The 60,948-nt window shown below is 45.6% G+C and overlaps 1 protein-coding gene across 1 annotated transcript; it reads right to left on the bottom strand.

Annotated features, from left to right (window-relative positions):
- Nucleotides 1-4,532: 4,532 nt before the first annotated feature.
- LOC308628308 (protein-glutamine gamma-glutamyltransferase E-like) lies at nucleotides 4,533-39,644 on the bottom strand (the record flags this gene model as incomplete). The annotated part of the gene is made up of 12 exons (XM_081255138.1): nucleotides 4,533-4,680; nucleotides 5,060-5,193; nucleotides 8,528-8,685; nucleotides 11,019-11,327; nucleotides 14,759-15,004; nucleotides 16,820-16,923; nucleotides 32,997-33,132; nucleotides 33,236-33,413; nucleotides 36,631-36,759; nucleotides 38,153-38,271; nucleotides 38,880-39,122; nucleotides 39,467-39,644. 12 exons carry the CDS (start codon nucleotides 39,642-39,644, stop codon nucleotides 4,533-4,535), a joined length of 2,082 nt encoding a protein of 693 aa, XP_081111264.1.
- Between the last annotated feature and the right edge of the window lie 21,304 nt (nucleotides 39,645-60,948).

Here is a 60,948-nt window from a genome sequence, read left to right as displayed (position 1 = left end):
GTCTCTTATAAAACTAAGTATACTGTTATTACATGATCCAGCAATTGGGCTCCTTGATATTTGCTCAAAGGAGTTGAAAACTTATGTCCACACAAAATTCTGCCCATGTATGTTTATAGAAACTCTACTGATATTTGCCATAATTTGGAAGCATCCAAGATGTCCTTCAGCGGGTGAATGGATAAACAAACTGTGGCACATCTAGACAAAAGAATATTATTCAGAAATAAACTATCAAATCATGAAAAGACTTAGAGGAAACTTAAATGCATATTACTAAGTGAAAGAAGCCTGGCTGGCAAAACTACTTACTGTATGATTTCAACTATGTGGCATTCTGGAAAAAGCAAAACTATGGAGACAGGAAGAGGATCAGTGGTTGCCAGGTGTTAGAGGAGAAGGAGGGTACTATAATGGTGGATACATACATGTTATTATAAAGTTATCCAAACCCACAGAATGCACAACACCAAGAGTGAACCCTAATGTAAAACTATGAACTTTGGGTGATAATGATGTGTCAATATAGGCTCATCAATTGTAACAAATGTACTATAGGCTCATCAATTGTGACAAGTATACTATTCTAGTAGGGATATTGATAATGGGGGAGGCTATGCATATGTGGGGGCAGGGGGTATATGAGAAATATCTGTGCCTTCTGTTCAATTTTGCCGTGAATCTAAAACTACTCTAAAAAATAAAGTCCATTTAAAAAGAAAGTTGAAAAGACAAAAATAAGAATAACAATGATTGCCACTCAAGAATGCTATATAGGATTCAGTAAGATAATGGACATGAAACACTGAGCACAATATCTGGCACATAGTAGGCAATCAATAAATTTTTTAAAATCCTAGAACAGTGACTTACAGATTTTACACTCTCAATGAATGTTAGATATTATAATTTTTTAGTACTTCCAATTAGTCACTTTATTCATTCATTTGTTTGTTCAACTACAGTCTCATTCACCTCTTTGGTCTTTAATGAATATCTATGGGTACTTAATCTACACCAGACACTGCTAAGTGTGGAGGGCTAAAGGAAACCTGGTTCTTGCCCATGACAGGTACATAGTCTAAGATGGGGAGAGGGATGTACAAAGGCCCAGATGACTTTAAGCCAAAGTGGTCTAAAAAGACATGTGCACAGTGAAGGGAATTGTAGATGAAGGAGGGGCCAGCTGTGTATGGGTGCAGCAAGGTGGGGAGGGACACGGAGAAGGTTTCTCAGAAGAGGGGATATTTCACTGGAAAGGGCAAGGATGTATGCATGGAAATGGAGAAAAATGGTTCCTTTGCTGTATAACAAACCACAGGAAAACATAGTGACAAAACAACCACCTGCTCTGTGGCTTGTTAGGCTCCTGGACAGTTTCTGTTGGTCTTCACTCCAAAGTCAATTTCTTTGACAGATATGGGGAATATCTACTTTTCTTGAATGAATTTTGATAGTCTGTGTCTTTCAAGGAATTCATTTTATCTAAGTTGTCTGATTTATTGGCATAACATTGTTCATAATATTCCTCTACTTCCTTTAAATAGCTGCAGGTGCTTTCATTCCTGATATTTGTAATTTGTGTATTTTTTATTTTTTCCCAATCAGTTTGGCTAGAGATACATCGATGTTATTCATTTCAAACAACCCACTTTTAGATTCATTGGCCAGTGGGATGTTTGCAGAAGTGAAATGCATAATTTCAACTTTTGACTTTCAGATTGGGAAGGAGGGAGCCCATCTATTCCCCTTTTCTTCCTTCCTGCTGGATGGCCTGTGGGCTTTTGCCTTGAGCTGGAAGAACCACCTAGAATCGATAGGTGGAAGCTATGTGTGGAGGATGACAGCATGTAAGACAAGGAAGCCTGTGTCCCTGAGCTGCTTCCCTTGGCTCTTTATATATGACAGAAATTAATGCCCATTCTGTTTAGGACCCTGGCAGTTTGGGTTTCCCTGCTATGGCTGCTGAGCATATATCCTAACAAATAAAGCAAGGTCACCTAATTCTGGGGTTCAGCTAGCAGGCCGACTGCATCTCACACGTTGCTACAACCTCTAACTTCTGTTCTACCAGAAATAAACATGGCACTGTGGCCTCTGCCTGCTATTCCTTTGTTTTATTGCTAAAATCCTTCAGAACCCAAATTGCGGGGGCGGGGTGTTTAGACATAGCTCTAAGACACATGTGTTTGGTGTTGGTTACAAACTCCTCATGGATTTTTAATGACACACCTTAGGAGGCTCCCTTGAGGATGGAAACCCAAAGGCAGGGATTCTGCTCTTGTTTTTTTTTTTTTTTTTTTTTGCGGTACGCGGGCCTCTCACTGCTGTGGCCTCTCCCGCTGCGGAGCACAGGCTCCGGACGCGCAGGCTCAGCGGCCATGGCTCACGGGCCCAGCCGCTCCACGGCATGTGGGATCTTCCCGGACCGGGGCACGAACCCTCATCCGCGGCATCGGCAGGCGGACTGTCAACCACTGCGCCACCAGGGAAGCCCTCTTGTTGGTTTTTAATCTCTCTGGACAGAGCCTGGCAGAAAGTAGGCACTCAGGAGACGCTTGCTGACAGGGCTGTTGCTTGAGGGATTTAAAGTTGGGGGCAGGCCTCATGTGGATGGGAGGAAATGGAAACCTCTGGATTTCCTTTTTTCTAATAGAAACCGGAGCAGAAGTCTGCCTATTTCACCCTGCCCCTCCTCACTGGGGACTGGTGCCTATCTCCAGGCCAAATCAAGGGGTATTTGAGAGAGTGGCAAGGCTCCAAGTGGAGAGACGAGCTTCCCCCTCCACAGCTGGGGGCCTGGTGTCCTGCAGAGACTGGGAGGCCCAGCCGCATTCAGACACCAGAACTGGGCCCTGGTGAGAGCTCCTTGACACCAGGAGCAAGTATGGACACAGGTTCTGGTGCTGACTGCCCACCTGGGGCACTTGGAGGTGGGAAGCTGAGGCTGGACCAGCTTGAGATGCAGAAGGGGGAGAGGAGGCGTCTGCGGCAGGGCAGTGGAGCCCATGAAACGGAACTGGGCTCAAACCATCACAATAGGACCACTACTTCCAGAGCAGTTAGCGGTAGGGGAGAACCTCCAGAGGCCGAGTCTGAGGGGCATGTTGACCACATTGGAGACATGCAACACAGAAAGCCTGCACTTACATGCCAGCCACGCGGTGGGCTTCCGTGGCCAGGCTGCATCAACACCAGTGAAATCGAACTTTGTCATTTTTCTCGTAATTTCCTCTCTCCCTTCTCCAACTCTGATGGATCAGGCAACAAGAGGGGAAGGAGGAAGGAAGAGGGGGCATGCACAGTGCCTCCTTCTGCAAGCCCAGGTCAGGCCTGAGCTGAGCATAGGGCAGAAGCTTTGAGCTGGATGTGAGACTGAAGCTTCTGTGTAGATTGGACTGGTCCCTTATATCCAAACAGGGAGGCATGATTGCCAAAATGGGGTTAGTCAGCACCAGTGACGGAAAGCTCTGGGATCTGCTTGGGGTTATTTCAAGGGGCAAAGACTGAGGAATCCTAAGAGCATGTGTGAAGGCAGAGAAGGTTCTGGTGGAGTTAGCAGGGTTCTGGCTGCAAGAGGAGGAGTGTGCCACAAGTTGGGGTGAGTCCAGTGTGAGCAGAGGTTGGGCCACCACCCACACCTGCTCTGTGAAAGGGTTCCAGTGAAGATTTTGAAGTCCGTTCTCACTCTGACGCCTGTAGAGACCCTGGAAGAGTTTGCCTGGCTACACAGAGAGTGCCCGAAGTCTGCCTGGACAAGACGCTCCCTCCAAGGCTCTCCCTGCCTGCTCCAAGGCAGCCAATCTGTTTTTGGACATCATCTTAGAGAGGTTTCCTAAACTGATTTGAAACGTCTCCCTAGTTTTGCACTTGGAGCCACACAGAACAAGCTCACTCCTCTTGGACACTGGAACGTAGAGAGCACGGCCTCCCCAAGGCCATCTATCCTCCAAAAGGACATGGCCCCAGCCCCCCCATCTCCGTCTCCACCACCTTAGTTGAAGCAGCAGTCCTGTAAAGTCAGTGCTGTGTGATCACGCTCTTTTTAACATTTATTTTGAGGGTGCGGTTGTGAGTGTTACAACAGATGGCTAACCATCATCCCCCCACCTCCATAGTGGCCTAAGAGAGGAGTAGGAATGTGCCAACTGCAGGCTGGGGATCAGCAAACAGTCCAGACCATCTTCTCCCCCCGTATCCATTTGGAGAGCCGCTGGGTCAGGTGCCACTCCATGCCCACAGCATTGAGGGTATAAGGGCTGAGCAGGGTCATGGAGCTCACAGAGTGGGCAGTGTTGAGGAGAAGCTTGGGGAATGTGCAAAAGTGATCAAGCTGCAGGCCAGGGTGAAACCGGCCCAGCCTGGGAGCAAGGGAGGGGTGTGTGCTGGAGCCTGGAGGTCGGCGTCCAGGCCGCCTTGGGGGACGGAGTGAGTTTCCCAGGCTGGACAGTGTGTGTGGGCAGGGGGCTCACTCCACAGTTGAGCCCTGCCTGCTCCGTGTTCCCAAGTTTGTATGGGGCCACCTGGGCCCTTCACTCGTTCACTTTGATGGACACCATGCTCTTGATTGCGCAGAACTTGTTGCAGGAGAGGTTGGCGAAGAGATACTTGGTGCCACTCCGGGTGGGCAGGATCTCAAAAGTCACTTGGGACTGCTTCCTGGGGTGCAGGGTTGGCATGCTGATGGGGAAAGGCAGGAGTCAGCGTGAGGCCTCAAGTCCTGCTCTGGTCAAGGTCACTGCTCCTTCAACTCCCTCTAGCTGCCACCCTGGGTCATCAAACCCCTTCAGCTCTGGGACCCCTCAGCAGGGGAAGGGGCAGTGGGTGGATCCCATCATCTCCCCAAAATATGAGGACCAGCTCCAAGCTCTGGTGACCTGGACTTCCCTTGAGTTCAAGTTTGGTGAACCTCCAAACCAAATGCAAACGTGTATCCCTATGTGCAGATTCCCAAGTTCAGAGGCTAGAGGAGTTCTGTCTGCCCTGCCCCGGGCTCTGGGGAGGGCCCCTCTGCCCCCCCTCCCACCATCCCACACTGGACCCTCAGCCTGGGACTCACTCGATCTTGAGGGTGCCCAGCAGCAGGCCGCTCCCCTCCACTATCAGCTTGCAGTCCTTCACCACCTCATCCAGCGGGTTGGAGAAGAGCACCTGCACGGTCACAGGCTTTTGCACCTGCGCCTGGTCCAGCACCTGTGGGGAGAGGGGTTGACAGAGTCAGGGCTGGGCTGTTCATTTCATCTGCCCTTGATGAGAGCCAATGGGGCTGCGCCGGAGGCTTGGGGATGGGGAGGATGTTGCTGAGGACAAAGGAAGGGAGGCTAACCATCCTTAGGAGGTTTATTCCTCCTAAGTTCCAGCGACATCATGCAGGGAGTTCCTAGGAAATTGCTGTCATCCCCAGGATACAGACAGGACACCCAGGCGTGGAGGAGAAGCAGCACATCGCAGCGGCTGAGAGGGCTTAAATTCCCAGCCGGGTTCATGGGCCCTTTCTCAGTTCACCTCGGGCAGGGTAGCCCCCACTGCCGAGGACGTGGCACATGTGGTCTGCACAGGGTCCTTGATCAGGGGCTGGAGAAACCTAGGTTTCTGGTCAGAGAAGCACCCTGGACTATTTGTTTGCTCCCAAAGATGAAAGCTTGTGCTCCTGCTGAAAAGCTGCCAAGCTTGGGCAGGTACGTCATCTCCCTGGGCCTTGACTCTCTCCCTGATGAAGAGGGCCGATCCCTCCCCTCTTCCCTCCCTGGGCTACAAGGGACCAAAAGAGATCATGGATGCAGAAGAAAGCGCTTTGGAAACAGAAACCGAAACTGGGTGACTGGTGGATTTCTTTTCTCTGTTGAGGATCCTTAGAGGCCGCTGCTTTTTGTTCATTTGGTTTTTGTTTTTTGTTTTTTCTTGCCACCAATTCTCACTACAACCATTTTACAGTAATAAATCTGCAGTTCAGGTTGATTCAATAGCCAAGGCCTTTCTGGTTCCAGAGCCATTTGCTCTTCTTGCTAGACCCTGCAATGCCTGCCAATAATTTGTGCATAACTGAAACATTTTAGAGACCACGATCTATACCATAATTTCTCCCATGGAATGCATTTAAGTGTATGACAAGATTTGAAGAATGAAGCATAATTTTATGTCATTGGGACACAAGGGTACATAAACGGTGCCATATTTTTCACACTGATATTCAATTTGAGATTTTTGTGTATTTGTTTTCCTTTCTTTATTGTTGCTTACCACCCTGTCCTATTGACCTAAATCTGTGCATGCACCCAAAGAAGAGGATAAGAGTCACCAGAAGACTGTGTCTGATTGTCAGTAGGTCATGGGCCAACGTGAAGGACATCACCCTTTGGAACAAAGTTCAGATTGTATGGTCTGGTTCTAAAGTCCTCAATGTCTACTCCCAATCAGCGTCAAGTAAGATAATAGGATTTTACCCAAATTATTATCTTTTCATACAGATCACCCACGTGCCCTGCTCTGAGTGAGCTATGCATTGATTCATTCAATCAAGATGAGATTGTCTTGATTCTCTGAAGGCTGAAGTAAGGAGAGGTTGCGTTAAGAGCAAATTCACACAAAGATACCCAAAAGAAGAAAGAGCAGATGCCCTTTAAAAAGATTAAATGAGAAAGTTTTTGATGGAATATTTCCAGGCTGTGTGTATTCTGATTTTCTTTTAAAAGATGTTACACTCTCTTGAAAGACAAAGCTGATTTGATATGGAAGTCTAAAAGATGTAGAGTAAAAGTATTGAATAAAAGAGAAAGCTATAAGCAGGTTTGAGGATATTGGATAAGGGAATATAATGGGGGAAAACTAACTTCATTTAAACACTGATAATTTTTATGCAGAATGTTTCATTTCACAGCCTGATGAGTGGGAAATGACACTTGCTGCCTGTCATTCTACAGGGATGGGGTGCATTTCTTGGAAACGTCCTGGGAAGCAGGAGAAGCTTCTACACTCAGGGGACAATCATGGATTGAGGATGAAAACTCGGTGGGCAGGAAAGAAGGCGAGCCTGGAGCTCAGGAACTCTGTTCTAGTCCTGCCCAATGGTGGGGGGTGGGTTGTTTCTGTTTCACAACCACTGTGATGGGCCCACAACAGGGGTGGCACTCCCTCCCTAGCCCTGGAGGTGACGGACCACCCCCCTCCCCTTATTCTGAAGCACAGTCTAGACTAACCAGGACAATGATAGAGCTCTATTGCAGGCTAGCTGCATGGAGTGGGTGCCCTGCATCCCCCTGCCCTTTGTCTGACATTAGGAACCTCTGAAGCTGGGATGTAGCTTAGGGAGGGTGGGACTAGGGCAGCCACAAGTACTCTAGAAATCTGGGGCTAGGGAAGCTAGTGGCACTGCGATGGGAAAAAAAACAGGCAATCTCTGTCTAGACCGCTGGCGCAGATGGTACAGCAGACTTGGGAGGAGCCTCGGGAGGACCCATGGAGCTCTCTATGGGATCCCATGGGAAGACCCCATCTTCCTGACCCATTTGTCTTCCTGTCCTTCCTTGCCAGGCTCTCACTCCTCAGATTTGTGTTGTCTGGCTCTGGCAGCCTCCACACTGGGCTGGGATTGGCGTGGGTAGGGACAGCCTTGGAGTCAGCCAAATACTTCCAGCCCCAGTGCTGAGGAAGGAACAGAATGGCACCAAGTGCCTCACGCCGACCTGCAAGCCCCCACATGCCTGGGCTCCTGAGAGGCAGCCTGGGAGCAGAGCCTGCAGCCAAAAAATGAGGCATCCTCATTCTCAACCACTAGGAAGATGCTGTTGCTGGCTGTGGACGTGCTGGATGCCCTGGAAAGGGCCTGAGGTCTAGCCCTGGCTCTGGCAGTAACTGGAAATTCCCTTCTCCTCTCTGGGCCTCAGTTTACTGATATGTGAAATGGCAGGACGTGGGAGCTCGAGACTAGGTCTCCAAGAGTCCACAATTCTGTAACTCTGGGGTCTAGAGTTGGGAGATGCATGTTAGTTATGCCCATTTCTGATTTGCTCTACAAATGTGTCCGGGGTCTGGCCTGTGGGTTTCCCGCAGTGAGGACCCACCCCTTGTGGCCCCCTGTGATTCCCAAGCCTGGCACAGCCCAGGACACAGCAGATGTCCAGAGCAAGTGAGGTGAAGAGCCCCTCTGGCCATCCTCAGCTGGCATCCCCAGCGGGTCTAGAGCTGCAGCCAAAGAAGCCACAGGGCAACGTGCCTGTGGATATTGCCAGACAGGGAGCAAGGATGCTACTTTTTTTTTTTTTTTGCCTTGTCACACAGCTTGCAGGATCTTAGTTCCCTGACCAGGGATTGAACCCACGCCCCCTGCAGTGAAAGCTCTGAGTCCTAGCCACTGGACCACTAAGGAAGTCCCAAGGACGCTACTCTGAGTGGAACTCTTGGCTGATCCATTTGGCAGAGGCTGGAGCCGAGCGGGGCCCGGTCCTCGGCCCGTCAGCAGGGGAGGGCCCTCTCTGTAGTCTGGAAGGGCTGGGCTGGCTGGAGAGGCACCCCTTCAGCACCCCTTTACCTCCAGGGTCAGGGTGGGGTTGTCCAGGATGATGTCCCTCTCCACCACCGCCTCTGTCTCGTCGCTGACCTCACACACGGCTGTGACCCGGATCATGTTGTCTGCCTTCAGGTACCTCTCATACAGAGCATATGCGATCTTTACAGGATGCTGTATTTCTGGAAGGAGAAGTCAGGGAGCAGAGTGAGAGGGAGTGGGGTCGAAACCTTAAAAGCTGATGCCAAGCCAAGTCGATGTGAGCTGGCTGGGAACATCTGCAGCCCAGGCTTGCCTGAGCCCTCCCTGCCAGGCCCTGTGGGAAACATCTGTCTGCTCTGGGCAGGCTGCAGAGCAGGGGCCAGGGGTAGCCCAGGACTCTGGCTGGATGGGTTCATAGGGGCTGAAGCCTCCTCCCTGTCCTGGAAAATATCAGAGGGCAAGTTTCCTTCTAAGGAGCAGGGGAAGAATACGAGTACTACCTCATTGCCCAGTGATGAAAACAGTAATGATGACAACACAATAATAACTAGCAAGGGAAGCCAGGGCTAAATAAGCGCCTGGGTCCTCCCCGGTCATCCAGTAGCCTGGGATTCTATGGCAACAGCATCTGGACCACCTCCCCACTTCCGGTCTCCCCTGCTTCCAAGACACTCACACACAACAGAAGATAGGCTTTAGAAGCACTTTCCCCCCCAAATCATGTCACTCTTCTTCCATGTCACTTCAAAAATCTTCCATGGCCCCTCGCTGCCTCAGGAATAAAGTGCAGAGCCCTCAGTATGGCCCTTCGTGACTCTGTCCCTCAAAAGAACGTTCCCTCCCATGCTTCTCATTGTCTTTTTGACAAAATAGGTACCTTATCACCTCCAAGCTTTGACTCACAAGGTCCCCTCAGATGGAAAGGCCTTCCCCAGCTTTCCTCCCTTTATCTGGCTCCTCCCCAAGCTTCAAGGCCCCTCTCTGACTCGCAGGGCAGGCAGCGAGGGTCCTCCCCTTCCAATGGGTGCAGGGCACTCCCCCCTCCCTTGTGCAGTCATGTTGGGTGGTCTGGGGGGGGCCCCGCATCCACAGGGTCATACACCCCTTGAGGAAAGTCTGTGAGGAAGGAGCTGTCTCTGCTTTTAGCACTGGAGGGGTTTACTTAGCCTGCCCCAAATGTGGAGACGCAGGCCCTTGCATCAGCTGGTCCAGCCCTCTTGGACAGTGAACGCTGAGGCTCAGAAAAAGAGGGGGACTTAACAGTGTCGCCCAGGAAGTAGGTGATGATGTCAGGCCTCCAGGACCGCTTCACTTGCCTCCTTCCTCTCCTCCCCAGTTCACTCTGCTGCCTCTGGCAGAAGTCTGGCTTTTTAAAAACCATTTATCTCACGTAAATTATTTTTGCTCTACAGAAATATCTCTTCCCTTGAGCTTTGAAGGTAAATAACAGCCAGGCAGTTGCTCTTGGTACGGGGAAGATTTCTGCTAAATTCTGCCAGAAGAGAGGTTGCTAGGGATGCTGCCTTCTGACAGGTGTAATACAGAGGTATTGCAGTTTCTCTGCAGACAGAATTCTTTCAAGATGGACTGTGTAATTAATCAGTTTTTATTAGTTCCTTATGTGAAGCAAATAGCCCCCCCCCCGTTAATCTGCTTTGTATAAGTCCAGACTTTTCATAACAGCTTGAAGGATTTTGCCAATGTAGGCACACCTGCATTCTAATCCTTCCACAGCCCCAGACTCTCTCTCCTCTACTTTGGTCCCCTCCCGTCTATGCTACCCAGGAGTACAGAGTCACGGTTCCTCCCAGAGGCTCAGATCTCCAAGAAAACCTATCACTGTCGCTGGGAATCAAGAAATTCCACCCACCCATTGGCAGCTATGGGGGAACATTGGAGAGGGTTCAAGACCTTGTGGTATATTGCAACCCTTCTAGGGTCGAACCCAGAAAGTGATTCATTGTGGGGTGGGGAGGGGTGGGGTAGGGTGGCAGCTGGTATGGGGGAGGGGTGGCAGCAATAAAACCTAGAAAATGGGTGGTGGCACTGGATTTAGCATTAGGAAATCTAGGACCAAGACTTGGCATTACCACCTGCTAGCTATGACACAATCTCTTAAGCGAGTCACAATCTCTCCAAGCCTCAGTTTCTACCTCTGTAAAACGGAATACTGAAATCTGTCCTTTTAGAAGGTCAAATGTGATAGTACATATGAGTATATAAGGAAGTACTCTGCCCTCTGGGCAATGTGGTATGTACCTGTAAGGGGCATTTGCAGTGTGTCTATTAACTGCCAAAGCCTCCCTCCTTCTTCCCCCAGGGCATAAAAGGATTTTGGTTGGGAACACACTGGCTTGCACTGTTCACCATAATAGCAGCCTCCAAAACTTCAAAACCCCAGGCTTGACCACAGAGGCCATGTGCTGTTCCTTCTTTAATCAGTTGACTCAGTTCCAACAGGAACTCTCCAATCCCAAGAGAATACCAGCTACCTTGGGTGCATGGTACCCCAGCAACCTACAGGATGAGTTACCTTCACTGGGACCCAGGGATAGGGTGACGGACTCCTTCCACACCTCGTGTACAAGTGTGCCATTGTAGACGATGGTCCAGGCTGTCATGTTCACCGTCACTGTCTTTGAATCACTCGTTAGGTTTTTGAGCATCAGGGCCAGGTTGACTTCTTTGCCCACTGTCAGTATGCCAGTGATCTTGAACTTCCCGGAGATGCTGGGCTTCTGTTCCTCTTCTCTCAAGCTTCTTTCAGATGTTGGGACAAATGTCATGTAGGGTTTAAGTTTCCCCAAAGCCTTTTTAAACACTTGCCTTTCCTGGTTGGAACCTGTGTGGTGGGAAAAGAGAGAAGCACCTCAGGGACACGGTGGCAACCTGGACAAAGGACAGCATCCTGCCTGGAAGGGTGACCTGGAACTGACGCTGGTTCTGCAGCTTGCACAACGATTCTGATTCAAGCAAGTGTCTGACCTCTGCAGGTCTCCATTTCATTCTCCTTAATACAAGGCTCACATCCCAGCTGTTCCAATCAGCTCTAAATTTCCATGGAGATGTATGGAAAGGTGCAAAAAATTACTATATGGCTTGATATTTTGCTTAGGCTAATTAGGCTAGATCTCTCCCTTCCTTCCTTCCTCTCTTCCTCTCTTCCTTCCTTCTTTCTTTCTTTGGTAAGTGGTCCTTCGTGAGACAAAGAAAAAACAGATAATTTAAAAATAACAAAAACTGAGCTAAAAAAGATTACAATAAGTTCTTAAGTGAAGAAACGGTTATGATTTAGAATTCACTTCATTGAAAAAAATTTCAAACCAGTTTACCATGTTATTCTGCTTTGTTTCTAAAGATGCTTTGAGAACTGAAGAGTGGAACTTTTGTCCATGTCAGTTGATGAGAACTTCCCGCAGTTGTTATGGTTCCAGGTTATGACTAGTTTAAATTGTCAAGAGAGTTCAGGTTTCATAAACACAAAGGTTGAACCACAGGTTGGGTTTCTGATTCTGACTTGGGTCATGGGTGCTGCTGAATGTGATGCTATAAACAGTCCCTGGAGAATGGCCAAGATCATGGCCTAAAAATCACGGCTCTTGGGGTGCTAAGAGCTGATAACCAACTCCAAGCCTCTGAGTCAGGGTAGACCACACAGTGCACATAAGGCTCCCTGCCTGACCTGAAGATAGACCCACTATCAAGGAGAAGGTATTGACCTTCCAGGAACACTGACAGAGGTACACAAAGAATGACCATACTTTTGCCCCCGCCCCCTAACTTCCCCAACCAACCTGTGAAATTTTAAGGCATCAGATGACTTATTAGAAGCGCTTTACAACCAACCTGTGAAATCTTAAGGCATCAGATGACTTATTAGAAGCGCTTTACAACCAACCTGTGAAATTTTAAGGCATCAGATGGCTTAGTAGAAGCACTTTACAATTTAGTGAGGTCTTTCCCATAAGTTACATGTAACAACTGGCAGAGACCCCAGAGGCCAACCTTTAGAGTTAAGGCCCTAAGAGGAGGAGCGACTGGCCCAAGGGACTGGTGATCTGGGAATTAGGGGCAGAAGGAGGGCCAGTCCCCAGAAGTCTAGACCTGAGTCTAGTAGTTCCTCCCGCACACCTTACTGAAAAGAAGACAGGCAGCCAAATTACCCAGGCTGATGGCTCCTGGTGGGCTGGGTTCCCTTTGGTGCATTCCCACTCTCTAGCCGAGCTGTAAGTCCACACCCAGGTCTGATGGCTGTGCAGGGAGCTGAGCCTCTGTGCCCAGAACCTCGAAGCAGTTGTGTTATGCACAATGAGGCTCAGAGCCTACATAGCTACATAGGTCACCTGCCAGGCTTACTCAAGACCAAGCTTCCTGCTACTGTTTTCTCCCTTGGTGTTGCTGTTGCGCCAATGCTTAGCAGCCCATTTTATGAGTTTTTCCTCCCTGGGGCCATCAGACACAAGCTGGAATCATTAGGTAAGGAGGACTTGTCAACAACAGGCGGTGTGATCAACTCAGCTGTCACACAGGGGCTAGGTCATCGCCAGGGGTTCTGCAGGGATCCCCCAACCTGGCTGTGGCCCCTTCCCATTGCTCAGGAGGTTTGGCTGGGACAGCCAGAGCCCCCAAGAAGCAGAATCAGGGTGTGACAGTCAGGTAAGGAACCCCACAGAATCACACAACTGTGTAAGCAGTGAACTTCAGAAGTCCCTCTGGGAGGTCATTCCAATGAGGTTACAGATGTTCAAGTTGATAAAAAACCATCACTATTTATTAAGTCCTCACTATGTGCCAGGCACTGCCCTTGGCACTTTCTGTACACTAGCTCATTTAAATCCCACTGAAGACAGGCCTTGCTCTTCTCATTTTACAGGTGAGAAAACGAGGGATCAGAGAGGCTAAGAATCCTGCTTGAGGTTGCACGGTTATAAGGGGTAGGATGGAGTTCACCTCCTGCCCAGGGTTATCTTTTCCTTGGCCCCTACTCTTGTTCCTATATCATGACACTGTTGAGAATTCTTGTCACACACCGGCCTGTCCCCCTGGCCTGTGAACTCTGCGGGGGCAGGGGCTCATCTGCAGGATGCTTCCTGGCCTCCCAGAGCCAAGCGTGGGTGGGCACTTGGGGAGGTCTCAGTACATGTTTACTGACTGAGAGAAAGGCCATCTGACCTCAGCTGGGGGGAATGGCCTGCATAGGTGGACTGGGGTCCAACTGAGGGCACCAATCTCATCACCCTAGAGTCGTGCCTCAAAATGGCCACAAATACCACACCCAGAGGTTCATCCACCTGGACTTAGAGCCCACCTCCCCTGCTCAGCTTTCCTCTTTTGTAAATGGCAGCCAACAGCAGCCGTCAGCAGGGTACGGAGCTGTGGGGTTCACTTTGGGGGCACGTGGGCACCTTCATGAGAGCACTTTTCTTGACACCTCAGAACCAACAGTGAGCATCAGCTGAAGGAACTATTTCAAAGTATTTTAGAAAGAGTGACATGTTGACCCCATTAAGGAGTGATTGGCCTGCTAGAGCAAGCGTTAATTCACTTTTGCCTGTTTCTAAAAATGAACATCACCTTCAAATGTAGAACTTTGGTCACTATTGAGACTCCTCAAAGAGAGAAGTCTCTGACTCTGAAAGCAACTTCCTAAATAGAGCAACAAATGTAATTCGTGTTAAAGGTGGCCTCGTAGCAACTAGGCTTCTAGGTGACTTTAGGGAGACCAGCACTCATGTGGATGCTTAAGATTTCAGGGACTCGGGCATTGTCCTCATGGTGTAAGCCCACCTCATCTGGCTTTTGGGGAGGCCTCTGAAGCAGACAAAGCAGTCCCCACGTCTTGGGGGACTGTCCATTTCTTTTTTCAGAGAATGTTTCCTGCCTGTGTTTCTTAGAGGCTAGGGGAGTGGGCTGACTTAGAGGCCCTTGGGTGGTCTCTCGTGGGGGCCATGTTTCTCCCTGTGATGTTCAGTCATGGCGCTGTCATCCCAGTTGTGTAACTGGCAAAGGGACACAGCTGGAGATGAGCTGGACTGGCAGCTGCCTGAGTCCTATGGCAAATTCCCACTGGTACAGAGTCTTTTCATGACGGTTCTGTTCCCTTGGGAAACAGTCTGGGGAGCTGGGCATTAGATGCCAGGGAGCAGTCCTACCATTCATGCAGAATTGGCTGACAATGTGGAAGGAGTATGAGCAATTTTTCCTTCTCCACCTCAGAGCTGTCTTCCCACCGTTAAGCCCTGGGTGGCACAGCCCATTCACACCCCCTCCTACCTTCTGGGTACTTGTAATTGTTGGTGACATCCATGCGAGAGTTGCTGCCCACCGCCTTGGTACTGATAAATTTGCCAACGGTGTAAGGGTCTGAGGAATTCTTCTTCAGCCTGCCGGTCCAGGAATTGTAGATCCACGTAATGCGGTCGGCATTAACCTCGGCAAAGACGAAGGGCATGTCGAAGTCCCAGTCCACATTACCCTCTCGGAGAGCGACGACCGAAGCAGGGCCACACTGGAACACCCCTGGGGGCCAGGGTGCAGAGGTGGGATACATGTCAAACCCCGGCCCATCTGCAACAGTACATCCCATGGCCTGCTCCTCTGGGGGCCACCCATGACCACCCAACTCCCCTGCCTCTACCCCGCCAAACTCCTTCAACCCCAACAGTCTGCCCCCTTCTTTGGGCACTCAGCAAGGCATTCCGGGGCTATTGTTATCTTCTGCAATAGTGCTCTGGTGAGACTCCACCTCCACAGAAGACAGCCCAATCCTGTGTTCTGTGGGTGCATAATTTGTGCTGACCCACTGCCCTCAGTCTGTTTACTAAAGGGGAAAATCTTGCTGTCTTGTGCTCAGGGCTGCCTCTTTTCTACTCTGCAAATCGTTCTTCCCAAATCACCCCCTTATTCCTGGAAGACTTTTCTGCATACCCAGCCCACAGGGAAGTCATGCTTCTTTGGGCTCCCAAGCCCTGACCATCATCCCTTCTCGAGCACTCAGCATAGGTAGCTCAGACAGATAGGTAGGTAGGTAGATGGATACATAGAGAGATGGACAGATAGATAGATTCATAGATGAATGGATGGATGGATGGATGGATGGATATAGATGTAGATGTAGGTATAGATATACAGATATAGTTTCATTCATGAAGTGCCTAGCTGAAAAGAAGCAAGGTGCAGCAGAATAGAAACAAGAGTATTATTCCATTTGTGTTTACAATGTGTGTTTACACACACACACACATGCTTTTATGAGCCTGAAACAGTGACTTTCAGCCTTTTTTTTTTTTTTAACCATGACCTTTAGAAATAAGTAGATTTTATATCATGGCACATATATGACCCTGAAACAAAAATTCCACAGGACAATTCTTATTCTTAATGACCAATGCACCCTGATATTTTCTTTTCCTTTCCTTTTCCCCACCCCTTTCCATGATATTCTATTTCATTTCTTAAAATGATGGTCACAACCCATTAACTTGATTTTATAGCTGCTAATGGGTTGCAGTGAAAAGGTTGAATAGTGGCCTAGAATATATCTGGAAGGTTACCCTCCTCACACCCAAGTTCCCCAAATCTAACGTTCATTGCTTCTGGTAGAGACGCTGCAGTTGGGGAAGAGAGTAAGACTTCATTTTCATTGTAAGTCCTTTTAGAATGATTTGAATTTTTTTGGAACCATGTGCCTATATGACCTTTATGATTTTTTTTTAAGTTTGAAAGAAACAACTGAAAATGAGGGTAACGAACACGAATGCTCTGGAGGTCAGGGCAGGGAAGGGGAAAGGTTCCTGGAGAGCCTGAGACCCAAGCTCTGATGGGAGTGTGGCCAGAGGTGGGAGCACAGGAATGGGGCCGGGCCAGCCTGCGTGAAGGAGAGCTCGGCCTGGCAGGGGACACATGTGAAGGTGAGAGAGGTGATGGGGGCCGTGATCACGGAGGTCTGGAACTGAGCCAGGGAATTTGGGTTAAGTCCCAAAGCGATGGGGAACTGGAAGCTTTCTGTGCTGGGAGGGATGGGCTACCAGAGGTGGTGCAGGAGAATCATGGTTGGCAGGGGACGGCTCCTTTCCCTTGCCGCAGGGCATGTGCCAGGGCCTCTGCAGCAGCCATGTGAGTGCAGGTATGGCAGCCATTTTAATAGCAGCCTGAACCAAGAAAATTAGGAGGGAAATCTACTTTCAAAATATTTTTGTTTTAATCCCTCCTTTCCCTCTGGAGGTAGAGAGGATTAGGGTGACCTTGCTGTGCCGCTGTCCACCACTATAAAGAATCGAGAGGTCATGACTTAGAGCCAAACCCAGAGAAGGGGGCCGTCAGAGGGTTGCTTACCTTGGCTCCTTTCCTGGGGGGTGGCGTCCAGAACCTGCCATCCACTGTATGATGGGCTTAGGTCAGTCCGTGTAAACCAGGCTTCGTTCCAGACGTGGAAATTCCTGCAGACAGAATCACAGACTACAGAGTTTGGCCAAGGCCACACAGCAGAGGAGTGGCAACACACCACATCTCTGATCTGACAGTGCAGCACCCTGATACTCATCAAGTGAGTTTACTCTGTTCCAGATATTTTGCTAGACCTTGGCAAGCATTGTCGCACTTAAATTCTCACAGCACTGTTAAATGGGTACTATTTTTATGCACATCTCTTAAAAGGGGAAACGGAGGCTCAGAGAAGTCAAGCAGCTAACAATGGCAGAGTCAAAGTTTGGACCCAGGTATGCCTAACTCCAAAATCTAGGTCCTTGACCACCATGTTCTACTGCCTTTCTGAGGAGCAGAACAGATCTAGGTTAGAGCCAGAATCCAGCAAGCAAACCCACACAGCTTTCTCCTATGCATCCTGTTGGGGTACACTACTGTACTTCACGTGGGATGAAAATGAATGGGGCTGCAGCAAGAGTGCCAGGTCTGGCTAAGAGCCACAAAGCCCTTGGGCTGAGGTCCGGATTGACGAATGACATATACCGGTCTTAAAATGTTCTTCATCAGTGGCAGCCCCTTGTCTCCCAATCTATATGTCTCAGTCATTTGGCCCCTCCCTCAGCAGGTATAACCAGTTAGCCGAAGCTATATACATTCTTGATTCTGCCCTCTAGTCTCCCCCTCTCCAATCCCACAGCAACTACATAAACATTGGCTTGGCAGTTTTGGGTCCAACGTAGAAGAAAATGTAAGTAAGTCGGACATAAATTCAAGTTCTATCCAACTTGAAAAAAATTTTGTTATACTCATGAGTTGGAGAAGATAGTTTTAAGCAGAGAACCAACTTCTGAATGATAAATGTGACTAGGTAAAAATATTAAACTCGCATATACCAAATAAACAAAGAAACAAACTATAGTTCTGTTTCCAGCATGGTAACAAGCTCATAATAGACAGTCGTTTCTGCAGAAAACAATAAACTGGGGGAAAAAATACAAAAGACAGCTGAGAGTAAACAAAGCAGGAGGATTTGGGGAGGGTGCCAAAACTTTTAGGAAGGGGCCAGCATGGGGCAAGTTGTACTTTGGTGCCCTTGCCCCTAAGGACAACTTGCCCCTAAGGACAACTGCTACCTGCAGTTGAGGTAAAGTGCACGGCAGTAAAAACTCCAACAGACAGCCTACATCTTTCTGACCTGGGGAGATAAGAAACTGAGCCTGGGTTAACCAGGGTTGCTAGAGATTGAAGGGGAAGTCTTAGAAAGGAAAGAATCAGAAAGGGGGAACCCAGATTTGTATATAAACTGTGCCTAAGCTTCTGGGTGACCTCTGAGCTAGGCATATATGAAGCAAACTACAAGTAGTCCAGCTAAAAATTTTAAAAATGAACTGAAACTTGGGCTGCTGCCCACCATAGGTGAGATAGAATTTGCAGTTTGAGTCTACCTCAGGTAGACTGCTAAAACAAAATGTAAAATCAAGAAGAAGTCAATGTCCAGGATACAATCCAAAATTACTCAACATACAAAGAACCAGAAAAATGTAGCTTGTCCTCAAGGTAAAAGACAATCAACAGGGACTAACCCTTAGATAATCCAGGTGTTGGAATTATTGGATAAAGACTTTAAAGCTGTTATGATAACTATTCTCAGTGTAATAAAGGAAAATATGATCATAACAAATGAAAAGAGGGGGCCTCTTAGCAGCAAAACAGAAAATATATAAAAAAGAACCAAATGGAAAATTTTAACTGGGAAAAAGACCAATATCTGAAATTAAATAATTCAATGGATGGCTTACTAGCAGAATAGAGAAAACAGAGGGAAGAGTCAGCAAACTTGAAGACAGATCAGTAGAAATTATCCAATTTGAAGAAGAGAGAAAAAAGCGTTGAAAAAAAAATCAATTAAGCAGGGAAAATATATGCAACATGTATACTAGATGGAGATTTACTATAATGAATATTATAAAGTACTTACAAATCAATAAGACACAAAAGACCACCTAGAGGGGTGGGATAGGGAGGGTGGGAGGGAGACGCAAGAGGGAGGAGATATGAGGATATATGTACATGTATAGTTGATTCACTTTGTTATAAAGCAGAAACTAAGACACCATTGTAAAGCAGTTATACTCCAATAAAGATGTTAAAAAAAAGACAAAAAAAGGAAGTCAAACATGCCAATAACCGACAATGAGCAGGCAATTTTCATAAGCAACACAAATGATCACTGAACATATGAAAATCGTTTTAACTTCACCACCATTAAAAGAAAATTAAAATGACAAAGAAATACCATTACAATTATTAGACTGACAAAGATGAAAGCATAGGATGATACACATTGTTGTGTGATACTCATCATTGTGTGGGAAAACAAGCAGTGTTATACACTGCTGGTGGGAGTTTAAATTGGTATGACATTTGTGAAGGGCAATTTGGCAATGAGTTTGAAATACCTTTAAAAATCTATATACTCACTGAGCCAGTAGTTCCACTTCTAGGAATTTCTCCTATAAAAACCCTCACATTAGTGCACATAGATGTACATGGAAAGATGTTCACTGAAGCATTGTTTGTAATAGCAAAAATAATGGAGGAAAAATTTATCAGTAAGGAATTGGTCAGACAAATTGTGGCACAGCCATGCAGGAGAATATTGTGCAGTTGTCCAAAAGAATGAGGAAAATCAATCTAACACTGACATAGAAGATGTCTAACTTATATGACCAAGTAAGAAAAACAAATTACAAAATAGTGTGTATAAGCTTATAAAAATGTATACTAATATGATAAAATTATTTCGATTTAGAAAATTATACATTAAAAAAAGCAGTGAAAGTTAGTCCCCCATAATTCTATTATCTTAGATAACCACAGTTTAAATAATGGTTTAGTGTATATATTGTGCACATGGACAGATTTTGGTGCATATGAACTAAGTTGCACGTTATTTATTTCTGTAATATTTTCATATTCTATAATGAAAATTACTTATTACTTCTGTAATTCTATAATTACAAAATAAATAGATATTTTAAAATATGTATATTATATAAATACTAATAGCTAATACAGCTGTGTCAACACAGAATATTCTTAAGTTTTCTAACTGTCTTATATATTAACTCATTTAATCTTCACAATGTTCATATAAGATAGGAATAATTATTATCTCCTTTGACAGTTCTAGAAACTGAGGCACAGAGAAGAAGTTAAGTGACTTGTTCAAAGTCTCAAAGTGAGTAAATAGGCAGAGTGGGATTTTAACCCAGGCAGAGGGCTGCAGGGTCCATGCTTTTAACTACTAAACTATACTGTCCCTCTAAATTTTAATTTATTGACAAGAAAGATATTAAAAATTATAAAATAGACTATTTAACTTGATTCCATTTGGGTAATTAACACTCAATGCACATAAACAGAATGAAATGTCTGGAAGGATCTATCTCAAAATGTTGTTAGTGTTTTTCTTTGGGTAGCTATATTACTATTACTCTCACTAATTTATTTTTTTTTATTGTCTTATAATCAGGAAAAGATTGTTCATGTTTTGCATGTTGTAAAATGAAACCTGCAAGGCTTCCTATGGGGACCAGATTGGGAGTTCTACACTATACAGTTGTCAGAAGGAGTTAGAAGTGCACGCTAAGTACTGATGAGGTGCACTGTGACCCTGCTACATCCTTCAGAGAACAAGGGGAGAGCTACAAAGTCAGCTCCAAAACAAGACAGAAGGAATAAGGCCATAAGAGGTAAACAAACAGACAATGATAAATAATACCAACCAATGATATGAGTAGGAAGAACACATACTCTCACTACTGTAAAGAAACATAGGTCAGACTCCCTCTTGCCAGAACACCAGAATCACAACTAGCTGCTGGACAATCATTGACAGGAAGACACTGGAACTCACCAAAAAACACACCCCACATCCAAAGACAAAGGAGAAGCCACAATGAGATGGTAGGAGGGGCGCAATCACAGTAATATCAAATCTCATAACTGGTGGGTGGGTGACTCACAGACTGGTGAACACTTATACCACAGAAGTCCACCCACTGGAGTGAAGGTTCTGAGCCCCATGTCAGGCTTCCCAACCTGGGGGTCCAGCAACATGAGGAGGAATTCCTAGAGAATCAGACTTTGAAGCCAAGTAGGAATTGATTGCAGGACTTCAACAGGACTGGGGGAAACAGAGACTCCACTCTTGGAGGGCACACACAAAGTAGTGTGCATATTGGGACCCAGGGGAAGGAGCAGTGACCCCAGGGAAGACTGAACCAGACCTACCTGCTAGTGTTGGAGGGTCCCCGGCAGAGGCGGGGGGTGGCTCTGTTTCACCATGGGGACAAGGACACTGGCAGCAGAAGTTCTGGGAAGAACTCCTTGGCGTGAGCCCTCCCAGAGTCTGTCATTAGCCCCAACAAAGAGCCCAGGTAGGCTCCAGTGTTGGGTGGCCTCAGGCCAAACAACCAACAGGGAGGGAACCCAGCCCCACCCATCAACACTCAGGTGGATTAAAGTTTTACTGAGCTCTGCCCACCAGAGCAACAGTCAGCTCTACCCACCACCAGTCCCTCCCATCAAGACTCTTAGATAGCCTCATCCACCAGAGGGCAGACAGCAGAAGCAAGAACTACAGTCCTGCAGCCTGTGGAACAAAAACCACATTCACAGAAAGATAAACAAGATGAAAAGGCAGAGGGCTATATACCAGATGAAGGAACAAGATAAAACCCCAGAAAAACAACTAAATGAAGTGGAGATAGGCAACCTTCCAGAAAAAGAATTCAGAATAATGATAGTGAAATTGATCCAGGACCTTGGAAAAAGAATGGAGGCAAAGATCGAGAAGATGCAAGAAATGCTTAACAGAGACCTAGAAGAATTAAAGAACAAACAAACAGAAAGGAACAATACAATAACTGAAATGAAAACTACACTAGAAGGAATCAATAGCAGAATAACTGAGGCAGAAGAACGGATAAGTGACCTGCAACACAGAATGGTGGAATTCACTGCTGTGGAAGAGACTAAAGAAAAAAGAATGAAAAGAAATGAAGACAGTCTAAGAGACCTCTGGGACAACATTAAACACAACAACATTCGCATTATAGGGGTCCCAGAAGGAGAAGAGAGAGAGAAAGGACCAGAGAAAATATTTGAAGAGACTATATTAGAAAACGTCCCTAACATGGGAAAGGAAATAGCCACCCAAGTCCAGGAAGCTCAGCGAGTACCATACAGGATAAACCCAAGGAGAAACACACCAAGAAACATAGTAATCAAATTGGCAAAAATTAAAGACAAAGAAAAATTATTGAAAGCAAAAAGGGAAAAATGACAGAAAACATACAAGGGAACTCCCATAAGGTTAGCAACTGATTTCTCAGCAGAAACTCTACAAGCCAGAAGGGAGTGGCATGATATACTTAAAGTGATGAAAGGGAAGAACGTACAACCAAGATTACTCTACCCGGCAAGGATCTCATTCAGATCCGATGGAGAAATCAAAAGCTTTACAGACAAGCAAAAGCTAAGAGAATTCAGCACCACCAAACCAGCTCTACAACAAATGCTAAAGGACCTTCTCTAAGTGGGAAATACAAGAGAAGAAAACGACCTACAAAAACAAACCCAAAACAATGAAGAACATGGTCATAGGAACATACATATCGATAATTGCCTTAACTGTGAATGGATTAAATGCTCCAACCAAAAGACACAGGCTTGCTGAATGGATACAAACACAAGACCCATATATATGCTGTCTACAAGAGCCCCACTTCAGACCTAAGGACACATACAGACTGAAAGTGAGGGGATGGAAAAAGATATTCCATGCAAAAAGAAATCAAAAGAAAGCTGGAGTAGCTATACTCATATCAGATAAAATAGACTTTAAAATAAAGAATGTTACAAGAGACAAGGAAGGACACTACATAATGATCAAGGGACGAATCCAAGAAGAAGCTATAACAATTATAAATATATATGCACCCAAAATAGGAGCACCTCAATACATAAGGCAACTGCTAACAGCTATAAAAGAGGAAATCGACAGTAACACAATAATAGTGGGGGACTTTAACACCTCACTTACACCAATGGACGGATCAATGAACATGAAAATAGATAAGGAAACAGAAGCTTTAAATGACACAAGAGACCAGATAGATTTAATTGATATTTATGGGACATTCCATGCCCAAACAGCAGATTACACTTTCTTCTCAAGTGCGCACAAAACATTCTCCAGGATAGATCACATCCTGGGTCACAAATCAAGTCTCAGTAAATTTAAGAAAATTGAAATCATATCAAGCACCTTTTTGACCACAACACTATGAGATCAGAAATGAATTACAGGGAAGAAAACGTAAAAAACACAAACACACATGGAGACTAAACAATACATTACTAAATAACCAAGAGATCACTGAAGAAATCAAAGAGGAAATAAAAAAATACCTAGAGACAAATGACAAGGAAAACACAATGATCCAAAACCTATGGAATGCAGCAAAAGCAGTTCTAAGAGGGAAGTTTATAGCTATACAAGCCTACCTCAAGAAACAAGAAAAATCTCAAATAAAGAATCTAACCTTACACCTAAAGGAACTAGAGAAAGAAGAACAAAAACAAAACCCAGAGTTAGCAGAAGGAAAGAAATCATAAAGATCAGAGCAGAAATAAATGAAATAGACACAAAGAAAACAGTAGCAAAGATCAATAAAACTAAAAGCTGGTTCTTTGAGAAGATAAGCAAAATTGATAATCCATTAGCCAGACTCATCAAGAAAAAGAGGGAGAGGACTCAAATCAATAAAATTAGAAATGAAAAAGGAGAAGTTACAACACACCTCAGAAATACAACACATCCTAAGAGATTACTACAAGAAACTCTATGCCAATAAAATGGACAACCTGGAAGAAATGGACAAATTCTTAGAAAGGTATAACCTTCCAAGACTGAACCAGGAAGAAACAGAAAATATGAACAGACCAATCACAAGTAACGAAATTGAAACTGTGATTAAAAATCTTCCAACAAACAAAAGTCCAGGACCAGATGGCTTCACAGGTGAATTCTATCAAACATTTCGAGAAGAGCTAACACGCATCCTTCTCAAACTCTTCCAAAAAATTGTGGAGGTAGGAACACTCCCAAACCCATTCTATGAGGCCAGCATCACCCTGATACCAAAACCAGACAAAGATACTACAAAAAAAGAAAATTATAGACCAATATCACCGATGAATATAGATGCAAAAATCCTCAACAAAATACTAGCAAACAGAATCCAACAACACATTAAAAGGATCATACACCATGATCAAATGGGATTTATCTCAGGGATGCAAGGATTCTTCAATATATACATATGAATCAATGTGATACACCATATTAATAAATTGAAGTATAAAACCCATATGATCATCTCATTAGATGCAGAAAAAGCTTTTGACAAAATTCAACACCCATTTATGATAAAAACTCTCCAGAAAGTGGGCATAGAGGGAAACTACCTCAACATAATAAAGGCCATATATGACAAACCCACAGCAAACATCATTCTCAATGGTGAAAAACTGAAAGCATTTCCTCTAAGATCAGGAACAAGACAAGGATGTCCACTCTCATCACTATTATTCAACATAGTTTTGGAAGTCCTAGCCACGGCATTCAGGGAAGAAAAAGAAATAAAAAGAATACAAATTGGAAAAGAAGAAGTAAAACTGTCACTGTTTGCAGATGACATGATATTATACATAGAGAATCTTAAAAATGCCACCAGAAAACTACTAGAGCTAATCAATGAATTTGGTAAAGTTGCAGGATACAAAATTAATGCACAGATATCTCTTACATTCCTATACACGAAAAATGAAATACCTGAAAGAGAAATTAAAGAAACACTCCCATTTACCATTGCAAAAAAAAGAATAAACTACCTAGAAATAAACCTACCTAGGGAGACAAAAGACCTGTATGCAGAAAACTATAAGACCCTGATGAAAGAAATTAAAGATGATACCAACAGATGGAGAGATATACCATGTTCTTGGATTGGAAGAATCAATATGGTGAGAATGACTATACTACCCAAAGCAATCTACAGATTCAATGCAATCCCTATCAAATTACCAATGGCATTTTTTACGGAACTAGAACAAATCATCTTAAAATTTATATGGAGACACAAAAGACCCCGAGTAGCCAAAGCAGTCTTGAGGGAAAAAAATGGAGCTGGAGGAATCAGACTCCCTCACTTCAGACTATACTACAAAGCTACAGCAATCAAGACAATATAGTACTGGCACAAAAACAGAAACATAGATCAATGGAAGAAGATAGAAAGCCCAGAGATAAACCCACACACCTATGGTCAACTAATCGATGACAAAGGAGACAAGGATATACAATGGAGAAAAGAGAGTCTCTTCAATAAGTGGTGCTGGGAAACCTGGACAGCTACATGTAAAAGAATGAAATTAGAACACTCCCTAACACCATACACAAAAATAAACTCAAAATGGATTAAAGACCTAAATGTAAGGCCAGACACTATAAAACTCTTAGAGGAAAACATAGGAAGGACACTCTTGGACATAAATCACAGCAAGATCTTTTTTGATCCACCTCCTAGGGTAATGGAAATAAAAACAATAATAAACAAATGGGACCTAATGAACATTCAAAACTTTTGCACAGCAAAGGAAACCATAAACATGACGAAAAGACAACCCTCATAATGGGAGAAAATATTTGCAAATGAATCAACAGACAAAGGATTAATCTCCAAAATATATAAACAGCTCATGCAGCTCAATATTAAAAAAACAAACAACCCAATCCAAAAATGGGCAGAAGACCTAGATAGACATTTCTCCAAAGAAGACATACAGATGGCCAAGAAGCACATGAAAAGCTGTTCAACATCACTAATTATTAGCGAAATGCAAATCAAAACTACAATGAGGTATCACCTCACACCAGTTAGAATGGGTATCATCAGAAAATGTACAAACAACAAATGCTGGAGAGGGTGTGGAGAAAAGGGAACCCTCTTGCACTGAATGTAAATTGATACAGCCACTATGGAGAACAGTATGGAGGTTCCTTAAAAAACTAAAAATAGAATTACCGTATGATCCAGCAATCCCACTACTGAGAATATACCCAGAGAAAACCATAATTCCAAGAGACACATGCACCCTAATATTCATTGCGGCACTATTTACAATAGCCAGGTCATGGAAGCAACCTAAATGCCCCTCGACAGAAGAATGGATAAAGAAGATGTGGTACATATATACAATGGAATATTTCTCAGCCATAAAAAGGAACGAAAACGAGTCATTTGTTGAGACGTGGATGGACCTAGAGACTGTCATACAGAGTGAAGTAAGTCAGAAAGAGAAAAACAAATATCGTATATTAATGCATGTATGTTGAACCTAGAAAAATGGTACAGATGAACCGGTTTGCAGGGCAGAAGTTGAGACATAGATGTAGAGAACAAACGTATGGACACTAAGGGGGGAAAACCGTGGTGGGGTGGGGATGGTGGTGTGCTGAATTGGGCGATTGGGATTGACATGTATACACTGATGTGTATAAAATTGATGACTAATAAGAACCTGCAGTATAAAAAAACAAACAAAGAAAGAAAAAAAACACAACTAATACTAAACTTTCTTTGGGTCATTTGTATGGAAATATGTTAACATAAATGTTTCAGACATTGCATGAAATTTCTATAAATCTTATATGTTCTGGTATAATGTTATAAGTCATAATTCTAGTTATTACTTTAAAATGTATATCTCAGAAATAACTAAATTTCCTTGTCAATTGCATTATTATTAACTTTCATCAAATCTTTAACCGTGGTCATTTTTAAGTCTTTTGTCATTTACAGACAGTTCTGGGTGTATTCTGATGCTTTTGCAAAAACGTTCCTATAAAAGTGTTTCATTTTCAAGGAATTCATGGAAAAGACTCAGACAAGTACAGGTTTCTGGTAACTGACTATACTGCTGAACTGAATGAATAAGCATTTTCAGAACTCTAATGGAAAACTGATGAATTCATAAAAGTGCTAACAAAAGATCAAGATGAAAAAAAAATTACATGGGACTGAGTGAACTGATGAGGATGATTATAATTTTGGTGACTTTCAGTTTGAATAAAAAAAAATCCCACAAGGACTCAGAGGCAAAAAATATACAAATCAATTTTCACTGCAAAGTAAAGGAGCTGTTACAGTGGAGGATTACTGGACTGAATGTCAATATTATGACATAGTATGAGTGTGTTTCATGTTTGGCAATTGCAATCATTGTTGCTTTTGTTATGGTCATCCATTTACAATGCTTGGTATCAGTTTATTTATCTCTTATAAAAATAAAATACAGTGTGTGTGTGTGAAAAAAAAGAATGTTTAGTGCATCTTTAGCAGGGGGTGGGGTGGGGGGGGATGAATTGGGAGATTGAGATTGACATATATACACTAACATGTATAAAATAGATAACTAATAAGAACCTGCTGTATAAAAAAAATAAATAAAATAAAATTCAAAAAAAAAGAAACATAGGTCATTACAAAATTTCTGGAAGGCTACAGCACTAGATGATTTTAAAATGTACATTCCCTTTAACCCAGAATATACCATTACTAGGAATCTTTCTTATGGGACTAATCACAGACATGCTCAAGATTTACATATAACAATGCTCGTTACTGTGTTATTTACAGTAGGAAAAAAAGGGGATAGGTAACACAGGGAATAGGAGATAGTTTATAGCAGGAAAAGAGATAATGGTTTAACCATTCAATGGAATATGATACTTTAAAATCTTTTTTTTGAAGATTATTTAATGACATTGTGAAAATGTTCATAATAGCATGTTTAGTCAAAAACACATGATTTAAAACTATGAAGTGGTTGGTTTCCAGGTGTGGTGAAAAGTAGAATGTGTCTATCATATGCTCCATCTTTTACCCATGTCTTTGTAAAATGTATGATCCCAATTCTATAAAAACAACAACTAATAAAGAAAAGATTTGATAGAAAACTATCTTCTTTACATATTTCTGAGATTTCCTATAATTGTGAAAAAAAAAGTCATCATAAAAATTTTCTCCAGGCAGCCCCACAAAATGCCTTTTTGAATGGGTCCTTAAGATCAGTTAAAATTCACCCAGGAGAAAGCAGGAGGAGTGTGGGAAGATGACACTGGAAGGGTGAAAGGAGAAAGAGAGGATGAGGAAACAGGGAGAACACCACGTTTCACATTCATCTCATTCCTGGCAGAGAGCCCTAGATAAGGGCGGGTTGGTTAAGATAGATTGGTAAGTAGCTATGTTTGAATACTTATTTGCAAGGCAGGAATTTAAGACAAAGCAGATAACAAGTTCATCCTGGTCCCTCCATCATTTGAAAGCCAGCATTTTGCTCACAGCTACTTGGGATGTGTGTGTCTTTCAAATGCACCATCAGGTTTGCTTCTGGTTGTGTGCCACAGTCTTTCCCACCTCCCAACCTTGGGCTCTGCTCCTGTCTTGAGTGTTTCAGGAGTAGGAGTTTAGGAAAAGGAGAGACTGAGGCATTTATTTAAAAAGATGCAGATTCCCGCCCCTCCCAGCTCCCTCCACTCAAATCAGTTCTAATGCTACCTTTGAAGTTTATAAACCACCGCCCCTAGAGACAGCAACTGAGTTATGCTTACCTTTGAATTCACGGGGTCAGGAGACCCTCTCTAGAAAGTGACCCAAATCCCTACCCATTCTGCCTATTTGTCCTTCCAAATGCAGTTCAGATACCACCTCCTTCAGAAAATCTTTTCCTAACATACTCAGAGGGTGCCAACCTTACCTCTGTGCTATCTCTGCATCTTGCATGATTCAGTTATTTGACTTCTGCTCAGTAATCACCCAGCTTCTCATGCAGCTAGGAACTACTCTAGCGAGATTCCTGTATCTCACTTCTCTTGGTGCTCTGTGCCCAGTGCAGGGTCTGGCATGCAGTACTTACATCATGCTCACTGAATTGAATTGTTCTGGATCCTGGACACTCTTGCAGCCTTGGTTTCCTTGCTGTGGGTCTGAGCAAGCTGCTCCAGGTACATTGGGGACTAGCTAAGTATTAGTGGAGGCTGGTGGCCATGGAGAGATGCATTAGGAGCCAGGGCTCGAGTGGGGGGTATGGGTTCTGACAGCTCTTCTCCAGAACTGACCGACTCCACCTCCCTGACCACAGGGCCGGGAAATCTCCATCTGCCTTCCACCTCGGAGCTCTATAAAAGGCTACAAATAGAGTCAAGTCTGTGACTCGAGAAACCGGGGAATAAAGTTGAATGAAATAAGAAAAGGAGCCAGAAATGTCAAGATAAAGGTAACCTTGGCTTGGGCTTCCCAGGTGGCGCAGTGGTTGAGAGTCCGCCTGCCGTTGCAGGGGACACGGGTTCGTGTCCCGGTCCAGGAAGATCCCACATGCCGCGGAGCGGCTGGGCCCGTGAGCCATGGCCGCTGAGCCTGCGCGTCCGGAGCCTGTGCTCCGCAACGGGAGAGGCCACAACAGTGAGAGGCCCACATACCGCAAAAAAAAAAAAAGATAACCTTGGCCGAACTGTTCCAAATCATTTGGTTGCAGGTCTCAGAAACTTCCTTTATAGTGACGTAGAAGGGAACCATATTAAAGAAGCTTCCCCCAGAGTGTCCTGACGCCGACAAAGTGAAAACTCCAGAGCCTTGTGCCTTTTAAGTCCCACCACTGTCATGAGCAGAATGACTTAGAAGAAAATGGACCCCACTGGATGCTGTAATGTGATTCAAAGAAAGATCTAGAAGAAAATTTTGAGGTCCCCGACCTAGCCCTTCATTTTACAGATGGGAAACTACGGTACAGAAAAGTTAAGGAATTTACGTAAAGTTAGACATTTACTTAGAGCGTCCGAATGTCTCCAGCCGTTTACCGGTGCTTCTCCCTGGGCCTCTGTTTTCTCATTTATGAAATGAGTAGGTCTCTCTCTAAGATCCCTTCCAGCTCTAATGTTCTTCGACTGGGGAGAGTCATGTTGACAGACACCTAGGTCCACCTCCAACTTGGATGCTATTTCAGTTTGACTTTGGGCAAATTGTTTCTCCCCACTGAGCTCCTGAGACAGCATCTAGTATCATAGAAAAGGTGCATTTGCTGCCTAAGTGTGAAACTTAGAACCCAGCTTTTCCACCTGGTTGGTGTCCAGCCACTCCTTTTCTGGAAAATCTCCAAGTAAGCGGTCTGAATTCTCAAACATCAGTCAGGAATAGTGATAACATTCTTTGGCATCTCTCTGGTGCTTCATAGTTTACAAAGCCCCCTGGGTTCAAATCCCAGCTCCACCATTTTCTAGTTACCTGCCCTTGGGTGAATGACTCTGTGTCTCAGGTTCCTTAACTGTAAAATGGGTTGTTCATAATAATGCCTACTTCACTGTTTCTGAAGAGTACATGCAAGCACTCAGAACATTACCTGGAACACAACAATTGCTCAGCAAATTATTAGTTGCTGCTGTTATTATTATTAAGCACTTTCAGATGCCTAACCTCACTTGATCCTTACATTCTATTACTTTAAGCAAATCTGGACAAGGTTCTAAAAGCTTTTAACATTTGCAACATACAAAGATTCAGCTGGAAGGATTTCTGTTCAAACCCAAACTGTCCTTTTAATAATACGTTAGTAATTCCACTCCATGCAGAAAATGACTCGTGGGATAGCTCCCCCACCACCCACGGTGGGAACCATGTTGAAGGCATGTGATAGCTCCCTTGGGTGGGGTAGCTCTTACATAAAAAGTGGGGCAAGCTGAAGCTGCAGAGAATAAAAAAATTAAAGAGACTTAAGTGAACATCTAGTTTCAGGCCAACTTTTATATTTCACTGCTGGGGAAACTGGGGACCAGAAACACGAAGTGGCTTTCACAAGTTCTAGAGCCAGATGGTAGTGGGGCTGGAACTAGGGCTCAGGACTCCCTGTCCGCACACCACCCAGTGCTGGTTCCCCACCCACAGCTGGTAGGGAGGAGGATGGGGAGGGACTCACAGGTCTCACTGCTTTCTGAGGACAGTTCTGATGAGGGGGGATGAGACTCCCAGGAAAAATCACAGCTTTAGGGCCCAATACCCTGCAATGAGGCCAACAGAAATGACAGTGGAGACACCCTGGAATGTCTCCACAGGCCCAGACTTGCCCCAAGGTGATTATATTTGGAATGAATTATGAAGCTAATGTGGAGTGGTAACATGAACCAGGAACCAAGAGATGGCAGGACTAATTACAAATTCAGCTTAAAGGCCCCACCTTCCTGTTCCCAGGAAGTCTTCCTTGATGGCTCCCTCCCTGAGTTCCCACAGTGCTTACTGTCTGAATCACGCACCTGGCATACCCCACACCATCCCACATTGCTAAATAGCTTCTACTAATGGCCTCCCCACTTCTTATCTCCTAGCAGCACCAGATATGCTCTCAGTGGAGGGACTGAGCCTTAAGCATTCTGGTCTCTCTGCAGTTGCTAGTGTGCAGGATGATCACAGAAGGGTTACGCCAAAGGGGACCTCCCCTTCCCCAAATCAGTCATTTGTTGAACCAAGCGTCTCCTTTTGTGAAGGAAACCGAAGTCAGAAATGGCATTGCCCCAAGGGTCAGAACAGGTTACAATGGGATTTTGGACACAGTAACAAAAGAAAAAAACAGGGAGAAGAAAAGACCTTCATTTATGAGAAGCTGGAAAAAAAACCTCTCTATAAGTAGCCGTGCCACTAGAGAGAAACGTTGTGTATGGGCAGATTAAGAAAGAACATCTGAAATAAGCTTTCTCTTTCCCATTAAACCCTAGAATCCATGTGACCTTAAGTGAATTCATACTCCTCCCTCCCTTCAGAGGGGAGGGGATGCTCAGTGCCATTATTGGTGTGGGGTGTTGTCTATTTGTTTTAAAAGATTTTTCTGTTAATTTTAATATTCCTTTGACTTTATTCGTTACCCTGAGTACATTTCAGTAAAGTTGGATCTACTTATTCTGGGAATAATAAGTAATAAAGAATTTTTTTATAGACCATTTCCAAGTTGAACATCTGGAAATAAGATGGCATCTGTTATCAGGTTATCTAGACAAGTATATGCATGTGAGGGATTATGTGTGTGTATAGCCTGAAATGGATTCAAACAATGGATTATTGACATATGCATGTAGTACTTTATATACATAGACACATAGATATCTATGTGTATATACAGATATAGACAAAATTATTTTCAGTTGCCATCTGGTAATAACTTGGCATATGGTATAATCTTAAATAGCTGTAACAATATCTATTTTATGTATATATGCAGCTATACAAAGTTATGAATATATGTCTATATGTTTTAGGTAACTTACTTCCAGTTGGCATTTATTATATATTGCATACATATGTGCGTGGATAGATACATGTGCACATAGCATATTTATGGTTAGAAATATATATGCTCAGTAACATATAAAGTCTCTTTTTTTTCAGTTGGAATCCAGAATAAGCTAACATTTTATTCTATCAACCAAGATACACAGAAAGTATATATGCATAAGAGAAAATGTGTCACTTTTCTCTAAGAAAACCCAAAAGTCATATGGGTTGCCTGAAGTGACATAAATCTATATTTATTACTAGAAAATCAATAGTTTCAGTGTTTATCTTCTAAAGTAGCATAGAGTCTAGTGGGTGCTACAAATTCAGGGAAGAGCCCAGGAATCACATCTTTCACTGGTATAACAGCCTTAATCTGGCGGCAAGATAAAGTAGACCATCAGAATTTGCAGAACTCTGAGAAGAGCTGTTTCGGGTCTTGCTAGAGTCTTGCTAGATCCAGCATTTTCATTTTACACTTGATCTTAGCCAAAAGGTCAAGATGATAGCATTTCCACTCTAAACTATATGTTGACATGGTACTTGCCTCCCAGCTCCTGTTTGGAGCTGGGTCCCAGGAGTTGGGGAGAGCTGGGGAGAAGCTGCTCAGATGTGGTGCTCAGAAAGGGTCAGACACTCACCATATGCTGTCACTACCTTTGTCCATGGGCTGTCCTCTGGGGTCATAGTACACATCCACGCTGAGGTTTTTGTCTGTGTCATGAGCTGAGTTGAAGTTGGTGATAACTCGGGAGGGAATCCCAAAACACCGCAGCACTGCAAATCAAGGGTAGTCTGAGGACTCAGGGTGCAGTGGAGATGGTACCTTGGAGTACCTCACTGCTGCCCACCCAGGAAAGGCACATCACACCCAGAGTACCTGTGTTGAGGGTCCCAGCGAAGACCCAGCACTGGCCGTATTGGACTGCCCTGAAGCCAGAAGTTTGCCACTTCTTGAGGATCTCCACGCTGCCATTCCAGTCCCTTGGGTCCTGGCCACTTCCATAGTCACCACTCCAGTTCCCAGCAACCACACCACAGTCATCATTGGCATTGATCTGGGCAGGAAAAAATACCCCAAAGACATCAGCACAGAGAGTGACATGCAGAGTTCAGGGGACAAGATAAGGAGACAAGGAAGGAAGCCAGGGAGCCTCCTTCAAGTGGATTTTCTGTCTTTCTGGGTGATTTGGATGATAATTGTGATAATGATCCCCCTAGGAGTATCAAGCAGTATATGAATTTAAAAGTGCTTTCCTTAACAGGCCATGTTTGCCCCTAATTCACATATCATTCCCAGCTCACAGGGAAAACTGAGGCTCCGTGGCTTGTCAGTGGTGAGGGACGGGCAGAAAATCAGCCTGCAGGCAATTTCTGGCCAAAACTCATGGGTTGCTGCTGCTGCCTGACTTGGGAGTCCATGGTTTGAAGCCCTCTTTTGGTGTCCTGGTCTTCTAAAAAGATCACTTTAGAACTTTAGCAACTAACTTCTTCTTGGAAAGAATAAAGATGGACTGTTGCTTTTCATTCATTCATTCATTTATTCATTCCCTCAACTTAAGGCATGATTCTTGTGTAAGTAACACAACCATGATGCAGTATGAAAAGAGCACTGGACTAGCAATCAACAGATCTGAGTTTCTTAGTCTGAGTCTTTTATAGACTCATATTGAAATATTTAGGGATGAAATGATATAACGTCTGGGATTTATTAAACAGTCTTTGGAGGAAGGGACAGAGATGAAACAAGACTGGCCTTGAGTGGGTAATGGCTGAAGCCAGTGATGGGTACGTCAGAGTTCATTTTACTTTTTCCTCTACTTTAGTGAAAGTCTGAACTTTTCCATGATAAAAAGTTAAAAGAGAATGAAAAAAGGAGAAACCTCAGAGAAAAACAAATATCGTATATTATCGCTTATATGTGCAATCTAGAAAAATGGTACAGATGAACTTATTTGCAAAACAGAAATAGAGACACAGATGTACAGAACAAATGTGTGGTTACCAAGGGGGGAAAGGGGGTGGTGGGATGAATTGGGAGATTGGGATTGACATATATACACTATTATGTATAAAACAGATAACTAATAAGAACCTGCTGTATAGCACAGGGAACTCCACTTTGTTATACAGTAGAAAATAACACAACACTGTAAAACAACAATACCCCAATTTAAAAAAATTTTAAATAAAGTAAAATCAAATAGATAACTAATGAGAACCTACTGTATAGCACAGGGAGCTCTACTCAATGCTCTGTGGTGACCTAAATGGGAAGGAAATCTAAAAAAGAGAAGATATAGGTATACGTATAACTGATTCACTTTGCTGTACAGCAGAAACTAACATAACATTGTAAAGCAACCCTACTCCAATAAAAAATTTAAAAAAAGAAGAAGAAGAAGAAACCCGAGTTGCAAGCCCAGCCTGGCTGCTTGTCAGCTGGGTGACTGCTTGCAGGGGAGTCGATTCACCTCTCTAGGCCTTCATTCTTTACCTTCCAACACAGGGAACTTTAGAAACAAGTACTCCCTCAGCTGTGTTCCAGCAGCCAAGTTTTCAGAGTTTATGAAACTTTGACTAGCATTTATCCCAACCTTACAGTGAGAACGGCTCCCTCTCTCTGTGGGGGCCACAAGGGCAAGGCCTATGAGGATGAACAGTCTGGAAATGGAAGGATCCTTGCCCAGGACAGGCTGACCCAGCCCTCCACGGTCCCTCTGTGTGGTGGGTGAGCTCCACAGCCTCTCCAGGATGGTCTGGGCTGGAATAGCAGGATGGGGCCAGATGGGACTCCTTCAAGATGGAAGATTGCACAGACCATCCCCATCTCCTGAGTCACAGGTGCACCAGCCTCCAAAGTGGTAATCAGCAGAGTCATCTCTGACTGAAAGCCAAGGTTTCAAAGCCCCACACAGGCCATAATTAGCTCGTGGCCCAGCCCAACCAGGAGCGCTGGAGAGAGAGTGGGGAGGTACCGCTGAGGCACCCAGCTCTGAGATCAAGTGGTTTGTCTGGAGGGCAGGGGTGAGTCAGCAGCTACTGGAGCCAGCTGCCTCCCCTCCCCTCTCCTGAGCTGAGGAGGCTCAGCTTCCTAAAGTGCCTGAATCCAGCTTCCCTCGACCTTGGCGTTGGGTTTAATCCACCCCCTCCTGGGCCACTTGGTTTTTGAGGTTGGGTCCAGGCCCCACTCCCTCTCTGCACTCTTCCCAGCTGCCTTGGTCCCCACCATTTCCTCAGCACCTGCACATTGCCTGGGCCTCCCCACAGCTGTCCTGTGAAGTTTGGGTTAAGAAGTAACCCAAAGCTGTCTGATGACCCCCGATATCTGTCATGCAGTCAGAAGGCCATTCAAATTTCTAACCATGTAACTAGCTTGTTAGCTTGGATATTCTCCCAACTCAAAAGAGACTTGAAATGCCTAGTCCATTAATCAAAAAAAAAAAAAAAGTTAAAGACACTTCTGAGTAATCATTTAGTTTCAGAGGGTTAAAGTTCAAGAACTCTCTGACTTTTAGCTTTTTACTTTGTAACTTCTGAGCAGGCTATCCCTTGTTTGGATACTTTCTGATGGAGGTGCTCTCTGCACACTGACTACAGAGCAGTGCATTCCTCCAGCATCCAGCTTATGTGTGCCTCTGAGTGCACGTGCGCATGTGTCTGGGGAAGTGGGGACAGATTTCTCACATGGAGGGACTGGGCAAGTGAAGGAGGCCCTGGGCGGGCAGTTGGAGGCCTTGCTCTGGCCAGACTCACAGGCTGAGGCTGTGAGTGAGTCACTCCAGCCCCCTGGCATCAGTTTCCCCATCTAGACAATGACTGTGTTGGCCTCTGCCCTCCCCGCTGGCACTCGAGTCCTCTGTGCTGAGGATGGGATGAGTCAGAGCAAAGGAGGTTAACGCTTCAGGCTGGCTCAGGAGCTTACCTCCTTTCCCAGGAGCCCCAGGGATGGAGCAAATTCTCAGCTTTGCCTCCTTCTGGTCCTGGCAGACACCCAAAGATCAAATCCTTCATCATTGGAGGAAGGCCTCACAGTACAGTGGAAAGGGCTTTGGAGCCAGGCAGCCTGGGTCCAGCTCTGCCTTTGCCACTCACTCACTGCGTGTCTCAGGAATGTTCTTTAACGTAGAGGCTCCACGTGTGCGAAATGGGGATGTTAACAGCCACAACTATATTTTGTGAGATGTCAACCAACTCTATAAGTGGTTGTGCCTAACCCAGAGTTGGGTTTGATATACAGGAATAACTAGTTATTATGGTTTTCTCATCACTCACCATTGCACTCAGCACCCGACCAACATACTGGGGGTCGTCTCTGCAGGCCACATCAGTAGCAGGGTCACGGCGAAAATTCAGACTATTATCCAGCAGAGAGAGGCAAATGTTCAGAATGCCTTCTTCAAACTGTTCAAAATGGGACCATATGTTACGATGAAAGAAATGACAAGTAGTATCAGCTTATAGAAGGCCCGGGGGCTACACTGGTAAGAACCATGGGCTCTGCCCAGATGCTTCCACTCCGCAGCCTCCAGAGCTGAGAGAATCTGAGGAACAACCACCCAACTTGGGCTTTAACCCTGCAAACTCATCCAGAGCCCTTGCTCTACACAAGGCCTTGCACTGAGGTCCCTAAAGTTAATGGCACTCCCTCACTGTTATGAACTTGAGAGCAATCACTTGGCCTGTCTGGGCCTCAATTTGTCCACCTTTATAACAGGGGATCAGACTGAGCTCATCTCAAAGTTTCCATCTAGATCTGACATTGATCTTGAGCATATTACTCAGACTTTGGGGGAACTGATTAAAAAGATAAAATGTCTCATTAAATTGGAATTTGAAGGCATTTTCACAAAATAAGTCTTATTTTTGCCATTGCTTCTCAAATGGAGAAGGCCAAGCTCTTTCTTGCCTTAGGGTCTTTGCATGTGCAGTTCCTTCTACCTCCACTGCTCTTCCCCAAGAGATCTATCTGGCTCCTTTGCCTCCTTTAGGTTTCTGATCAAAAGTTCTTTTCTAGGAGAGGCTCACCCAGATCTCGCCCTTCAAAAATATCTTCCCTTCCATCCCCGGGTGCACCTTATGCCCTTACCCACCCCACCCCACTTTCTTTTTGAATGAAATTTAACACAGAACCCAACATATAAAACTCAATATATAAAATATATGGCAGATGTGCTCTGGTTGACTACAGAATGGGGTCTGGACATGGCAGAGAATGCACCTGTCCACCCCCTGCTGGACATGCAAGGTACCTCACCCAAGGCACTTCGTTGTAATGTCTTCATTTATCTACTGGAAAAAAGAAAAGGTGGAGGGAATCTCTGGATGTTTTTTAGGCTGAGCAAACCTGGGAACTCTGTGGACTCAGATGTCATACTAATGAAGGACCTTTGAAAGGTCGAATGCACACACCAAGGAAGCTTCCTCACATTCTTACCTAGAATGAATAACAGAAACTACATTATTGTCCCAAGTGTCTCTACTGGGCCTTATCCTCATTTGTGCATCATGGTACCAATAACACTTCATTGCATCAATTCAGTTATGTGTCTGTTTTGCCCACTAGATTGTGACCTCCTCCAAGACAGGAAATCTGTCTTATCCATCTCCTGTATCCATAGTGTGCAGCTTGGGGCCTGGCACATAGTAGGTCATCAGTAAATGCCTTCTGAATGGATGAATGAACAGAAGGCAGGCGAATGGACAGATTTGGGAACTTCCGCCTATCTGTGGGACCAGCGGCTGAGCTTCTTGGGTATAATAGGGACATTACCACCAGGCTTTATGATCTTTTTACCTGTCCGTAGTTCCAGCCAATCATGCCAATGTAACCTGGTCTTCCCGTGAAGATGACGCCAGCATCTTCCTGAACATACTCCTCCCTCTCATCACAGTTACTCATAAAGACACTATCAGCTGTTTGACACAAAAAGCAGATATTAGGGGTTATAGAGAGGACTATAGAGACCAGTCGTCCTCTCAGTCCTGAGTAACCTCCTGGGGGCTGGAGCAAGCCCTACCTGCAACCCTTCACCCAACCTCCACTGAGGAGTGAAGCCTTGGGCTATAATGTTTCCACCTCATATTGTGGGAACTATGAGCTTGAAAAAAGAAGCTGGGATGACCTGAGAATCTGAAAATGAGACCCCTGGGAATGAAACACTTGCTTCTTCAGGCACAAGCTATCTCCACGCTGCAGAATTGTGCTGTGGTCATTACACCATACTATACAGTTTTCAAAAGCTCATGAGATCCCTGCAATAGCTCCAAAAATAGCACGATGTCCATTTAATGGTGAGGAATTTGATGCTTAGAAGGGTAGAGTGACTGCCAGACACACAAAGCTGGTTAAGTGGCAGAGCTGGACTCAAACCCCTGGCTTCTGACTTCTAGCTTCTGTGCTGCTTCCATATTCCACAAACTTTCCCTAATCAAACCTGAGCCCATGAAAAGCATTCCCCCCATCTCCTTTCCATGGGCATCACTTAGCTGATGGCTGGGAGTGTGGGTGGCTAGGTGCCTACCTTGCAACCAGGGGTTAAAGAGCAGTATGAATGTTCCAAGTTTCAGAGTGGTTTCACTGTCCTCGAAGGAGATCTGAACACTCAGCGTGTACCTTCCTATGGGTGCATTGGCAGGACTGAGGATGGAGATGCTCAGAACATTGTTCCTGTCGTACAGAAGTTGTGCACCCCAGCCAGTGCCACTTATCCTGTTGCGGAGTGGAAACACAGCCTTTGTCTTGGCCGACTCTGAGGGGTAAGGCCCTGTAAAAGAAGGCATAGGACAATGGAAACCAAGTAGTGTTGGCCAGACTGTGGGGAGAAACCAGATTCCAATATAACTGCCAGGGCCCTTTGGGAGACATCATACAATGAAGCATTGTGTTATGGCACTGGAAGCAGCTGGAGAGACCACGTGGGCCAAATCCCTCTTGATGTGAAGACTGTGACCCTCAGACTCAGAGACAGGCAGAAACTTGCTCAAGGTCACACCAAGTCAATGGTAGAGCTGGGCTAAAGCCCGGGGCCACTACCACCACCATCCCTTGGATGCACAGCCCCAAGGTCTACTCAGATGTGTGTTGGCTGGGGGAGCAGGGAGCAGGTACCTGTGGAAGCTGTGAATGTCACATGTCCGTAATAGCCGAGACTTCGGCATAAGGTCAATGACATGGAGAAGAGTTGGCCTCTCCGCACGATAAGCTCCTGGCTGAAGAACTTGTCTGTGTGATGTTCCTGCTCATTTCTGGTTATCTGCCAGTTGACACTCTGGAGTTCTAAAGCCATGAGACAGAAAAGAAGACTTGAGATCCTCAGAGGCAAGGGATGGTGGTGTGGGGGAAAAAGTGTAAGTTACCAAACAAAGAGACTGCTTTTGGACAGGGCTCACTGGGGAAGAATCTTCTAGGAAGAATCACATTAAAATGCAAGCATAGCAAGCACTTTACAACCTATTCCCATCTGCCTTTTCAGGCTGCAGAAGCTCTGCACACACTAGTCCCACTTCCCCCTCCACCTGGCCGACTGTCACTCAGCTCTCAAAGAAGTAGCTTCACCCAACCAGCCAGAATTGAGTAACCAATTCTGTCCACTTTATCTTCCTTCCTTTGTGGATGGGGGCTCATGTAGAACTGGGAGGACGCTACTTCTCTCGAATCCACCACCCTGATTTGGCTTCCTTGCTTTTCCCTTTGTGTCTTCCCAGATACCAGGTGTCTTCTATCACTCCAACACCCAGCAAACGTTTAGCTGTGTGATCTGTACTTTATATATGCAACACCTCGGTGTTGGCCTGGGCATCTGATACTGAGGAGGATTGTGTAACCCTGACAAGTATTTCGAGGCTGGAGATTGGGCAATCACTGGCCTGGAAGGTCTTTCAAATGTTCACTGGCAAGAGTGGTCTAAGGCCATGAGATCCCTGGATAAGACCCTGAGGACTAACACCTCAAAATCCACCTCCAAACTTCTCAGGTGATTGTGGAGGTGAGGGAGCTAAGCTGAGAAGGGTTTCAGAGAAGAAAGATTCCAGGAGATATGAGGAGTTTAGCCGATTTAAACCTTTTGAGATATTTAATTCCTTTGAGTTACATTTGAGATGTTCACCACCCATTCTTCTGCAAATGAAAGTGGTCTCTGTCTTTATGATGTGGCCATGGCTATGATGAGAGTGGAGTAGCCCATCCTAGCACCAGGCACAACTCTTCTTTATAGGTGTCTGTCTGTGTTCATCAGAATGTGCCTTCTTAAACTTTATATTCTGATGCCTAGCACATTGCTTGACTCTATTAGGACAGTTAGACAAACAACTGAGGGAATAAATGAACAAACAAACATAAAACTAATGTCATGCAATGACTATCATGACTAGAGCTCTAAATTTAGTCTATAAGGAAAGGTCTATATGGGGTATTCATTCAATAAACATATAGAGAATACATATTATTTACAGGACACTATGTAAAGCACAATGTTGGGGGTGTGAAAATGTATGAAAAGTAGTTTGAATCCTCAAAGAGCTTCAGGAGTGCATAAGACAACATGCCAGAATGAATGGTGGAATGAGGTAAATCCAATCTCCCCCCAAAAAGGTGTCTAAGAGATGTAGGTAAGAATCGCTTTCAGTTATAGGGATCAGAAAAAATTCATTGAAAATGCTGGGCCTTGAAGGAAGAGAGAATTTTGTCAGGTGCATTCCAGACAACAGGCAGAGAGGCCCAAGGCCCAGGAGAGCAGGTGTCTCATTTGGCTAGAGCAGAGGCTTTCCACAGAGGAGAAAGGGGAGGCAGGGAGGGTGTGGCTCCAGGGCAGGCCTGGGGCTGGGGGCTCCCATCCAAGCAACTCCGGAGACGGGCAGAGGCTCGTAAGAGACACTCTCTTGAGTGGGACGCAGACTCTGGGTGATGAGCCAAAGGCTGCTGCTGAAGCGGGGCTCAGGAGGTGATCTCACCTACACTTGGAGTACTAAAGATTCATTCATTCAAATGCCCACTTGTTCATTCATTCATTCATTGAACAAATGGTTATTGAAAGAATAAATTAAGTTTTTTTTTACTCAGGGAAACTAAAACATTCCTGCAATCAAAAATATCTATTGAATGAAGGGCAAGGCAAAGGGAGGGAAGGTGGGACAGAAGAAGATGAATGCTCCTGTGTGTAGACATTGAATGGTGACATCTCAGAGCTCAGGCACCCTCTGGCAAACAGCAAGCTCTACATGACTCGCAGAGAGCTGGTTTGCTAAAAGCTAGGACTCTTTAGGGCAACGTCCCCACCTTTTAAACCCCTGCCTCTTACGAACTGTGCTCACTGCCTTCTGTGCATGGGGTTCGGTAGAGCTTTACTCACTGTCTCGTTTTAGAAAAAAGAAGAGCTCTTAGAAATGTGTGGTCTGAGGTCACACAAGCCTCCCCGGAGATTCTTCCCCACTCCCAAACCCTAAAGGATATTCCCCAGGAGAAGCTTATTATTCTTGACCATGGACTCTTTGAGAGCAGCAATTATGTCCCCAGACAGCCCTCAGTCAAGAACAGGGGTGAGGAAAGAGGGGTGGCAGGGATTCCCATCTATAGCCAGCTTCTGCCTTCCCTCCGACAGGCCCACCTCCTTCTTTGCTGTGCCAAGGGTTATGCACTGTTTGCTATACTTGTGCCAATAATGGAGGCGTCTCCACAAACAACAAGGGTTGGCGAGGACGTGGAGGAAAGGGAACCCTCCTACACTGTTGGTTTGGAATGTAAATTGGTGCAGCCACTATGGAGAACAGTACGGAGGTTCCTCAAAAACCAAAAATGGAGTTACCATATGATCCAGCAATTCCACTCTTGGGTGTATATTTAAAGAATACAAAAATACTAACTCAAAAAGATACATGAACCCCAATATTCACAGCAGCATTATTTACAATAAAAAGATACAGAAGCAACCTAAATGTTCATCAACAGATGAATAAATAAGGAAGATGTGGTATATATATACAGTGGAATACTACTCAACCATAAAAAAGAATGAAATATGCAACAACATGGATGGACCTGAAGGGTATTATGTTTAGTGAAATAAGTCAGATAGAAGAAGGCAAATACTGTATATTATCACTTATATGTGGAATCTAAAATAAAAAATGAAACAAATGAATATAACAAAACAGAAACAGATTTACAGATAGAGGGAACAAACTATAGTTACCAGTCAGAGGTGGGGAGGACAAGAAAGAGTTAGGGGATTAAGTGGTACAAAGTAATATGTGTAAAATGAATACATTACAAGGATAGACTGTATAACACAGGAAATATAGCCAATGTTTTATAGTAACTTTAAATGGAATATAATCTATAAAAATATTGAATCACTATGTTATATACATGAAACTAATATAATATTGTAAATCAACTACACTTCAACTTAAAAAAGAATTTGTATGAAAAAAAGATGAATCAACATGCAAAAGTACACGCAGCCAGTTTACATAGGTTTGCTTAAGTCTTGAAATATAAAACAATTCTAACTATCAAAAAAATAGTGGCGATGTCTCCCTTTCATGCCAGAATGCAGGGGCTGGTCTGCAGGGAAAATGATGAAGAAGACTCAGCTCCAGGGTGCCTTGGCTGCAGGGACACCGAAAGGAGATGAAGGGCACTTTGCGCACACTAGGTGAAGTCCTGGGGTGACTGAGATGGTCATCTCTGCCTCTCCCAGCGTGAGCCCCGGCATGAAGGAGTCTTGCTCCTTCATGGGGTGCTCGTGGGACATGCAAGGCTTCTCTGAGCTGGAGGGTGAGGAAGAGCATGACACATTTGTCATCAGTCTCCTATGTGTCAACTGCTCTCAAGAGTACACAGAGCACCCCTTCAGGGGCGGGGACGAGGGGCACCTGAGCCCTTACTGCCGGAAGGGCATCGTGTGTAACCTCTGTGGCAAACGAGGACACGCCTTTGCCCAGTGTCCCAAAGCGGTTCACAATTCTGTGGCAGCTCAGCTAACCGACGTGGCCGGGCACTGAATACCCGCCTGCCTGCTAGGGTGAACACAGAGCCAGCTTACCCCTCTTAAGTGCCAAACCCTTTCTTTAAAACCATTTTTTATCGTTTTTGAAGGAGATCAATGTTTGTTGAATTGAGAACACTGTTGACCCTGGCTTCTGTCAGGGTGTCTATCTTTTGCAGCTCATCCCATCCCCTTTTAATTTGCTGCTTCTAATCTATGTGGTCTGAGAGTTTGTGAAACTAGTGTTGTTAGAAGTGTATGTAACCTGAGTCAATAGGCTCTGAATGGTGGCCAAGGGCCTCTCTTATGGCATTAAAATGCATGGACTTTGTGACAGCGCTTTCAGTGGCTCAGAAGCCATTATTCACAGAAACAGAATCTAGAATTTTCCTGCTGGAAAAGACCTAAAAATTGGTCTAGACCAATCCCCTCGTATTCCAACAGATGAAACAGGACCAGAGAGGTTAAATGACTGGGTCAAAATCACATAGCTGTCTGGTGCCAGAGCTAGCCTAGAGTAGAGTTCCCTGACCCCAAGCCCGGTGCTCATTCCACTACCTCTCACACCTCACAACATTTTCCTCAACACTTGAGGGCCCAGAAAGTCTGCTCTTTCCAGAATAACGAGCCCAGGGGATGCTAAGAAATCATCTGGGGAAGGAAGCAGAAGCTTTGGCAGGAGCTTCAGAATACTTGGGAGATACGGAAGGGACAAAGGAACATAATCCAGGGTGTACTCACTGCCCCCTGGGGTACCATGTCTGGATTAAAGTGGCCCTGCTCCTTTGTGGCCTTCCCCTTCCCCGTTCATTGCCATCAGTGAGAAATAGAGGCGCTCCTGAGTAAAGAAAGGTTTACATTTGCATCTTAGCCTCAATAGCTAGCGTCCCCTGAGAAGCAGCCGACTGGAGCTCATCTGCAACCTCCGGACTCTCAGGAGAAAGACAGAATTCCAAGGGAGCTGTTAACTCTGAAATGTACTTGGGAAATAGGCCAAGCTAGAGGGCATTGGGTCTACTAAGTGTTATCAAGTTAAAGTTGAAAAGGCAGTACACTGCTTTTCTTTTAATTTTTGTCTTTCCTTTATGTTTTGCTATTTCCTTGTGGCTTAGAATGTAAAATCGATTGTTTAAAGTTTCGTTCTGAATAAATATTTACCTTTTGTATTGCTAAAAAAAACCCCAAAAAACAGTACACAGAGCACTTTACACCTGTCATCGATGAAATCTTACAGAAACTGGAAACTGAGGGGGTGATTAGCAGATACACACTACTATATATAAAATAGATAAACAACAAGGTCCTACTGTATAGCACAGGGAACTATATTCAATATCTTGTAATAACCTATAATGGAAAATTATATATATATATATATATATATATATATATATATATATATATGTATGTATGTATGTATAACCGAATCACTTTGCTGTATACCTGAAACTAACACAACATCGTAGATCAAGTATACTTCAACTAAAAAAAAAAAAAAGAAAGAAACTGATACCTTATTCGAGGTCATATACCTAATGATTGGCAGAGCCAGGATTCTGAACCCAGGTCTTACTGACCCTCCCTGTTGCCATGGTCCCCTGTTCTCCACCTGGGAGGGGGACTCTGGCAGGACCTTCAGTTGAGAAGGCACCCAGGTGGTGAGGAGCCCTCACTGTGCATTGTCCTCCCTTCTGGCATTTGCATCCTGACACGGAGGAGAGAGTGAGCACCTGGAGGGGGAAATGTGTTCCAAAGGGCATTCTACGTGGGAGGTAAGTAGAAGAGGAGCATCCCTGAATCCTGAGGGGGAAGGCATGTTGAGTGCACGCTCACAAAGCCCCCAGGTGGTTCCTGCCTCCCTCAGTCACCGCCCCACTTGTGAGCCCTAGGATCGTTTCTGCCAGCCCCAAATCAAGGATCTGATGATCCTGTCTGTGGATTATCCAGGGCCTTTGTTCTCCCACCCACCACCCCTTGGCATAGCACTAATCACAGCCAGAGTGTTCTAGAAAGGATAGGGGAGGTGCACAACCATCCAAGTTTCTTCTTGAGTTTACAATTTCATGGATGTTTATGAGCCTCAGAGCTGTTTTTTACACCTGCCTGGATGAAGGGCAGGGATGAAAGGAGCGTGGCTTCGCCCTTACAATTGACTCATCAACACAGACTCAAAAATATCAGAGGGAGAAGCCTTGGAGACCGAGCATCTCCCCACACCCTTATTCTGGCTGTGAGGACGTGGAGGCCCAGGAGGTGGTTTGCCCACTGTGGGATGCTTCTGTACTCTCATCCAGGGCCCATCTCACAATGCCACACAGCCTCCTTGAGTCACTGCTTAACTCTACCATCAGGCCGGGGCCAATTTCCCCAATTTCTTTATCCTGAGACTATCAGTGCCACCAGCACCACTAATGTGGTAGCTACTGACAAATGTCTATCCCAGTATTCACTTGCTTCTTCTTTCTTGGTAATAAAATCCCCCATGTAAGTGGCCAGACTCCCCTGCAGCTGGGAGTCATGTGAATGAGTTCTGGGCAATGACTTGTAGGTATAGTAATGTGTATTAACTTCTAGGAAACCTCTTTTCTTTAAAAAATTGAGGTGAAATTCACCGTTTTAACCATTTAAAGCATACAATTCAGTGGCATTTAGTACATTCACAATGTTGTGCAACCATCACCACTATCTAGTTTCAGAACTTTTTCATCAACCCCAAATATATCCCCCACTCATCTGCAGTCACTCCCCATCCCCCCCTAATTGCAGCCCCTGGCAACCATTAATCTACTTTCTGTTCCCCTGGATTTGCCTATTTTGGTCATTTCATATCAATCGACTCACACATGTATGTAGTCTTTGAGTCTGGTTTTTCACTTAGCATAATGTTTTCAAGGTTCGTCCATGTGGTAGCATTTATCAGTAGCTCATCCCTTCTTTACGGCTGAATAATATTCTACTATGTTTATATACTGTATTTTGTTCATCCATTCATCAGTTGAGGAACATTTGGGTTGTTTCTACCTTTGGGCTCTTGTAGATAGTGCTGCTATGAACATTCATTTGCAAGTATTTGTTTGAATACCTGTTTTCAATCCTTCTGAGGAAACTTTTTTTTCAAAACAGTTGGCAAATGCCCTTAGCCTGCTTACTTCCATCTTCTTCCACCTGCTGCCCGGGGTGTGGGTGTGATGTAGACTCAACTCTAGACCACACATGCCCTCAGGACATCATAGTGGGGAACTGCACAGAGCCCAGGTCCCAGCCCAGGCCTACATCCAGACCTATTGTGTAAGGAAGAAGTAAACTTCTGTCTTGTTTATTTCTCTAAGCCATTGTTATTTGGGGTTCACTGTCATTCACAGCTAAACCTAATTACGTATACCTGATAATGTAACCTCCCCTTGTTCTGTAATGTAACCTCCCCTTGTTCTGTGGTCCACCTTTGGCAGGGGTAACATGAGAAGCACAGAAGAGATTCCAGATTGTGAAAGTGGGCTCACTAGGCAACTGTCTCCATCCTTATCAGCTGGGCTCTGTAATCGAGTCACCTGCAGCAGGTGGGAAGGATGACTTGGTTGCAGGTGTGGGCCTGGGGTTTTCACCTGCTGTTTCTGGGAGGACCACAGAGAGCTGCTGGCAGGTGCCCATCACATAATGATATTCTAGGGGCTGCATCTTCCCCACCTGCCCAGACCCTATTCCCTAGGTCTCTTCTCTAGACTAAGATTTTTTTTAATCTTACAGATTTCTAGAGTTAATTAGGGCTGAGAGGTATATTAAAAATTATCTAGCCAAGTGTCTTCAAGCTTTCTGTTAGAGACTTCATTAATACAGAAATACATTTTGTACATTGTTTACACACATGGGTCTATAATTGACGTAAAGTTTCACAGAACAATACTAACCCTTACTGTGTACAATGCACTGATATTTTCTGCTTTTTTTTAAATTTGCTGATCACAATCCACTAAACTGATTTCACAACTTGCTAATGGGTGACAACTGGCAGCTTGAAAAACAGTGATGTGATCCAATATTCCCATATGACAGGTAAGAAAGCTGAGGCACTGGAAGGGGAAGCCATCTGCTGAGGTCACAGGGTAGTTTAGAGGCAGAGCTTGGCTCAGAAACCAGTTCTTAGATCTCGGTCACTGGTGGGCTGTGAGTCATTCCCAACGCCCCCCTCAGCTCCAGGCACCGGGATGTTTCCAGCTCCTGGCAGGACCCCCGCTCGCTGCAGCCCTCGCCACTCTCTTCTTTCTCTCTCTCTAGCCTGTGCTGCGTCCCTTCATCTTTCCCCCACATTCAGACATTTTCAATCCCTGTGCAGCATGGGTGGTACAATTTCTTGGCACCCAGGTCGTGGGGTAATGAGGGTTCCCTGGGTGGCTGAGTGAGGGGCTGGTGAGGATCCCGGGATGAATGAGCCCTGAACCGATGGTCTGAGCAGCCTTGAGCAAGGTCTCAGCATCTCTGTAGAAGGGGACAGTGAAACCAAACATCCTTCCTTGTAGGGTTTTTGTTGGGATCCCACGTGTGCCCACCACGAGGGCCTGGCCCTCTGGCAGGGGGGGGATACAAATGCCTTAGGATCCTACACATAATGGCACCAGCAACACAGGATAGAAGAGGGTTTGAGCTTTCTCATGGGCTGCCATTGAGAGCCTCAGAGTCACAGACACTGCTGAGCATGTGTGAGCATGTGTCCGCATGTGTCCTTTCATAGTTACAAACCCTTCTATGTTGTCATTCTCATTTCACAGATGAGGGACTTGAAAGTGCAGTCAGGTGATGTCACCAGCCAAATATCACTTGCTCAGGCAGAGCCTGGCCCGAGCCCAGACTGGGAGCCGGTGCGGCCTGACCACACGCAATTTCCACACTGCCACCCTGCAGCCAGCTGACGTCGTGGTGGTGGTATGACCTGGGCACGGTTCCAGGAAGTTGCCAGAGAGAAAGGGCCACCCACAGCCTCCTCCCTGCCTTGACATTACGTGGTCAGCATGAGAGGAGAGGAAGGAAGAAGGATTCTGAGCCCCCTTCACTTCCAGAGAGTTTAGGATCTCTTAGACCCTCACTGAGTACAAGGATCATTTGGAGAATTCATATTAACCTAACCCCCACCACTGACCCATGAAATCAGGATCTCTGCATTACGGACAGCATTGATTTTTTTTCCCTTAAACTCTCCTGGTGATTCTAATTCCGAGCCAGAGCCATGACTGAGAATCACTGCCTTAGGCCTACATAGCGTTTACACTAATCAAAGCTCCTTTCCGTGAATTCTCTCCCCTGAGCCACACAGCTGCTCTGGGAGGGAGGCGGGGGGAGGGGGTGCAGTCACCATCTCCTGTTTACAAAGGAGGAAAACAGGCTGAGAGAGAGGAGTGCAGACTCCTTCAGAATCCCCCTCAGCCCCTACCAGAGACCTGAGGCCCCTTTCCTTACTTCAGCAATAGGGGAAAGCATTTCCTCACTTCAGCTCACACCCCAGGCCAACATGTGGGCCCTGGGGAAGGAACCATTGCTCCATCTGTGGAGCACAGCCCAGCAGGGTGGAGGCTGAGCCGAGAAGTTATCTGAGGTGAACAGAGCAGCACGGACACGAGCGCGGAGGCTTGGAAATGGGGAAAGAGCCGCTGGCATCCCAGCTCCCAGGAAAGGGTTTCTGTGCAGACCCACAGCCCAGAACGGCATGGGTCCTCTGCAGACTGGGGCTTGAGGCCAGAGAGGGTAAGTCCTGAAGCCAGCACTCTGCCCAGTAAAGCGGCTGGCGGGAAAGCTCACCATCCCAGCGGGACAGGACGTCAGTCCCCAACACAGAGGTTCTGGCCTCCTGCAGGCAGAGATCTGCATCCAGGTTTGAACTTTGGGGACCCTGCCTCTGACCCAGGGCCTCCAAGTGGCCTCATGGATGAGGAACAATGCTTCCCCTCCACACTGGGCCCAGCGTCTGTGTCCACAGCCTGCATTCCTGTCCGGCGTGGGGCTCTGGCCTCGGTGCATGGCAGGCAGATGGTGCCCGACCACTCTGTGCAGAAGGCTGCCAGGCCTTCCTCCACCACATCACCCCCCCCAAGGAGGCAGAATAACCGCACACCCCAGATTCCAACACAAACCTTAACTTGGGAGCGAGATGCAGCCCTCTCAGACTGGCACACTGCGACCCTGATAGTCCCCTGGGTCACACGTGCCCAACCGCCCACGTTTCTTTTCCTGTTCCCTCCGCCCAGAGCACTCCTCACCCGCAAAACTACTTTTTTAAAAAATAATTAATTAATTTTTGGGGGGGGCTGCTTTGGGTCCTCGTTGCTGTGCGTGGGCTTTCTCTAGTTGTGGCGAACGGGGGCTACTCTTCGTTGTGGTCTGTGGGCTTCTCATTGCGGTGGCTTCTCTTGTTGCAGAGCACGGGCTCTAAGTGCACGGGCTTCAGTAGTTGTGGCACGTGGGCCCAGTAGTTGTGGCTCGTGGGCTCTAGAGCACAGGCTCAGTAGTTGTGGCACACGGGTTTAGTTGCTCCACGGCATGTGGGATCTTCCCGGACCAGGGCTTGAATCTGTGTCCCCTGCATTGGCAGGTGGATTCTTAAGCACTGCGCCACCAGGGAAGCCCCCACAAAACTTCTGACTGAGTCCAACTCATCGTCCATACCAAGTGCCACCTGGGTCCCAGGGTCTTTCCTACCCCAAACCATGGCCAAGATTAATCCCCTCCTCCTCTTGCCCCCCTGGCTCTTGCTTGGATTTGTAACATGGCCTAATGACAATCCACCTCGAGCCCCACGAGGGCAGAGACCGCACCTCATGATCTCTGTGCTCCACCACACCTCGTGGCTCTTTCCCTGGGTGTCCAGTAAGTGAACCCATTCGTTCAGGAGCCATTTTCTGAAACCTGCTTGGCTGAGTGACCAAGACAGGCCAGGAACTCAGGTGTGAGAGCTTCAAAGGAGTGAAGGTGTTTCCCTGTCTCTCTTTTTAAAAATTTGATTTTCTCTGAACTGACCATCGTCCACATTCCACTGTGACCTTAGAACATCTGGTGGATCCAGAAGTTGAGCCTTAAGAGCTCAACTCCATGAGTCACAGGCACTGACACACTGGGCCCCTCAGGATGTCATGCAGGTCTCCCGGTGGGCAGGTTGCTGTGGGTGCACATGCCCCTGGAGGGTGAGCCTCTGCTGGGGCCCATTGCTCTCTGTCCCTGGGTGCCCTTTCATGGCGAGTGAGCTGTCAGTACTGGAAGGAGCCTGGAAGTCTATCCATTTCAAGCCCTTTGTCTTGAATCGGGAGCCTGAGGCTCAGCGGCAGCAGAGCCTCAGGCTCAAATGAGGAACCAGGTTCAGTACTGCTTCCCTGTGTTGCAGATGTCACCCGCACTCATGGATAAGCTCGGCTCTGATAGTAGGACACAGTGGAAAGGGTGCTGCTAGAACCGAGTCTGGGCCCTGCTATCAACTTTCTGTGGGACCCCGGTAAGTGTCTGTACCTTCCTGGGCCACCATCTCCTCCAGAGGGAGGGAGATGGCCTGGCTGACAGCTGGCATCCCCTCTTGCTAAAGTCTACAGGATCCAAGCTCCCCTTCTTAGCAACCCGGCACCACTGCGTGTTCACGGGAAGAAGCTGGGGATATGGGAATGGTCCTTTTTGCTGCCACCCTGTCCTGGTCTTTGTGACTTCTGAAGTAACCAGCATTGCCCTTGTGCATCGTGCTCAGCGATTTCTTGGGCAAACCTTCCTGCAGCCCTGACCACCATTCACAGTATTTTACCGGTTTGACTCTTGCCTTGTTTGGATTTGGTGTAGCTGCCAAACCACTAGGCAGAGCACCCATGACAGGCAATAATCAGCCCGCTGCTTAGCAGGGGCGCCGTCAAAGCAGAGCCCGGTCCTCAAAGTGACCGCAGAGCCAGAGAACCTGAGCTCCCCAGCAGTGATTTTTCACCCCCTTCCCAGGTGCCGCGGGTAGGAACTGTCCTCGGCACACCTGCTCCCTTCTGCTCCTGGCGGTTCCAGCTCACCAAGTCACTTTCAAAGAGCTTGCTGGTGCTTCTGGATGTGTAATTTACTTAGGAGCATTCCGGCGCTGCCGATGGTTCCTTTTAAATCAACGTCCATGCTGTCACTCCCTCCCTCCCTCCCTTGTAGCCCTGAGATGCACTTTTCTTTGCCAGAGTGACTGACAGCTGGTAAAACTGCACTGAGAGACACAGAAAGCAGGTACCAGCTGGCTTGAAAAGGCAACGTTAGCCCATCTGTCTAAGGGGACGTGACCTCCAGCTGCGTTGAAGACCCTGCCCATTATTCAGGACTCCATCCCAAACATGCTCTCTCCCCGGGACCATGCTAGAGGGAATAGGCAGCCAGCCACTGAGAAAGAGAACCCTAAGATACCAAGGTCTAGCCTTCAGAGTTCGCAAGGCAGCTGTCCCGAGCTGGACACCCTTGCCTCTCAGTTGGCCCAGAAGCATGGGCGTCCAGCGGGGACTGGCAGAGAAGATTCCATGTACTCACCACTCATGTTTCACCTTCCTCTGTCTCCTCTCTGGGCTCGTCTGGGAATGGCACAGATGGTGTGGGGAGACTGGCCACTGGGATCACCTTGCAATTTATAGAAGCCTCTCCTACACACCCCAGTGAGAGTTCTAATGAGGTGGGTGAGGCACCCACCTCATTACAGGTCCTTCCTGTAGTACCTGTAAGCGTTTCACTAACCACATACTTGTCACCCAATGGAAGGTCATGTTGCTTGTGCAAGACCAGCTTGGGGAGAAGAGGGGAGATAAAAAAAATGCAGAGTTTGATTTTATGATTTTTTTTTCAAGATGAACAACTTCCTGGATCGTAGGGTTTAGGAAATGATGTCATGCTTTTCTTGAAGTAGCTTGTCCAGAGCCGACGCTGAGAAGTCCGTTGGGGAGTTCAAAGAAATGTCTCCCCAGAACCCAGAGCAGAAAATTGCCTAGTCCTTTCTCACCATCTGCACACGCTGATGGTCTCCACTTGCATGAGGGGCGTGAGATGCTCATCACGGTTCACTGTTCAGGTTGCAGTGTGCCAGAAAGTGCATTTGATTTGGGGTTAGAGGCACTCAGTTCCGATGCTGGCTGGGTTCTGGGCTATCACTAAACCTTGAAACCTTGGAAGCCTCGTCTGACTAGGGTGGAGGCATGCCCACCCTTCTCAACTTGATAAGTGGGGGAATAATCAAATAGGTGATGTGAGTAGAAAGTGCATGGATGTGCACCATAATGGATTAAATCCAGTTGTCACCTGGAATCAAATGTCAGTTTGATTCAGATGTGGGGAGGGGCGGGGGGGGACTGTTCTTTTTAATGAGGCAGTGGGGACAGCCCCTGAGCCTGTAGCCGTGACATGCTTTCATTCTGGCTCTGCCATGTGCTCTCTGTAACACTGGAGGGTAAGTCACGGACCATCTCTGAGCGTAGCTTCTATACTGGTTAAATAAAGGAGGGGGAGACTCTCATTCTACATATTTTATTTGCTTGTTTGTTGTTTTAAGGGGATATATTTTTCAAAAGATCCTATTGTGGCTGTTTACAAGTTCCAAGGTTTCCTGTGATAGACAAAGGACTTTTAAAAAATGATAATGCTCTAAGGGTTCATGACAGAGTGGAGACTTCTCAAGGCTTCCCCCAGACTTGGAGAGAGGGGGAAGCACCATGACTTGGTTAGGTCATTAGGGAGAAGGTGGGAATGCTGGATCTTGAGAAAAGTGAGACTGAATAGACAGGCGGATGGGAAAAGAGGCATCCGCATTGTCTCTTTGTCCTCTGGGCTCCCACAGCACTTGGTACATTTTAGGGCCTCTCTTACCAAATGCATCTCCCTGCACTGGGGCAATCTGGTTAGGTCTGCCCCCATCACTCACTCTCTGAAGGTCCAGGCTGTGTGTCATTCACATCTTCTCAGAACAGAGCATAGGTTTGTCACACAGCAGGAGCACACATATTTTTGAATGAGTGGATCAATCAATCAATGTAAAGATGGAAATAATTACCATCAATGTAGAGCCCACCCTGGGCAGGCACTGTCTAAACACTTCACATGTATTACCTTTTCTTGTCTTCAGATCAGTCTTATGGCATAGGTACCGTTACTTTTGCTATCTTACGAGAGGGAGAAATGGGTTAACACAAGTCTGTGTGACCGGGAGATTCACACCCATATGTGAGCGACTCCAGAGCCCGTCTGCTTAACCTGGAGGTTGGCTGCCTAAGTGACGTGGGACCTCAGCCTTTCCCAGGCCTCTGGCGGCTCTGCACCCATGGCCCCGTGGACTGTGGCCACTGTTGGCTCTGGCAGATGACTCGGAAGACAGCAGAGTGTAGAGAGGTAATGGCAGGGAGAGCTAGCCCCATCAGCAGCTGGGTGTGTGGCACGCGTCCTGGCCCCTGCCATGGCACTGGCTGTGACTCTGGGCAAGGCCCTCACTAAGCTGAGTCAGTCCTGCCAGAAACCCCCAGAGCTGGGTGATTCCAAGGGGATGAGCGGATGTGAAGGGCTGCGCATGCCCTCAAGCGAGGGATAAAGAAATGGGGGGAGGGGCTGCTTATTATTACTACTGTTGTTGTTGGCCTGGCAGCCAAGAATTGGACCCTGGGCATCCCTTTCAGTGACCTGGCAGGGAAAACTGCCAAGGGGACAGGGAGGCAGTGCTGCCCTTGAAGAATTCTGAAGTCACACAGACCTGGGTCCAAACTCTGGCTGTGCCATCACCTCAACTCTTGGAGCCTCCATTCCCTCATCAGTAAAGCTGAGATACAAGCCCCATGAGGATCGAAGGAGAGCATGAATACAAGTGCTCGGTATCACGTCTGGCACCACTCAGCATAACACGTTAGCATTGATACTATTGGTATTCTCATTGCCCGTAAAGCACCCCGTGGTAACGAGTGTCATAGATTTTGCGATGGGACCCACAGTGTGGACAACGGTGTCTGCCCACCGACCCCTTGGTTTCCCCTTGGAAAGATCTGTAGCTGATCAGTCTTGACCCCAGGGTGGTGTGGTAGAAAGATGCCCAAGTTGGATTCAGAGGAACCCAACTAAACACCGGGCTCTGGGGCTTTCCCACTGTGTGACTTTGGCAGAATCCTTTTCCTTCTCTGAGCCTCAGTTTCCTCATCAGCCTACACACACACCTCCCAGCGCTGTTGTGAGGCTCAGAACTCTGAAATCGTAGATATGACACTGCCCTATAGAAGGGTGGTGCCAGCGTCCCTCCGCCCTGTCTGCTGCTCTGGCCCGGCTCCCTGCAGCCTGCTAACTGCCCAGCAGTGGGGCCTTGCCTCCTTGCCCTGAGCTGACTCCACATTAGCTGCTGGAGGATCATACCATGGCCACAGATGCAGCCACAGCCCCAGCCTGCAGGCGGGGGTAATGCTGTAATTTGCATGCTGTGACACAATTTCAGCTAATGATTTTCAATTCACAGGTGGAGTCACCCAGCTACACGCATGATGAAATTCCTGCTTGGCCACCCTTTCTGCACCTCAGACTCCAGTTAGGATGGAACATGCAAATATGGGCTTTAAAAAAAAAAGGAGACGCTAATTGATCCTTTGCCTTTATTTCTCCCTCTAATTAAGGGACTTAGAGTTGCTGAAGATTTCACTACACGTGTAAAGCTACAAAACCTTATGAGAAGTCATCTACTCAGCCTTTTTCCCAGTGAAAGGATCCCCTTTCCTGACACATTTCTCTTGAAAACTCCGGTGACTGGGAACTCACAGTCTCAAAGCAGCCCATACATGAACCAGACAGCTCTGGCTGTAACATCCATTTCTGGGATGATTCTGTTTAAGGCATATCTTCCCCCATTTCATAGGAGTTCTGTGAAGGCAGGAGCTTTTTTCCAGATCCATCACTGCGCCATCCCCAGTGCATCACTGTGCCCAGGGCATACGGTGGGCTCTCAGTAACTGGGGTTTAAAGTGCATTGAAAGGACCAGAAAGTTCTTCCTCCTTTGAACTGAGACTCTGTCTCCTTAGAGCTTCTGCCCATTGATCCTCGCTGCTTCTCCCCCACCCCTCACTGATCCCACATGAGTCCCCCATCCCCCTCTTCACGCAACAACCATCGTGTTCTCCCCCAAGCCTGGCAAACACCCGCTTCCTTCCCAATAAGTCTATTCTTCTCTAGGTTAAACATCCATTTCTCCAACCATTCCTGGTGAGTCATGATTTGGAGGCCTCTCATCTTGATGAGATCATGTACTCCTCTCTTCTGAAAGCTTCGATGGCTCCCGATGGCTCCCCATGGCCTGTCACAGCTCAAGTTCCTTAGTCTGGCATTCACTCCAGCAAATGTCCAACTTAATTCTGTTTTTTTCTACCACTCTTACACGAACTCTCCTATTCAGCAAAGCATACCTAATCATTATTTCCTGGAATCCCACATGATTGTCCCTGCCTCTATACCTGTTTATAAAATGCCCCTGCCTGGAACACCTTCCCTATTCCTTCTGTATCAAGGTCTCATCACTTCCAAGGCCCAAAGCAAGTGTCTCCTCTTCTCCTGGTCATTTCAGTATGTTGTGGAAAGAGGGTTTGTGATGAAACAAGCAAACCTAGGTTTAAGCCTCAGACACATTTCATGAGCACATATCTTTATAATCACATGGACCTTGGGCAGATCACTTAACGTCTCTGAGCCTAAGGTTTCTCCTCTGAAAAATGGGTATGATGATGCCAGCACCGCTCACCCTCCAGAGTGTTCTGAGGAATCGTGTGATGATACACGTAAAAGCTCTTTGTAAATGACAAGGTGCATTGACTTCTCTCCATGTGAGCTCTGGAACTTGTCCAGTGTCATGCATCAGGCACCTAACGATACACAATCTGACTCTGTTAGTGACGTTTCTTCAGGAGGGGAGTGTGTGAGTCTGCATGGCTGGCCACCGTTTCCTGACACCAGGCCTTGTGCCAAGAGTTTCATATCAGTTGACTTTTAAACCTCTCAACAATCCTCCCAGGGAGATATTACAATTCCATTTTATAAATAAGAAACCAGAGGCTTAGAGAAGCTAAGGAACTTGACGAGGGTACACAGCTAACAAGTAGCAAAGCAGGATCTGAACCCAGGTCTGCTGGACAGCAGAGGCCTATCTATGTTGCCCTGTCTCTGATGAATCCTCCAGTTCAGTGACACCAGTGTGTCTCTGGGTCTTGCCTTCAGGAGATTGTTGTTACTGATACTGGTGACAATGATATTAACTCAGGGCTGGACAGAAGGAAGGGCCTCTTCGGAACTAATATCAAAGCCTTGACTTTAATGTGTTTATGTCCAAATTTTCCACTCCCACCCAAACAAATAAATAAAGCAAAACCTTGGAGGGAGAGTAGACTTGTAAAAGTCCCTCACAGTTCATGTCAGTGCTCATTTCATGCATTGTCTGTCTGAGGGGTGGGAACCGGTCAGGACTGGAGACTCCCAGCCCTCAGGAAGACAGGGAGCAGCTTAGGGAGAAGCTGAACTTTTTTAAAAAGCAGAAACTCATAAGAGCTGGAAAGAGCTGCAGAACAAGTGATGGCCACCAATTACGGAGATAAAAAAGAGTTATTTTTTGAGGGGGAGGCAGGAAAAGACCAGAGAGAGCCCTTCCAGGCAGAGGAGAGCAGGCAGCCTTCTCAGGAAAAGACTGCACATGAGTTTATGGGAAGCACCAGCGCGAGGACAGTGGGAGAGGGTGGGGGAGGCCAGTACTGCCCTGAAACAGGATGAGGACCCGATCCTGGGGCATGAGGAAGGGACATCAGAAGGCATCCCCCCTCAGCACATCCGTGACATCTCTTGACGGAAGGGTTGGTTCACTCTGTCAAGCTGTCACTCAGCCATCTGTGAGTGTGTGGCTGGAAAACCAAACAAGGAAAAGAGGAAGCCACCGCCAGAAGGCTGGCGGTGTGCACAAGAGCACAGGCACCAAGAGCGTGCCAGAGAACAAGAGCACAGAGGGCAGGTCCCCGGGCTTGCCTGCCAGGAAACAAGAAGGACAGAGGGCAGGTCCCCGGGGAGTTGTGTAAATCCTCAGAAAGGAAGTGGCTCAGAGAGGTCATTCAGCCCAAACCTGCCTTTTACATATGGGAAAACTGAGGCCTTTGGAGAAATGATTTGCCTAAGGTCACAGAATAAACTGGCCTGGGCTCAGAACTGGAAGAGCATTGAAGGTCATTTGTCCAACTTCTTCCTTCCACCAAAGAGCAATGAGGCCCCAACACCTGGAACTAGAATGCAGGCTTCCCTGTTTGTCACACTCTGTGCTTTCTGCTGCCATTTTGGTCCCTTCCTATTTTTCAGTTAAGAAATCCATCTTAGAAAGGCCTCAAGAGTCGGGTATGCAAGATTAAGGAAATATATTTCAATCTTATCAATAGAAGCAAATATTATTAACATTGTTAAATATTTGTACAATTATCACAACATTTGCTTTTATATTCACCATCTCCCCTGATCCTTACCAGGCTCCTAGGAGCAGATTTTAGTACAACTGCCATGTTATAGGGAAGAGAATGGAGGCCCAGATAGATTCTGTGTCTTAGCAGAAGCCAGACTCAAATCTAAACCTTTGACTCCTAATTTCATCCTCCTTCTCCACCTCATGTCAAGTGCTAATATGGACAAATTCTTAGAAAGGCACAACCTTCTGAGACTGAACCAGGAAGAAATAGAAAATATAAACAAAACAATCACAAACACTGAAATTGAAACTGTGATTTAAAATCTTCTAACAAACAAAAGCCCAGGACCAGATGGATTCACAGACGAATTCTATCAAACATTTAGAGAAGAGCTAACACCTATCCTTCTCAAACTCTTCCAAAATAGAGAAGAGGGAGGAACACTCCCAAACTCATTCTATGAGGCCACCATCACCCTGACACCAAAACCAGACAGAGATGTCATAAAAAAAGAAAACAAAAGGCCAATATCACTGATGAACATAGATGCAAAAATCCTCAACCCAGGAACACATTAAAAGGATCACACACCATGATCAAGTGGGGTTTATCCCAGGATTGCAAGGATTCTTCAGTATATGCAAATCAATCAATGTGATACACCACATTAACAAATTGAAGGATAAAAACCATACGATATTCTCAATAGATGCAGAAAAGCCTTTTGACAAAATCCAACACCCATTTATGATAAAAACTCTCCAGAAAGTAGGCATAGAGGGAACTTACCTCAACATAATAAAGGCCATATATGACAAACCCACAGCCAACATTGTTCTCAATGGTGAAAAACTGAAACCATTTCCACTAAGATCAGGAACAAGACAAGGTTGCCCAACTTCACCACTATTATTCAACATAGTTTTGGAAGTTTTAGCCACACCAATCAGAGATGAAAAAGAAATAAAAAGAATCCAAATCAAAAAAGAAAAAGTAAAGCTGTCACTGTTTGCAGATGACATGATACTATACATAAAGAATCCTAAAGATGCTACCAGAAAACTACTAGAGCTAATCAATGAATTTGGTAAAGTAGCAGGATACAAAGTTAATGCACAGAAATCTCTTGCATTCCTATACAATAATGATGAAAAATCTGAAAGAGAAATTGAGGAAACACTCCCATTTACCACTGCAACAAAAAGAATAAAATACCTAGGAATAAACCTACCTAAGGAGACAAAAGACCTGTATGCAGAAAACTATAACTAACTATAAACTAACACTGATGAAAGAAATTAAAGATGATACCAACAGATGGAGAGATATACCATGTTCCTGGATTGGAAGAGTCAACATTGTGAAAATGACTCTAGTACCCAAAGCAATCTACAGATTCAATGCAATCCCTATCAAACTACCAATGGCATTTTTCACAGAACTAGAACAAAAATTTCACAATTTGTATGGAAACACAAAAGACCCCGAATAGCCAAAGCAATCTTGGGAAAGAAAAACAGAGCTGCAGGAACTAGACTCCCTGACTTCAGACTATACTACAAAGCTACAGTAATCAAGACAGTATGGTACTGACACAAAAAAGGACATATAGATCAATGGAACAGCATGTGAAGCCCAGAGGTAAGCCCACTCACATATGGTCACCTTATCTTTGATAAAGGAGGCAAGAATATACAATGGAGAAAAGACATCCTCTTCAATAAGTGGTGCTGGGAAAACTGGACAGCTACATGTAAAAGTATGAAATTAGAACACTCCCTAACACCATACACAAAAATAAACTCAAAATGGATTAAAGACCTAAATGTAAGGCCAGACACTATAAAACTCTTAGAGGAAAACATAGAACACTCTCTGACATAAATCACAGCAAGATCCTTTTGGATGCACCTCCTAGAGAAATGGAAATAAAAACAAAAATAAACAAATGGGACCTAGTGAACCTTAAAAGCTTTTGCACAACAAAGGAAACCATAAACAAGACGAAAAGACAACCCTCAGAATGGGAGAAAATATTTGCAAATGAAGCAACTGACAAAGGACTAATCTCCAAAATTTACAAGCAGGTCATGCAACTTAATATCAAAAAACCAAACAACCCAATCCAAAAATGGGCAGAAAACCTAAATAGACATTTCTCCAAAGAAGATATACAGACTGCCAACAAACACATGAAAGGATGCTTAACATCACTAATCATTATAGAAATGCAAATTGAAACTACAATGAGGTATCACCTCACACCAGTCAAAATGGCCATCATCAAAAAATCTAGAAACAATAAATACTGGAGGGGGTGTGGAGAAAAGGGAACCCTCTTGCACTGTTGGTGGGAATGTAAATTGATAACAGCCACTATGGAGAACAGTATGGAGGTTCCTTAAAAAACTAAAAATAGAACTACCATATGACCCAGCAATCCCACTACTGGGCATATACCCTGAAAAAAACATAATTCAAAAAGAGTCATGTACCGCAGTGTTCACTGCAGCACTATTTACAATAGCCAGGACATGGAAGCAACCTAAGTGTCCATCGACACATGAATGGGCAAAGAAGACGTGGCACATATATACAACGGAATATTACTCTGCCATAAAAGGAAACGAAATTGAGTTATTTGTAGTGAGGTGGATGGACCTAGAGTCTGTCATACAGAGTGAAGTAAGTCAGAAAGAGAAAAACAAATACCGTATGCTAACACATATATATATGGAATCTAAAAAAAAAGGTTCTGAAGAACCTAGGGGCAGGACAGGAATAAAGACTCAGACATAGAGAATGGACTTGAGGACACGGGGAGGGGTAAGGGTAAGCTGGGACAAAGTGAGAGAGTGGCATTGACATATATACAGTATCAAATGTAAAACAGATAGCTAGTGGGAAGCAGCTAGAATAGCACAGGGAGATCAGCTCGGTGCTTTGTGACCACCTAGAGGGGTGGGATAGGGAGGGTGGGAGGGAGACGCAAGAGGAGGGGATATGGGGACATATGTATACGTATAGCTGATTCACTTTGTTATACAGCAGCAACTAACACAACAATGTAAAGCAATTAGACTCCAGTAAAGATGTTAAAAAAAAAAAAGATAATCTTGATACTGTATGCAATTCTGTATTCTTTCAATTTTTATAAATTGTATCACATATTTTTATAACCAGAAAA

The sequence above is a fragment of the Mesoplodon bidens genome (genome assembly GCF_964165515.1).
Source record: "Mesoplodon bidens genome assembly, chromosome: 15".
NCBI lineage: Eukaryota > Metazoa > Chordata > Mammalia > Artiodactyla > Ziphiidae > Mesoplodon > Mesoplodon bidens.
Note: the sequence above shows the minus strand (reverse complement) of the source record. Positions and strands in the feature narration are given on the sequence as shown.